Source organism: Atractosteus spatula, chromosome 12, assembly GCF_055471065.1.
Source record: "Atractosteus spatula isolate fAtrSpa1 chromosome 12, fAtrSpa1.hap1, whole genome shotgun sequence".
NCBI lineage: Eukaryota > Metazoa > Chordata > Actinopteri > Semionotiformes > Lepisosteidae > Atractosteus > Atractosteus spatula.
This window is the reverse complement of record NC_142717.1, coordinates 14,380,239-14,451,837: the sequence shown is the minus strand read 5'-3', so window position 1 is coordinate 14,451,837 and position 71,599 is coordinate 14,380,239. Positions and strand designations below refer to the sequence as shown.

Genomic DNA, 71,599 nt, shown 5'->3' with positions numbered 1-71,599 from the left:
GACAGTCATTTCTGAAAGGCATTTATCTGAACAAATCCCTAATTCTTTTTCTAATTCTGTTTAATTTAGTTGTACTACCTGTCTCTATACTACTGTGTACACGCATCTCTTTTGTTGATTGTTTCATTGTAAAATGCTTGTAATAAAGTATCACGAAAGGCACTTAATACAATGTTGTTGTTGTTGTTGTTGTTACAATATCACAATGCAGCAGTGCAGTAGCAACCTAAAAGGATTGTGTTTCAACATAGGGGGTTGGAAAATTCAAAATGCAGCACTCTCTTAACCTTTTATACATTTCAGGAATCAGCCCAATTGCAGACAAATTTCTTCTTTTCAAACTTAAAAAATCATTCCCCTGGCAATGCCACCACTGTAAGGGCTATGAACTCACAGGTTAAAATGCTCAATATCTCAGCAATTGCTTCCTGCTGCACACAAATGGACAGCTTCCCATTTACATACTGAGTATTGATTTCAAGATGAAATCATTGCAAAGTTTCTCTATTTTTAGATAACTTTCTGGTAAACTCATATTTTTTGCGGTACTGTAGCAAGCAGAAATAAAACTAAAAAAACGTTAAGGCACATACGAATGTATCATTATCGTACATTCAGCTTCCTTGTATTTTTTCATATTAGTTTCTTTGCCTATATAGATAGATAGATAGATAGATAGATAGATAGATAGATAGATAGATACTTTATTGATCCCGTGAGGGAAATTGCAGTGCAACAGCAGCTTAACACACACAACACAGCCACAGTGTAACGAATTATATAATAATAGTACAATACATACAATACAATACAAGAGTTACTCACAGTCCGGACGCACAAGAACAAACTAGAACAGAACAGTACACAGAAAATCGTATCACACTCATATCACACATATGAATATAAATATAGATGTAACTATTGATATAAATATAAATGTATTGCACAGGTCCCTGGCATATATTGCACAAAAAGTGGTTGTAAACGGGAAAAAGAAAAAAGAAAAAGAAAGAGAACAGATGTAGCAGTAGATGTGTAGATGCGTTTAGTCCAGAAACAGGTCACTGTCGATGTTGCCTCTGCCAAGACGCAAGGTGGATGCGTTGTACAGTCTTATGGCAGACGGCAAGAATGACCTCCTGTAGCGCTCCCTGTCGCACCGTGGATGAATCAGTCTATTGCTGAACGTGCTCTTCATTCCTGCCAGCCTGTCAAAGAGGGGATGGGAGAAGTTGTCCATGATGGCCTCTAGTTTGGACCTCATTCTCCTCTCAGCCACTACCTCCAAGGAGTCCAGGTCAAACCCAATGACAGAGCTTGCTCTCCTGATGAGCTTGTTCAGCCTTTTGGAATCTACTGCTCTAATCCCAGAGCCCCAGCACACCACTGCGTAGAAAATGGCACTCGCTACCACCGACTGTCTACAGCATAAAGCATATAGTCTACAGCATAAAGCATATTTCATTTTAATATTCTGGTTCAGACTGCAGATTATTACAATGTAACATCTCATTGTTGGTACAATAAAATGCCTGTAGTCTTTATAAAGCACAGTCACGGCATTCCAGACATTTCATTCTCTACTTTCAGCACAACAAAAACTTTGTTCCAGAATTTTAAGAGAATTCTCTTCTTACATATTTCCTGGATCTCAGAAATGTAATGTTTTCTACCAGTGGATTTTTGTTTTGTGCCAGTAAAATGAGAAATGGCAGTATTTCTTAAGGAAATGTCAAGTGATCATGTTTTGATGATGGGTAAAGTTATAACATACAATTGTGTTTAGGACTCTGTAAATATGCTGTTGGCATTAGGGGTTGATTCTTTTTATATAAAAGCTAGGAATACAGTATATAGAAATAAATACAGGAATTAAGCATCCACATTTGCTGCAATTGTGATATATTTGAGATCACAGAAACTTAGTAAACTGAAAATGAGAGAGAAATATGGTCTTTATTATGCCCAAGGGGGCAATTTGTTTTTACAGCAGCAGTTGGTGTACAGATGGGAAAAAAAAACACAACAACAACAATAAAACCCATAGATATTCGAATAGAAAATCAAGTGTGGATATCGCTACAGGTATGGATAAGAACTTAAATCTATTGGTTTTGGAGTAGTACAAATAGGTAGCTGCGACAGCATGGGTAGGCTGCAAAGGAACAAGTAACGCTTCATACCATTAAACAAAGACCCGAAGAAGGCTCCACAGCCAAAACGTTGTGTCTCTTTTCTTATTGTTCAGGATGGAATAAACCTTTACTTTGGATTTTGGGGTTGGGGAGTTGGTATCTCCGTTCTTATGGGAGTAATTGGAATTCATTAAACAAGGACCGTGTAAAGGATTGTTACAGATGGAGTTTGCTTTACTCTTAACATGTGAATGATAGATGGTGGAGAGGGCTGGAAGATCAGCACCAATGACCTTCTGACATACAGTGTTTTCACAAGGCTGCCTGTAAGTTTTTGCCTCTCAGATTCAGGTTGCCAAATCAGCAGATCAGGGTAATAGTTAAAACAGATTCAAGGAAGGACTAAAAGGACAAGATCAAGAATGAGTCATCAACCTTTAAATCCTTAACCTTCCTTAAGAAAAAAAGACGCTGTTGTCCCAACGATGGGTCCACTGGTTTGCTTGCAGCAGGATAACAATGACAGAGTTGTCAGCACACTTAATTATGTGTCTTGAGTGGTGATAGCTCTTGCAGTAGTTCATGTATAGGACAAAGAGTAAGGGAGACAGTACACATTCTTGGGGGAACCCAGTAGAGGAATGCTTCTTGTTAGATAAAACATTGTTGCCTGTCACCATCTGAGTTCTGTTAGGAAATTAGTTACCCAGCTGATAAGATTGAGATCAAGTCCAAAATTTGATAATAGGTTAGCTGCCAGTAGGTGAGGTAGAATACAATTGATATTATGCCACGCCCCAGGAGGACTAGTCATTCCATCTCGCATTCCAGCACAGTTCCCAATTAGTCCATTTACCCCAGCCTATTTAATGCTGCTTCACACTCTCCCTGTGCTCAATATTAAGGTTTTTCCTGGCTAGAGCTACTCTGACTCTTGTTAAATACTTACTACTTGGTTTTTGGCTTCCTGACTCTAGTTTGTTCTCCGACTACATCTCTTGGTTTTGGTTTTGGTACTTTAGTTCTCGTTCTGGTTTCGACTCTCGGCTTCCTCACTGCTTACGGCTCCTCTTCTGGTTTTTGTACTTTTGCACTGGCTTGTTTATCTTCGGCTTTCAGACCTCGGATTGTTCTATCGGCTACGCCTTTGGAGATCGCCCTGGTTTTCTGCATAGGGTCCTCACTACTTTTTCCTAACAATTGATTGCAGAGGAGAAATCCACAATTGGGACTCTAGTGTGGGTCTTGGTTTCCCTATGGTGTTGTAAGACAAGATTGAGAAGGCATGCTGTAGCATCTTCCACTCCCCTACCTGAAGTGGATCTAGCTGATCCTGTACTTTAGCCACAATGACATTTTCACAATCTGTTCAAAACTTTTCATAACCAGAGAGGTGAGGGCTACTGGTCTGTAATCATTGAGTGAACTCGCATTTAACTTTTACCACTGGGACTACAACGTATACTTTCCAAACCTTAGGAACCTTTTGTTGGATTAATGACAATTGAAAAATAAAATAAAAGATGCCACACAGCTGTCTAGTACATCTTTTCAATACTCCGCCCCCAACAGAATCAGGACCCAGACTCTTTCTCTCCTTAATCTGACTGAAACATTTACAAACCTTAGACTCCTCAATACTAATTACACAGAGATCCTGCCTCTGAAGCAACTAATTTTATCAGAAAAATCATGTTCATTAAACCAAAGATAAATCAATTCAGATCATCAGCAAAGTCAGTGTCTGATTTACCACCTGAATTAATACTGCTGCCTCCAATCTTGCGCATTCCCACCATAGACCTAATACACTCCCATACAGAGTGTGAGTTACCTTTACACATTGCATCCTCCACTTTATCCTTATACCTACATTTAACCTTCTTAATCTGTCTTTTGACGTTCTTTTGAGCTTCCTTAACCAGAACAGCATCACCTAGATGGAAAGTGATTTTTTTTTCCAATTCAGAGCTGACTTGAGAAATTTTGATCACCCAGGGTCTGTTGTTAGGATATATAATGCAAGATTTCAGAGCAATTACAGTATTTTCACAAAAGGTAACGTGAATGTAACATTTATGGATACATGAAGCGGATGAAGAGGATTCTCTGAATCCATATGGATCAGATTTGTCAAAACATATTCTAAAGATAATGTTAGAGATACACAATACGATTTCAAATACAGATGTTAATTATTATTAATTATTAGTATTTATTATAATAATTCTTAATTATTATTCATCACTGCACAATGAAATTAAGAATTTATATACAAAAGAAGAAACTTTTTTAATAGGAGACTTCAACTTCAACATAGACATGGAAAAGCCTACTGTCAACAATAAAAACTGCAGTGGTAGACATGGTAAATGATTACTTTCTTACTTGGTTTGTTGGATTTACAAGAGGAATTGCTTGTATTGATCTTGACTTCTTAATTAAGAAGGAATTAAGCAAACAGAGTGTGCTTTGAACTATAATTTAAAACTGTACACATTGAGTCCAAATTCTACAAGTCTGCAACTTTCAAGACTCAATTTAAGAAAAGAGGAATATAATAAGATACAGTAGCTATGGTACCAGTGGAAAATGGATGGAAACATTTAAAAGATGCACAGAACACATTTATCCCAAGTCAAAAGCTAAAAAAAAAATAATTACTCATTTAATCAAATAAGAAAGATAAAAAAATGAAAGTACTTTACAAAATGATTGGAAAAAAAACAAAAATTGGGATTACAATGAACTACAAGGTGAAAAAAGATATTACAAAGGTTGAAAGACTGAAGGGAATAATAGAGGCTAAAACAGTAAAAGATCCTTTCAGTACCACAACAGCAAAAGTAGTACTGACAAAATACTTTATTAAATAGTATTAACATAGAAGAAACAGAAGTGTTTCAGGTATTAGAGGCACTCAAGATAGATAGATAGATAGATAAATAAATAAATAAATAAATAAATAAATATCCAGGGCCTGAAGGCATCTACCAGCTGTACCAATTCCAACAGTCACTCAAGGCAGGCATAATACCTATAGACAGGGAAATAGCTAATGTAGTACCCATCCATAATAAAGGTGACTGTCACAGGATGGCTGAAGGGGATGCCAAAATGCGACCACCAAACGGAAAAATGATGGCACCGCCACTGTAGCACTTAGAAGAAAAAATGCTAGTTCTAATTTACAATGCTCCCTTCAAACCAAATATAGCAACCCGAAAATATGAACGTGGGAACAAAAACAGACACTACAACCACAAAGATACACAGCACCAATAAAGTCTAATTTGAGTCCCACTACATTAATGTCCTTTCAACAACTCTCTCCTCCCCTAACTAAAGGAGCTACTTACATAGGGATAGCCCTGCCTCCAGAAGCCTGCCACTGTCCCATAAAATTAAACAGTTGCATATTCTGCTAAAATACGTACATTTTCATAATTACACAATTCATTTATAATCATAAAACAAAGCCAGTCTGAGTGCAGTGGTTCAGATTTGGAAGCTGTCATATGCAGACGCCAGCCCCTAGTCAGACCACACAAAACATGCTGCCAGACAGAAACAGAGATAAAGAAAGACTGGTATATTTAACCAGAAAGCGGATACATATTTGCAAGTGTATCAAATAGGACGTCGCTGGCTGAGCTCCGAGTGTGCGCCTTCTCAAGGTAACCAGCTACAGTACCTTCCAGATATACTGTATGTACAGAAATGCAGACGAATTGTGCAGGTTATTGTTTCAGTATGGTGTTAAAGTGCTGTCTATTTCCAGGGACAGAGCCCTCTGTCACAGTGACAAAACTGACCTACTGTGAGTAATTATAGACCAATAATTCTAACATCTATTACATGTAAGGTTAGGGAGCCAATTATCAGGGGCAAATGTTCAAATTGGGGGGATGTAATTAGTGGAGTACCACAATGATTTGTACTATGAAAACACTGTTTTTCTTAATTTATATGAACAGGTATGTAAATTGATACCTTAATTAGGAGGATTAGCTAACACTGTAGAATCAGTAAATGTAATTTAAAACATTTACACTTTTGTTTTGAACAGAGAAGACTACGAGGTGACCTGATAAAAGTATTCAACATCCCCAAAGACATTGACAAAAGCAGTACAGTGGTCTGCCTTAAAGCGAACAATAGAACACAAACCAGAAGACTCAAGTGGAAAGCATGTGGAGTAGGGGACAGCCAGTTAACCAAAAGATTGTTAAAGTATGGAATACGCTACTCAGCATTCCCTGAAGAAATAGCTGGATGAGAACTTTGGGTTAATAAGAAACTAACTACCAAACAGTCCAGAAGGGCTGAATGGCTACCTCTCATTTGACATCTTTCTCACGTTCTTATAATTTTGGGAGAGCTACCGAAATATTCATGTTGTCTTGTTTTTTTTTTTTAAATGGATAACATCAGCCAAAAAACTGCAGACCCAAGCTTGTATGAACTTAATGATAGTATTAAACATCCTTGAATAACTCATGATGTGCACGATATTGTTTCACTCTGTGAGATGAAATCTATAGACAATACATAATAAATAATAATGTATATGAAATTGAAAATTAACTTAGGAAATATTAATTTTGGATAGCTTTTATTAACTATACACACCAGAAAATAGGTTTAAACACCCAATGCGTTTATAACCAGTACTCTAAAGTCTTACAGTGGAGTATACACCATGAGGTATTAATAAATTACTATCAAAATGGTTTAAATTTTTAACTATAGCACATCTGAATAACAGTAGTTCTTTGTAATGTGCATTATTCAGTTACCTAGGTACCACCTACTTAAAATGTCTTTATCCACAGTCCCTCCACTATACTGCAATCTTTTATTGTTTTTTTCAGGATACTATTTGTTTCCTGTTTTCGAGTAAGCTTTTTACACTGTACGGTTCAGAATCACTATGACACAGCTACTAAATATTGAGACATGCTTATTAAAGCCTCTTTGTAAGAACATGCAGTTGCTTGCTAATGTTTGCCTTTTAAGGCTACATTCACAACTCTTCTGATTAGGGTATGATATTGGTGACAATTTTAATTTTCCTGTTCACACAAACGCACAGAAGATACTGGTATTAAAAGCAAAATCATCCGCCGCACCCCACCCGGGCAAAAAGAGAAACAAAATTGCAGAATTGTTACTCTCGCACCAGTAACAGTGCTTGAACTCTGCAGACAGGGTCACTGGAGGTCAAAGTCACCGTGTATGGTCACGTGATCACCCGAAAAACAAGGCACTATATCTCGGGAACAAAACCAGCACAAACGCTACTGTACTTTCAACGGCACAAACCGGCAGAAATGCAGCATGAATGAGACCGGTTCGGTTCTCCTACGACGTTGTAGGGGGGCTGGGCAAGGTCACCCCCTGAAAAAGAAGATGTTATATCTCAGGAACAAAAGCAGCTGGGAAGTTACTTTCAATGGCACAAACTGGCACAAACACAGCACTAACGAATGAGACCGGTCCAGTGTCCCTACAATGTTGTAGGGCGGCTAACTGACGTCACGACCCCCCAAAAAACAAGGTGCTATACCTTGGAAACGAAAGCAGCACAAACACGGCACAAACCGGCACAAACATAGTAGTAATGAATGAGGTGGTTTTCATTGTTTGTGCTGTCTGTGGGGGGAACAGCTTCACGGAGCTTAGATTAAGCTGTGTATCTTTTTTATATTGACTAGTGTAACTTTTATCCAATAATAAACGATGTGTTCAGACTTCACATGATCTATTAAGCATTTAAAAAGTCTTCTAATTATGTTTCAAAGTGCATGGTTTGTTGTACTCAAACCAAGCTAATTTCTGCAATGTATTGTAATATTAGTAGCACATTTACTGTTCATTAAAAATTGTCACTGAAATGGAATTTAATGATATTGTTGTCTTATCATATTGCAGCTGAAGTTTTTAGTAGCTAAACTTATCTGTGACTTAAAATTATAGACAATATATGGACTTAGAGAATTAAGACACTACAGTATTGAACATTTTAATGTAATCATAAGTAAGGGGCATTTAGGTGTCAAAAGCATGAACAATGATTGTCATATAGTTAATATTATTCAGACTGAAATGCATAGCAAAACACCAATCAAATGGAGGACTGAAGTATTCTCTAAAGACCTTCTGTGTGATGGACAGTGAAATTACTTTAATAGAAATCCTGTAATTGATTAATGTAATGCGACAGGTGAGTAGAAATATAATCAGAATCACAATTATGTTTAAAAATACACTCCAGGAATGTGGTGCACATGTAAGTAAAAGTGTCCAAGCAGTAATATACTGTATCTTGCTAAGCCAAAATTACTCAGAAAGAATTAGCCAAAATACTCTGTCACAGGAAGACCTTCATATTTAAAATCTAAAGTATTTTTTACACAGTAAAGTGTTGTCCATTATGTTGATTATTATGTGTGTCATAAAAGCAAAATTCATATATATTGCCTTTTGATTTACCCTTCCTTATAGCTGGTTCCTGAAAATATAATACAGTGTAGATTATGCATTTTAACTTTGCTGTCTATTAATGTCTTATTAAACTCTCCACTGCTGGTAACAATATATTATTTTATTTTCTTGATTCAAATAACTAATGTTTTATAAATACATAAATATGTCTTCAACAGTGTTTGTTATTTGTTTACATTGTCATACACTAGCAAACAGCATCACAAATGAAAGGATCTTGAGTTTTTGTCACAGTTTTAAGATAGTAGATTAAGTATTGACTTATGTCACAGTGAGGTAACCTCTCAAACAATAATTATTTTCTGCCTCATATACGACTTAGCCACCTAGCAATACAAACGAGGTGCTAAGCCCCCTCTACTAAAAAACAGGGTCTGTTCATCTCCCAGAATCGCCAATGCACACACAGACCAGCAACAAGCATTAGAATCGTATAAATGCCCTTTTTATTTTCTAAGTACAAAAACATTTACTATTACCCTACGACCCAAAGAAAACAGCATTTGCAGCAACAAAATGTACTTCCAAGGGTCATAATGATTTCCTGAGGATCAGCTGTCCCTTTATGTGATGAGGAGAGCGTATTAGAAGAGAACAGCAACACATACTGTAGAAGAGAGATGTCACATGTCTCCAGTTTGGGCTCTATTGGGAGTCCTCCTTTAGACCGTTGGTTCAGTAGCGACTCACCAGGCCAGTTTCTTTGCTCCTTGCCTCCAAGTATTGAACATCTCTGCAGAGTACCTCCATTCCTCTGGCAGTGACTTCCTTGGTCTGCAGTTTCTGGAACAATCTCTTCTGTGGTCTCGCAGGCTGCGTCTTTCCTTGTACTGCTTGTCTTGTGCTGAAGGGCTCATCAGGAGGAGAGAGCTCCCTCTGTTCAGGCTCAAATCTTTTTATCCCTTCCATAAACCATTCCCCCCTCATGGATTTTCCCATTGTCTTTGTCAAGAGTGATGTGTGGTGAGCGTTCTGGCACACTATGGCTGCCGTTGCATCATCCAGGTGGATGCTGCACATTGGTGGTGGTGGAGGAGAGTCCCCATTACCTAGTAAATTATTAGTAAATTAGTAAATTATTAGTAAAGCGCTTTGAGTGGAGTGTCCAGAAAAGCTAATATATAGATATTTTCTTTCTAAATATTAGAGTTTTCCATCCATCCATCCATTTTCGAACTGCTGTATCCAATACAGGGATAGGGCAGTCAAAGCCTATTCCTGTAAGCAATAGGCACAAAGCAGCATACACCCTTTATGGGAAGCCAGTCCTTCACAGGGCATAGACAGATACAGACAGGCACGTACTCACATCAGGTCCAATTCTCCCAGAAGCCAATATGCCTTTGGAGTGTGGGAGAAAATCGGAGGACCCAGAGGAAACCAGTGCAACCACAGGGAGAACATACAAGCACCACTCCAGGAATTGAACCCAGAGGGCACCAGCGCTGTGAGACAGCAATGCTATATTAGTGTTTTTGCTACTTAAAATGCTGTCACGTGGTTATTGTTAATGCCCTCTAGCAGCCAGTTAGGAGTTTCCAGTTCATGGAAAACCAAAAAATACAAAGTATTTTCTGTTTTATAATGGAACTCATGAAAGGATTCCTAAAGCTGTGGGACCACAAAGCTGTATAAAAGCATTTCCATTGGAGCCAATTTAGTACTCTGTAATGAGTTTTTTTATGATGTTGAAAAGTTGCTGTTAAAGAAAAGCTATTAGAAAAGTTCAATGTGTACTAGTATGTAACTGTAAAATTATAATAACAATACAAGCCTATTTTTCATATGCTGGTACAGTAGTGAGTAGTCCTTACTATTTGGTTTAATTACATCTCTAAAAAATGTATTATTTGTACTTAGTGATGACTAAACTCCCCTACAGATGCAAACACTGACTGCAGTGTATATACTTTTTACATTACTGTATGTGACTACTTTATTTATTAATAATTTTAGCCAAACTAGACTGCGTATTCTCAGATAAAGGATACCTTCATTTTTTTTTCTTCAACACCCTTGTTTCACTGATTCTGAAATAATTTGATCATTAATATGTTTTGGAAAATATCAAATGAACAAAAATAATATATGCTATTGTGTGTGCTATTTTACATTCCTTTCACCAGCATCAAATCCAGCTTTCAAGATGAATGACTGCTGTCAATTGGCTTTAATAGTATCTTACACCTCACTCTGCAGACAGGTCAAAATTTCTGTTAAATGTCCTTGTCAGTTCTTTAGAAACTGCATTTCAATGCTAAATGGTAAACAACATGTATCTCAAGTTATCTTCAATACAGTGGATAAACAAGTAAGAGAAGGGGTGATAAATACAACTACAGTATACAACATATCCATCATAATTAAAGCCACTTACAGCAACTCCATCAAACTAATATACTTCTATACAACAGCCATAACAAATACACAGAGACCTTGCTGTATTATAGACTACATTAGACTCAGGATAATGATCTAGAGGAACAAGCAGCCTATGACAGAAACAGCTCAATCATCCATAAACCAGGGAAAAATGCAATTGCCCAGGCAAAAAAAAAAACATTGCTATTATACTTGTGTGAGTTTCTATATTTTCCACTTTCAGTTAATTGAATCAAACATTAATATATGCAGAGTAATATGAGAGAATGGAGAATTAGAAAAGAAAGCATAGGATGTGATATTCATCTTTATATTTTTTTGTCTTGTTCCCAGTCAGAACATATAGAGGAAAATAGTGAGACAAAAAAGGTTTGCATACAATACTGAAGAATGATGAATGTGGTAATAAACTGGATTATTTCATTTGACAGGTTCACACTCTTTCCTTTTTCCATACGCTCATTTTAGAATTCCCATAAAACAGGAAAGAATTCTTGAAACCAAAGTGATTTATGAAATACAAAAAATAATTTGAGCATATCCGTAAATATTTTTCTGAATGCAAAACATGCAACAATAACAAAAAAAATGTGCTTTGTTTGTGTGCATAGTGATAATGGAATTACTGTACAATAAACACTATTCCTCTACACATAATTTTGGAGGTTCTAAATTGTTTATAATTCTGCAGATTGCATTTGTACTATAAAAGCACTGCTGTGACACACTGAAAATTAAGACCATAAGATCATTTTATTGTTTGCATTTAAACTACAGTATGTACTTAATTATCAGACCCAAAGAAGGCTCCACAGCCGAAACGTTTTGTTTTCTTTCTTCTCTTTTCAGCATGGAATAAACTATCACTTGTTCCTTTGCAGCCTACCCACCTGAACTAAATTATGTACAGTAGTACCTTGATTTTACAGTTTAAAGCAATTAAATACATCTTAGATTCAAATTTTGTATATATTTCTATTTGTCATTCCAAAACTTTTGTAAGATGAGATTTTTTTTCTAACACAAGAATGAGTATTAACTTAGTCTCTACTTAAGTGGACGTATTAAATTCAAACACTCAAATCCAGAAATCAAACCAAAACACATTGGATTTAATGCGGTACTGTTTATTAGTTTGATTTCTCTGGAAGTATTTTTATTTTTCTTAAAATTAATCAGTCATGTCTTACATGAGAAAATACCAAATGTTATTGGAATACATCTTTAGGTGCTGTCTCTGTCCATCTACTAAACTTTTTATAATCAACTGTAACTGAATTTGCTCATGATCAAAAAGAAATGTCAGAATACAGAACTGGCTATGTTTGGGGATGTACAGTACAGAGCTGCTAAACATTCTTCAGTATGATTCAGCAACATTTGTGCTGTTGACCTACAATATTAATGCTATGTTTAAAATGATGCACTGTCTGTTGTCACTGACAGGGGGATATGAAGCATCTATTTCACGGGTGCACATTAATGTACTCTAACGGATACCTTAAAATGTATAAAAATGTTCTCTTTAAACCTTTTCTAATAATTCCAGTAAACAACAAGCTGCATCAGAGGCTTTGAAATCAATGTCTTAGTAGAAACTGCACCTCCTGCAGTTTTTGAAATGTAATAATTGTCATTAAAAGAAGATAAAATATCCAATTATCTTGAGCTAAAAATCATTGATAGCTGTCCATTCTATTGATCATACAGACAACTGCAAACTAGTTTTTATAAAATTGTTTTCAGTTAAAGCATTGCACTTTGAAGAACAGTTTATTTACACTTGATTAAAATAAGAAACCCCCATATACATTGTTTGTATTTGGGTATTATTTGAAGGCAGTGAAACCTTTTGCAAGGCACTGTATATTGTTTTCTGATCATCTACAGTTACAAGTAAGGAGCTTCATCTGACAGTGTAGACAATACACCACCACAAGCAGACCACAAAAAGATTGTTTCTACCTGTATTGGTAAATAAGGAAAATGAAGTCTAACATTTATCTTGTGATTTTGTATTTCAGTCTGCTTCCACTTTTCATGTGTAAACCATATATTACATATTCACTTGTCTTAGTGATCAAGACTGCTCGTTACGGGACTTTCAGTATAGCATTAGTTTTGTGATAATAAATCTTATTGTATGTTATGAAACAAAATAATAATTTTATTTGAAATTCCATTTCAGAATATGAAATATTAATGTAGATTACAGGTAGATGTTCAAAACTGGAAAAAAAGCTTCTCTTTAAATTTCACAATGGAAGATTATTGGAAGATACAGTAAGTACCATACTCAAAAAGAAAAGAGAAAGGTAAATAAACAGCTATATCCCACTGTTAACTTTAACATAACATAACAGCTTGTATATAAAATGCTAAATTCACTGAAATACAAATACAAATACAGATTATAAAATGAATAGCATAGATTAATTGGAGGCCTGAAATTTGAAGTTTGACGTGCTTGTTTGTCTTTTCTATATATAAAGCTGTTTTGTTTTGCTCACCTGGTTTTTTATCACTTTCCTTGGTTGCATTTTAAATATTTGAATTTTATTGAGCACATTTCCATATCTGAGCCACATCAATTCATATAGCCAGAGCCTGGTCTCCATGCCATTAATTGAAGCAGAGAGCACACGACTAACCCCCTGGAAACTAGTCCACTGCAGGGATTGTCCCCAGCAATGCTGGTCCCCACTAATACAACCCTAAATAATCCACCCCCAAAAACAGCATAAAATGAGAAAAGTGTTCATGAGTAATTGTGTGAATGAAAGGTAATGCAAATTCTAAATGCATTTTTGTCTAATAAATTCACTTTACAAAATGACCTTAAAAAGACTCACTTTTATTTGCCGTCAAAAGACAAAACAACAGCCAAAGAAAGGTAATAGTGTAATAATTGTATAATTAATGTCGATTAGCACTACGTTGCCTGAATTTCATCTAGGACATTCCTGAATGTCTCCACGCAGACTTGTCCTCTGGGATGTTTCATAGCTGCCAGTTTCCAAACTTCATGAAATGTCTCCTCAGAAATATCCATTCCAACATTCCGAAATATACAAGCAATCTGAACACCAAAAGAGGAATTAATTTGATTCAGAAATGTCAGATACTGAAAATAACAAAAAAAGCTGTTTCTTAAGGATTTGCTTTTCCTGCATCTACATTTAAAATGAACCTGATTAAAACTACTATTCTCGCCTCATGTTGCACCTGTAGTTCTGTATTATGTTCAGTACGTGTAACTGATTTTGAGGTTACATGAGTGGCCATTTCATCTTCTCTATATAAACTTTTTTATGGCTATTACACAATACATTCATGGTCACTTTTGATAATAATAATAATAATAATAAAAAACTTTATTTTATATAGCACCTTTAAAGGTGGCTTCTCAAAGCGCTTTACAGGATGATAATAACAATAAATAAGAAGAATACACAAGATAAAACACAATTACAATATATATTGAGGAGACCGTGGATGGTGGTACTAAGAAAAGCAGAGGGGTGAAGAATGAAACCAGTTAAGTAAAGGCTTTTCTGAAGAAGAGGGTTTTAAGTCTGGATTTGAAGGAGTTTAGAGAAGGTGACTCTCTGATATCCTTGGGCAGAGAGTTCCAGAGCTTGGGGGCATAACAGGAGAAGGCCCTGTCACCCATACAATGTAGACGGGCTTGGGGGACAGTAAGGAGAGCAGAATTAGAAGAGTGAAGGTTGCGAGGTGGGGAGTAGGGGGATAAGGGTTCAGACAGGTACTGAGGTGCCAAGCCATGCAAAGCCTTATAGGTGAGCATGAGGATTTTAAAGTCTACACAGAATTTGACCGGAAGCCAGTGCAAGGACTCCAGGATAGGAGTAATGTGAACACTTGCACCAGACCTGGTCAGGATTCTGGCTGGTGAATTTTGGACATACTGCAGTTTGTTCAGAGTAGATTTAGATTATATTTCTTAGAAAGAACTGTACCTCTTCTTTTGGCCTTGAGATGAAAAAGTCCTTTTCGTAGACCCCTTTCAAGCTGTAGAGAGATGGATGGATAAGCCCACCTGCATTGGATTGATCACCATAGTTAGTCCTGTCACTAACACGCTTAATGCGTGGAGCTGCCAGATCGGTACGGACAGCAGGAACTCCATACACCCGATAGTCTGTGGGAAAGACAAGAAGTAAAGGAAATACTTTACTGTGGCAATGGAATGTGCTTACCTTATTTCAAGACAACTAGTCTAGAAAATTCACAAAACTGACACCTTTATTACCTCTATTCAGCTTATCTAATTGAGTCACATTAAAACACCTCTCATTAACTGGTGGTAGCCTGATATACTGTAGTTAGCTAAGTCTTTTGTTAAATATTCTTTGACCCTCAAATTTATAAGTAATTTCAAGACAAAGTAGTGTTGCTAGACAGAATAAAAACACTGTTTTATTGTAATCCTGGTAAATACTCACTTGAAAAAAATAAAGATAGTTTATTTGTGACAAAAGAAGTAGAAATATGTGCACGATTAATGTATCATTGCATATGTATGCATAAAAAAGATTGTATACTGTGTTTGTTGACTGTTGTTGATTGAACAAGAAGTGTTATGAATGTTTTACACTTTTAACAGTGCATTAATTTCTAAGTGATGCTTAATGATTTTGAGTGTAAAGAAAGGAAGCTGAAAAATAGAGGGAAGGTTTTACATTATACATAATGTTTAAACGATTAACAAATTGTTTCATGGTGTTTTAGACAAGACTTCTTCCTCAGTTGTTAAGGAAGAAACTTCATACGATTTAAAAAGAATTCACTCTTTCTAAACATAACATTTATCAGTAACATCCTGAAATATATGGTTTTCAATAATACATGGTTTTCAACAAACAAATACATTAATTTAATGTCAAAAACATAAAAACTTCACTTACTTTTTCAGGCATGTTTGAATTTTTTTGTTTTGCCTTTTTTTAAATGATTTGAAATGACTTTATAATTTTTTTATTTACTTCATTTCTTGTATCGGGGCCCCGACTAGCTCTGTTGGTAGAGCATGAGACTCATAATCTCAGTGTAGTGGGTTCGTGTCCCATGTTGGGTGCCAGGTCCTCCATGTTGGAGGTTGGGCACAAGGCTAACAACCCTGTATCATTTAGAAGAAATGGACTCCCACTCACCGACTGTGGAAAGTCCACCAACAACTGCATTGACCATCGATGAGGAGGTGGTATAATTGTCTGGAACCGTTTTGGGTCTTGGCAGAGTTTTGGGAGTCTTAACCATACCACCTTCAGCTGGCACCAAATCTCCCTCTTTTGCCAAAGCTCCTTCTCTGATCCCTTCTTTTAGGGTTTTCTGTGAATGAGGAGGTGCACTGTCTGCCTTATTACGTCCTGAGAGGGACAAACAGAAAAAGTAAACATAAGGTTAATAATGTAAACATTTTACCTAATATCTGAGGAGCAAGAAAAAGGTACTTGATTTTATTTAGTTGGCCCAAACTGACAAGATATACTGTAGCAGGACATTAAAATAAAGAGGGGGTCCTTTATTTGCTAATGTTGTAAGATATTTATGTCAGAATCGATTACTTACTATGTTTAAGTGTATACAACGAAAAATAACTGATTGAAAGAGAGTTATTTGTGTATGCTGTTAAGTGCTTAACTATTCTTCTAGTTTTTATATTTCACTTAAATCAGACAATTCAGAAGATCGAAGGTCACCTCTAATCATTACACATTGAGAAGTGACATTACATATCCATGGTGTTTACATCACTTTTATATGTACATATTAGTTTAAATGTTTTTTCAGTTTATTAAACCTTTTGTTAGTATCTTCTCCTCCAGCTCTCCAATGGGCATCTTGTCTTTCCAGTTCAGAAAGTTGGAAAACTCAAGGAAGTTTATCTGTCCATCATTGTCATAGTCACAGAACACAATTAAACTCTCTAGCAGTTGGGGATGTAAGTCCAAATTAAACTGCCTGCAGACATCTTGGAGGTCTTCTTTGCCAATAACTCCGTTACCTTTCTGCACATACAGAAAAAAGTCATTTTCACAAGTTTTTAACTTATAGTGATTTGGTTTCTTTCTTGAAAAAAGAGAAAATATTGTACTTATTCTTTGCTTACATAAAATCACATTTTCACACAAAACAATCTAAGATTACTTGTATTATCATAAATATTTAATAATAAAACAGAGGAAAATCATTTATAGCTCCTGCTAGATTGGTAAACCGTGCAAGTGGGATTTCCATTCAATATAAGACAAATCCATTATTATAACCACTTTGGATAAAAAAATATTAGGCAAAATTAGGTTTGCCTTCTTTAAAAAAATGTTTGGTGATAGTGTAATTAGGAAATCTCTGTTAACACAGCACTGTGGTTCATGCAGATATTGCAGTAAAAAGTACAGTAAACTAATAAAGGGATTGTATATTCAAAACATATTTAATGTATCATACTTTTATTTTGAATGAATGCAAGCATACTTGACAAACCTGAAACTAAATTTACAAAAATAAGGATTTGAACCACTCACCATAGTACAAATCAGAGTAAAACATTTTTCTAGTGTGACATAACAGAAGAGTTTTAGCAGTGTCTACAACAGCCATCAGAGGTCAGCAAAATACCAAAAATAAATTACCATGCTACTAAAGAGTATCTGAACAATTGACAGGCATTGAAAACATGTCACCTTATCATAGTGTCTGAATGCTTCAAGAAGAGAACTGAAATTGTGGAAGTTGGCTTTTTTGAGGTGTTGGCGGACAGCATTCAGAATGGCAAGCTTTCTGTCTTTACCACGCAGGAAGTCAAGAGACGCAGTGTGATGCAGAAGGTATCCTACACCTGAAACAAAGATTATTCTTGGAATTCTCTATTTGAAATTAGGTCGTTTTAGATTAGGCTACAGATGAAGCTCTTCAGAAATAACATTTTGAGTATAGACTGGCTTTTCTTATTTTATGTCTATGATTTGTTTGAAAGAAACACTATAGCTTTCATGATTCATTTCTTTTTAGAGTTTTAATTGTCAGTGAATGGACAGCTGTGTAAATAGACATGTTTGTTCATCCACAGACTTCTCATTATTCTGAAAACTACTTGAAAGATTATTATTGTGTTTATATTGACTGTATAACATTTTTTGCTTGATAATTTTATATATCATAAACAAATTGATATCATTTGCATTTGCAAATATTGAGTGGCATTTTACTAAGTACATTAAAAGAAAAATGCAACTCTAGAGGCTGTAAAAAACTGTAAATAAAACATGTGTTCTTAGGATAATGTAATCTTGCATTAATAATATCATTGCAATAAAACATGGAACTGATTAAAAACAGGCAAACAAAATATTTCGAGGAGAGTAAGAAGACTGGAAACATTAAAATTTCTATTATTATCCAATTGAAAATAGTAATAATCATTATTATTGTTGTTGCTGTCATTATTATTGTTATAAGGATCCTTATAATATAATAATAATAATAATAATAATAATAATAATAATTATTATTATTATTATTATTAGGATCGCAGAAGTGCTTTACATATACACCATTTTACACCTGTAGCCCATGCAGTATATCAGTTGAAGAAATAAGAAATTTCTTCACAAAGTGAAAACACAATGAACATTCTTATTCCTATTAACAGTGCTGACTAAGTCTTTACCATGTTATTAAAGACACCACCTCCTGCGGCACAGTGTCGCCTGGTTGGTTAGGAAATTATGGTGCAGAAGGAGGAGCACCAGCTACTAATTCAGTAGCACCAAAGGTAACTACGCCAAGCCAGCAAAGCAGCTAGAGATTCACTGCCTCATTTTGCATAATGTATATAGAAAAATGCATTATTTTATGACCTGGCACTGAGATTACTGAAGTCTGTAGACAGATATTTTAGTATACCACAGTTTACCATAAAACAACCATAATTTACCATAGAACATATGAAGATCAATTGTTAAACAAAGGAATGATTCCAAAGACTAGTAATTACAAATTCTGACTCTTGATTTAATTCACACATAATTCACATCCTGCTAAGTACTATAAACTGAAACAAAACTACTCAAAATGTCCATCTTAAAATAGACTAAATAACTCAAGTGATTTCAACGCGAGTAGATTTAATTTCCAGATTATTTAAAAAATCATAGAGCTCCCTCTACTGGGCCTCAGTGTAATTACATTTACATACAACAAGTAAATATTATTAAAGTCTGATTATATTATTATGTATTAAAACCTCAAAACATTATTAAAACTACTTTTCCTCTGTATCATCCATGTTTTAAAGCCATAAGTTCATAACATTTTGATACATGGTTTACTTCCATGCACAGCAAGTTGTCCTAAATTTTAAGTGTTCCAGTCATTCATATATTTCCTTGTGGTAGTGATATTCCAATGAAATAAACAATAAAAGAACAATAGAAGAATTTAGTGTTTTAAATTTCACTTTTTAAACACCATACTTACCAAATTCATCAGGACGCAGCATGATACCATAAGTGTGGTTGAGAGGAACATTCATTGTGTCTGCAATTCTAAAACAAGTCAAAAGATACTAACTTTTTAGATTTTGCAGTGACATAAAATTTCAGTTCTTTTTTCTGTAGAATAAAAAAAATGAATAAAGCATTGCATGATTTGGAAAATTTCACTTATACATGCTAAAATTAAAAGAATCGATTTGTATGTATATTCCACATATACATATACTATTCATATTCTTTCAGAATTACAAAAAAACACCTCTTCAGATAGTGAGAAGAAAAATAAATCAAAGTAAATGATTTTTGTTTGCATTTATAAAAATTTAAAGGTACATAATATTTTTTTAATAGTTTTCTTTTAACACCTCACAGAATTATAGATTACAGTATTTTTTAAATTACATATTTAGTGAAGTATATTTACTTCCAATAGTTTCATATAAATATGATTTTTTTTTAGATTTGGAACTATCAAAAATGTCTTCACCATGGTGGCACTATCCAAAATGTCTTCACTGTGGTTTAATCATTTCTTGTCAAAGCTGTTATTATGTGTAATGGCTTTTGACAAAATACTGTATGTATTAGGGACAACAATTAGGGAAAACATCGGTGAATTTAATGTTAACAGCACAATTAAGTTTTAGTAGACGTTAAGTGACTTTATTTCAAAATTTTAAAAGATGCCAAAAGAAACCTGTGGAAGAAGGAAAGTTTAATTAGTTCTATACCGAATGTACTGAATGTACTGAAAATAATGAAAACACCAATCACAGGAGGCAGACAATAATATGAGTGCACAACTGCAATATCTTTTCCAAAACTACAAGTCTAGTACTAATCCAAACTGCGCTGCAACTATCCTTTTAGAATATGAGCAAATAATGAAAAATTATGGTAGACAAAAAAAAACCCCAATACTGATTTTTTTTTTAATGACTGGAATTTAACAAAATTGCCATATTAAAATGACTTGGATGATGATCCAGAGTTGAAAAAACAGGGCAATGTTCTCTGTTCACCTCCCTAAATTCCTGAGCTTGGAAGACAAAACAAAAGCAGTCAGAATTCATGAAGAACCTAAATGTGAAAGTAATTTTTAATAATATTATTTAAATATAATTGTAATGTTTACAATACATATTTGGAGTCGGATTCATCCAGTCTATGACTGCTTTGAACATTCAAAGAGATAAACATAAGCAAATAAAAAATTGTCTATAAACCAGAACCATTGATATTGCAAGTATCAAAAATATTTTCCTGTATCCAACTTACGGATCATGCACCTTTCCAATCTGTGGCTGAGTTCTTTCGCTGAAATCATCATTGCGTTTTGTTACCAGTTTTGCACCTCTCTCCCTGAAAGGCAGAGATGACATGATACCCTTGGACTTTAAAAACAAAAGTAAATATCAGAGTCATATTTTTCAAGAATGACTGCTAAAAGACAGTTGAAAGAATGTTGTACTTTGATCAGTAGCTTGTTAAAATTGTAATTAATGTAAAAACAGAAGTGTTTGAGAGACCAGGTTGCTGCTCATCATCTGATGATCTTTTTTGTCATAACTGAAGGCCTGTGATATATACAGTACAGACCCCACGTCATGTCACTACACCTGTAACTGTTTGCATGATTTTACATTGGTTCTGTATACTGCCATGAGATGCAGATGAATTTAATCTATTCATTATTTCAGTTGAAATAATGGGCTGTGTGAAGAGTTTCCATTACGTGATTGTGACAGGCCATCAGCCTGTGTGCCTTTAAGAGCCCCCAGATGGAGCGAGTTAGCGATTTTACTTATACGGCCTGCCTATTCCTCCTCAGACAAAGACCACATTGCATTCCTTCTCCTGTATAGGCCACGGAGAAAAAAGGAAGATCGCTTTCTCCTTTGGGATCTGCCAGTGGAAAACTCTCTCATCCCTGAGAGGGAGTATCAGGGATGAGAGGCTGGAAGGGCCCCAACTCTGTACATAAAGAGTGACAGAGGGTCTATCTAGTGATGGCTTTCTGGCACCAGGTGAAGACTTAGGAGCAGGGTGTGGCTGAAAGGACCGTGGCTCTGTAAGTGAAGAGTGTTGGAGGGTCCATCTAGTTGTTGTCTCTCTAGCAGTAATTGGTATGGTAATTAGTACTGAGTATACGCGTGGTGGCAATTAGACCTCAGGGCTGCCCGGGGAGTCAGGAACCTGTAGCAGAAGGATCAGAGGGCAGAAGATAAGACAGAAGGTAACCCTGCCCCCATACCAAAAGAGGAAGACAGGGGTTGCCTGTCTGCTCCTGGTTCTCTGACAACACAGTGTGTCTGACATAGTATGGAAATGCGGGACTGAAGGTTCAGAAGCTGTGGTGTGCATGCATCAAGGGCAGGGAAGTGACCTGGCAGCTGCAGGTTAGACTGAACAAGGAGCTTGTGGTCGAGGACGTGGGACTGCAAGAAACTCTGCCCCTGTACCACAAGAGGAGCAGGAATTGCCTTTCTGCCCCTCTCTCTGTCAGCACAGTGTGTCCAAGAGGCAAACTGGCTGGAGGTGGGACCAAGGCATTGGCAGCAGCTAGCTGGTAGGTGGATTTTAAAAAGAGAAAAAGTGAGTGAAATATGTGAGGGTTGAGATGGTGAAGAACAAGCAGTGAGAAAACAACTGAGTAGAGAGGATGGGAGAGTGGGGTTTGTGTATGGTGCAGGCCTGCAGACTCAATGGGGTGGAGCCAGAGCCTGCGACAGTGATTGTGCTGTCTGTTTCATGATTGTTGCAGACTAAACTAAATCATACAAAACATCAATCTGTGTACTCATGCCAGAAAACTCAACTGCGATGCCTACATTATGAAAACATTAATAATAAAGGTGTGACTTGATATAAAACTCCTCAGACATTAAGAGAAGGAAATTTATTCAATAAGGAACCTTATACAGCTACATTTCTTTAATCAAATAGCCCTGTTTCTTTTAGCTGAGACTTTGTCTTTGGTTTGCAATTTTTTTTTACAATTCCTGACATACAGGTATTGCTAAAACACTGTAAAAATATGAGACAATAATATTTCCAGATGTAAATATAAGAATTATGTACCAAAAGGTATAAGGAGCTTACATCTGCAGATGATGCAGCCACTGAAGAGATTTTGCGACATTTCTGCCATCGTTATAATGTGGAGTTGCAATTCCAAATCGACTGCTTTTACTATATTTTGTCCAATCATATTTCCTATTCACTGGTTCTCCTGGAAAAAGAAAATATTTTTAATTGAAGATAATTAACTTCTCAACAATCATCTGTCACTGTAATCCCTGTATCCATAACGTATAGATGTTCTCTTCTATAGTGTCCTGCATTTTCAGAGTTTATTTTACAGTGACACTCCCCCCTTTAAAAAACAATTAGCAGTCCTTTCATCTTCACTAGAACATAATTTAGCAACATTTATTAATTGTCCACTGTGGTATAGGAACTTTTAAATATCATGGTTGTAATTATTGTTAATTGCTGTTAAATGCTGATAATTAAATTGTTGTTAATTACTGTTTATAATTGACTTATTCAACCGTCTCCTAACTGAGGAAAGTAATATTGTTAGGAAAGCACATGCAACAACTGAAAAATAAAGGTTTAACCCCATACACATGATCAATTGGTCATCTGAAGGACTAAATATGAATTGAACTCAGTTGGTCAGTGTCACTTGTAAAATATGTTATAGAGGGACTGATGAGGCAAAAGGTTTGGTAGCTGAGATGCTGAGTAAAATGCAGTTCACCAGAATTGGCAGATTTTTAAATTTAATGGTTCCTCAGAAGATAAAAAAGTAAAGACTACAAAGATGGAACATTATAATAAACTACAGACATTGATGAAAAGCTGTCTCAATGTGATAGCAGCCAATGAGTCACACTTTACTTGAAAAGCTGTATGTTTGAGTAGACAGTACAGTATGTTTTACATGAATAGGCAAATTAGGTCACAAACGAGCAAACTTCACTAGTAAAAAATGCTATAATGATGGCAGCAGTGTGGTGCAGTGTTCAGCAGTGCTACCTCACAGTGTGAGGGCCCTAGGATTAGTTCTGGACCTGATGTGCTACTGTATCTGTGTCGAGTTTGTATGTTCTTCCTGAGTGTTCCAGTTTCCTCCCACAGAGGAAAAGACATACTGTAAGTTAATTGGCTTCTGGTACACTTGGCCCTGGTATGAGTGTGTGCATGACATTGTATGCATCTGTGTGTGCCCTGCGGTGGATTTGCAAAATTGCAATCCAACCCAATCCTGCCTTGCACCTATTGCTTGCTGGGAAAAGCTCTGGCTCCCTTGCAACCCTAAATTGGATAAAGTGGATAGAAATGGATGGATGAATGGGTGGAAAATGCAATTTTAAATCCAGTATCAGTTAGAAATGGAGTTCTTCATACCAACAAAGTAAGCATTGTGTGATCTGATGTACAAGTGGTGTCCTTCCTGAAGTTCTTTCTCTACTTGTTCATGACTCTTGGGTGGATGAATAATCTCTCCTGCATTCACACCTACAATTGACAGATGGCACATTTGCATTATTTATTATTTTTGTCATTTGTACTTACTGTATGCTTAATTTCACACTTAATATTGTGCTGATGTAGGATGCCACTTCGTGAGCAAAACATCTTCGGATAAACTCAAATGTCAAAAAAAAAATTCAAAGTATGGATATTGCTTTAGCATAAAGTATTAGTTCTCTGTAATATTTTTTGCTCCATAGAGTTATGGAGAGATTTTTTCTTTTAGTTTTCTCTGTTACTAATTTAGTTTAAAGTTGTTTAATCTTAATTCAACCACACAAATAACAAAGCTGGCTTTTTTTCTTACTTTGTAAAGTCTTCGAACCAAATGTCGTTTTTTCAATGTCCATCCCATTTGGTAACCCCAATGTTAGATTACATGTTCTTCCAAGTGGGGCTTTCTGATGGCTTGAATAAGCAGCTTCACGTAGCTCTTGTAACTTTTGTTGAAAAAGTGTCTTTGGAGATGGATTAGTCAATAATGCCGCCTGTAATAATAATAATATCCATTCAATGAGAGGCACAGTGATTTATCAGTTAGTGCTGCTGTCTCACAGCTCTTGGATTTTGGTTTAATTCCAGTATAAATGGAGGTTTGAATGACACAGAACACAAGTGGATGTTGTTGTAGAGCAGCTGAGTGATGTCACTTCCTCAAAAAGAACGCTTAATATCTCAGAAACCAAAGCAGTACAAACACTGATTTGAACAGCACAAATGAAGCAGAAATGAATCACTTTGAGTCACTGTTTGTGTTTTTAGTAGGAGGACCAACCTTACAGAGCTAATCGAATTAGGTGGGGATGATGCTTCACCTGAAGAAAATATTTGTTTCCTATTATCCGTCGTTCCGTTTTGAGGAGCGGGAATTGCATACACACAAAATTTTGCTATTTTGCTTTTGGATCCGACAGACATTTTTTGCCACTCATTGCTTAAACATATCCAACAAAGGGACATCCCTCACCAGCGTCACACTAAGTGAACACAGGGTAAGCCTTCTCACTTCACCCAGAATTCCATGAGGTAATTGGGCTGAAGACATTAAGAGCTGTAAGGCAGCAGTGCTAACCACCAAGCCAACATACTACTGTCAAGTTAATAATCGTCGTCAACATCGTCATAACAGCACAGAAAATGATCAGAACAAGTTGGGAAGAGACAAATTAAATAGCTATACAGTTAACGGAATAAAGACAGAAAGTTAGCTAAACTTAGAAAAAAACAGATCCTAAAAAGAGATCGGGAATCTGAGCAATACTTCATTCTTAAATTGAAATGCTGAAAAACAGTTGCACTTGAGCATGAGAATGTTAAATTTAATGAAATCATGAATGTTATTGATCAAGAAATCCTTAAAAATGTTCAAAACTATATCAATCAGGATTAAGTATTACAAGGATATGATAGTCCATCTTAGAAACCAGGAAGAGTACGACAAATTTGAAATAAATTATATCTCTTTTGTGAACATTTACAGTATTAATGGTAAGTGGAGATGTAAAATCACAGCAAAACACAAATACAGTACATTAGATTATAATGCAATAAAGGTTCTGAATAAATTGTTTTGTTTCTGAGAAACTATGATTATATATACCTACAGACTTACAGTTAAAGAGGGCCTTGTGCTCACACCATGCACAACACTACTAGCTACATCTGGATCACCGGCTTTCCCATAGAACACTCTGACAGCCCCTGGGTCTGGTCGTGTTGTGTTCAGAAACTTCTTAACTACTGGAGGAGTAACAGGCTGCAAATACAGGTACGAATATTACAGACACTTCATAGATACTAATGAGATAATGCATATCTAATAAAATTCAAGGTCACATAAATGTCTTCTTTTTGAAAATGTTTTCATTAATGTCAAAGGCAATAAAAAAACAATCACACATCATATCCAACATATATACATATATATGAATGGATAAAAGTATAAATAATAATCACATATGCAGGATGAGGACTTTATTTAAAGCTTTTATAATTCCTGGCAAGAGACAGTACACTATATATATATATGTGTGTGTACATGTACATACAGTATACACATATACAAAATAACATTGTTATACAGTTACTTTCCTATATAGTAATATTAAATATTACTATCATATAGTATAATATAGTAATATTAAATATATTACTATATAGCTACAGTTAAAGGGTAATTCTCCCATAGATAAGGACATGGAGTGAAAAAGATTTTTTGTGCCCTTGGAAGACATTCCATAGCAAATGCCAGCTGTAGAAACATGTCCGATTGTCTCAAATAGTAAATGGGATAGGCACCAGCTGTCTAGGAACAAGAATCCACAAAGAACTGCAGAAACATAAACTGCATCAAATTATATGAAGGTGGGTAAGCAATTATAAATACAGCACCAGATAATGTGGGGAAGCAATTAAGAAATATAAACAAAACGCGAGGATGCATAGTTTAAAGCATAGGATTTAAAGGAATTTCAAGGAATATTGTATAATGCACTAATAAGGACCCAATTAGAACATAGTGTATAATTTTGGTCTTCATGAAAATATATTGCTGATCTAGAATCAGTCCAGAAAATAGTGAATTCCTTGGCTTAAGGGAATGCCCTATACCGACTGGCTGAAGGAACTCAACATTTTAGTCTTAAACAGGGAAGATTATGAGGAGACCTGATATACTGTATATATTTAAAATCTTCGAAGTTATTGACAATCTCAACTCAGTGGATCCCAAAGGGTAGTGAGAGCATAGAACAAGAAATGGCTGGACAAAATCCTTGGATCCATTAACTACTAACTACCAAATAAGCTAGAATGGCCAAATGGCCTCCTCTCATTTTTACCTTTTTTACATTCTTAATAATTTCACAGTTGCAAGACAAACATAGTTCAAGTTTAAATGAATTTAAACCAAGGAACATTACATTTTAAAAGTGCAATACAGTACAGTAAGATTTGCTTTAGAACGGTGCACAATGGTCGTCACTGTGCGACATACAAGAATATCATTATCCTTCCACCCTTAAAAGGAAGAGTGATCAGATAGTCCCCAGGCTTAAATAATATTCATACAAGGACAGTCTAAGAACTATACAGGGCAATACAGTTGATCTCATCAGAATCGACCATCCTACACAAGCCAAGGAAACAAGCGGAATCCATGGGGGAATCTGAAAACGGGGGATATTTTTTTCTTCAAAGTGTTTGGGTTCCTGGAACATACAGTCATGTTCCCGATACTCATGCCTTGGCTTCTTTTATCAATTAACTACTATTAGGCACCAGTAGCCCATACTGGCTGCGAATTAAGAAAACAAAACTTACCCTGGGAGTAATTTCCTTAAGACATGTTTCTGCTCTTTCGCCTGTTGGTATTAACTTTCCTGCCTACGAGAGAAATCAGCGCACAATATTAGTGTAGGTTCCTTAAAAAAAAAAAAATCTTATACAAATACTCATATCACGTCTACACATAAATACATGACAAATTAGAAATAAGATGATTTAATCAAAACGGTTTTGACAACAGAACATAAACTTCAATCCAAAATAATCATAGCACTCGGATGTACATAGCATATTATATAACTAGATGTATTTGTACTACAAGGAACACAGAGATATTCTGGTTTCTAATTCTGGCTGGTCATGAAGTATTTTACAAGCTAAAATATTACACGATGAAATAAATAAATAAAACATTACCGATTTAATACTTGGAAATCTGTCCTTATATTTCCCAGCATATATAGCCTCACGTTCCAACATTTTTCCTCTTTGTAGTATAAGTGAAAATTGAACGTTGTACTACATCGAAAAGCGGTTTGTCTTCAAGCGCTACATAAAAGATATTTCTCATATCACACTCCTGCACAAGTCAGTGGCTAGGACTGCATTGTTCAAGTACTGGGATCATGATACATTTCACATAATGTTTATGGTGCGCAGCTAGGCAACAGGTGCTAGGAGACAGCTGCTACACATCAGCAGCGACCATGCTGCTTCCATTATGTATGTAGTACATGACAAAACGTCAAAGCTCACATGGCACAGTGAGAGGTAAACTAAGCACTTTTAGATATTTCCCCCCAAATTATGAAGGCTTTAGAAGGGATAATTTTTTAATTACACAATAGTACAGCCCATTAAGATGCTACAGGTTGAAAATCCGAAAGGACCAGAATCTCGATTCCTTCAAGGATTCATAATTGAAACATGCAGGATCTTTCAAGAAGTTTTCTGTATGGTTTTCTTTGGGATATGATGCCAAATTCCGTAGAAAAGAAACACGAAACAAATTAAAAGCACAAAATCGCAATTAATAACAAGAACCGTGTTTTATTCTGCATATTTTTTGGGAAAAAAAACACTGGGCTTTGCAACCTCACATGTGAATGCTTAGAGTACTTTATAGGTGACTGCCGTAGTAGGAACCGAACAACACTAATTGCATTGCAACGCCTTGCAGAACTGCTATGTGACGTGGCGGATGAGGGGCGGATGCGCTTGTGTGACGTAAGGTGAGGGGCGGAAGTGCTCGTGTGTGTGTTTTGGTTCTAAAGGGGGAAGTTGCGAGAAAAAAAGAAAGGAGGAGACGTGATCTGGTCCGGTGAAAATATACGTATTTTTACAGCTTCAAGAAACTGTATTTTAAACATTTCTGTACAAGCCCCCTGTGTTGGAAGGTCGTGAAAATACATATTCCTCTGTCCATCAGGTAAAGTGATCAAGTTGTTGAATCATCGGTGTTCGTTGATAGTGGGGAACACAAACAGGCCCTAGGTCTGGGGAAGAGCCTTTTTGTTAGTTTTCCTAAATTGTAAACACGAATTTGCGGTTTGTATTGTTTATGGATTTTTAAACATTATACGTAGAGGTGTAAGGTAATGTTACCTTCTATTTTTAATACGCAATTAAATCTTGATTAATTGATTGCAGAAGAGGAAATGTATATTTGATTTTCCCAAACTAGTGTTATCCAAAATGGCGTCTTCCTTCTGCATTTTAAGAAACAAAACGAAAGGGGTTGGAAAACAATACATTTTTAAACTAATCTGATTTTGCTTCTTTAAGACTTTATTTTTGTCGAGAGTCACCCGACGTAGCAGAGCGTTAGAACTGGATACATAGTTTGTACCGGAAGAGTTTTATTTCTCGGCGTGATACTGGGGTATTCCACTTAAACAGCATGTATAAATTATGGAAAGTAATCTCAATATAATCACATTTTTTTCTATTAGACATAACACGTTGGCACACTTCGATTGCCTTGACATGATCAGATATTCTGTGTAGTTTGCTAATAATTGTAAGTAAGCATCCAACACCGTTTTTGCGGTGTATCTGTATCATTACCTTCGACAACATGATGCGTTGCTTCTGTTAGTGTTGTTTTCTAAATAGCATTTTAATAGTTTATAAGGTACATAACGTGGATATCAGTTTCTTCAAAAAGTGATCACCTGCTAAACAAGGGTGCGTCTGTTTTCTTACAGCTGTGTACACAGACAGAGACTTCAAACGTCACAGGCCTAGCCTTTATGTCTTATTTACTTGCTTTCGCTATCCTAGTCCAGGCGATTGTAAATTCATTAGTCCCCGAATAGAAGATAATAAAATAACTTATGTAATGCACATTCATCTTAACCAGGAAAACCAAACCAAGGTGCAGAGGACACTAGCACTCAAATACCATGGAAGCAAGTCGCTTTTCCGTTCCCAGAATAAATCAGAGTTGGGTTTATACCGTGTTTTGGTCTCCCGAGGGTAGACTTCATTATTGCACTTATATCTTTCATGGTTTTCTGAATAGTCTCATGAAGTGGTGTCTATATGTTATGTTTAAATACGAAAAATGTGTTTTAAAAGCGGATGCTGTGTTTGTAACTGTAATGACAATATTGATCTATTGATTTTCAGATTAGTAAATAGTTCTCCATGATAATTTGTTTGGTCTTTGTTTCAAGTGCTATTATAATGTTGCTTATGTTTTAATTAATGCACTTTTTTACCTAATTAAATTATAGCCATGCTATTTCAATGTGCATCTGATTTTTTTTTTTACAGAAATGTTGCAAGAATTGAGCTTACTACAGTTTGATGTCAGTTGCTTAATTTGTCTCATCCAGAAATGACCTTTTCATTACCTAAATCATGTCCTTTAATTTATAGAATGTTTTTGGCTTTAATCTGAATAACACTAGAAATCTATAAAATAGAAGCGATTGTATAGCCCAGTAACTGCATGTCTACAGTTCTTTAAGGCTGATGTATTCAGTACATAGAATCAACATTAATGTTTAAAAATAAAGGTGATTTAGGATCTGTGTTAATTATGTAATTAAGTGTCAGTTCAGAAATTAATTTCTGTAATACTTCATATGTTCACTATTCAAGTCCTATGCAACAGAATAATATTGTATATTGTTTATAAAATTATCAGGGATTCACAAGAGATGGTACAGACTTACTATGCTGAAAAGTAAGCAAAAATGAAGGTTAAATTACATTAGTTTTTAGCAAATAAAACATTTCTTTAAGGGTTTGCTGGAGTGAAGACACGGGATAGAAGTGCAAACATTACATACCCCAACTGTAGACTTAATTTTCTCAAGAATCTTCAGAATTGCTGGTAATGTTTGAAGTTGAAAACATCGTTTAACTGTAGCAGCCAGATTCATACAGTAGAGACAAGGACACGTCAGAGTTCTTCACTGCTTATCATGCCTTTATCGTCCCTGGATTTTATTGTTGTCATGTCTTTATTCACAGTTTTATAACCGAGAAGACAAGGAGGACAGTGGTCAAACAAGAGTCCAGAGCAGGAGACTGGTGTTTAGGTCATGGCAAGTCGAGGAGGTGCAACAAGACCCAATGGACCAAATGCCGGCAATAAGATTTGCCAGTTTAAGCTAGTGCTTCTTGGAGAGTCTGCTGTTGGGAAGTCCAGTTTAGTGCTGCGCTTTGTGAAAGGGCAGTTTCATGAGTTTCAGGAGAGTACAATAGGAGGTAAGTAGAGAAAAGGTACTTCAGTGAATCTGAAGCTGTTTTTTTTAATTAATAGGATGTCTGTTTGAGTTCTTGATTTATTTGTGGTTGGTAGTGGATGTTACCCTGGTATGTTTTAATCCCTGGTTCAAGAAACTGTTGGAAGAGATTCTTGGATCCTTTGGCTACTAACTATCAAACGGGCTAGATACGCTGAATGACCATCTGTCCCTTGTAACCATTCTTTTGTTCTTAATGTGCTCTGTTGTGGCCGTTCGAGTTAAAAGAATGTAGGAGTTCACTCTTCCTTTAAGACGGTAAATGCATGCTGTGATTATCTGTACAAAACATGTCATCATTGCTTTTTCTTGTGTGTTTATCCTTTTAACTAGCTGCTTTCCTGACGCAGACTGTGTGTCTGGATGACACAACAGTGAAGTTTGAAATCTGGGACACTGCTGGACAGGAGCGTTACCACAGTTTAGCACCAATGTACTACAGAGGCGCACAGGCTGCTATAGTTGTATATGACATTACAAATGAAGTAAGTGTGAAAAACAGTACAAAATTATGAAATAAATAGAATTTTAGCACGATTTAAAAAATTCTAATCTTTTGTGGAATCTTGGTGATTGGTGTAAATCCTGTAGCAATTTTAGGATTGCTTTCACATTAGATGGTAAAGAAACTTATCACTTATATTAATTTAGGTGCACCCCTCAAGAATGAATCTTCATGTGCTTTGGGAATCAGAAACTACAGTACACCAATCTTGGATTCATAGTGTGTCCAGTATGTAATAGGTTCTTTAAATTTTAAAGCTTTCATAACAGTGGCGAACTTACCTCTTAAAGCTGTTTTCTTCCACTTTTGACAAGCAGTTTGCCTTCTGGACTATTGAACTTCAGCAAGACAGAACTATTATTTGTGTTCTCGTGTGTAATAATCAGATGTTTTTGACCGAGTCTGGGCTTCTGTGATTCAGCAACAGCTTCACCAGATTTTTCTCAGTAAAATAATGATTCAGAATGTTTCAAACTTTGTACTTTTATTATTTTCAGGAGTCATTTGCACGAGCAAAAAACTGGGTAAAAGAGCTTCAGAGACAAGCAAGTCCTAATATTGTAATAGCACTGGCTGGCAACAAAGCTGATCTTGCTAACAAGAGAGCAGTTGACTTCCAGGTATGGTTGAGTTTTAAGAGTATTTTTCTTGTTTTATCATTTGATTCTAAGATGTGAAGTAAAATTTGTCTTAATCTGCATGTGTACTTTTTAGACACATTTCGCACATAAGATATTGATATGTTAAATTTTTTCTACAGTTGTATTTGCTCAAGTTTCATTCATACTAATGCTTCAAAATAAAAACAGGGATTATTTGGTACAAGTATCATTTTTTCCATCTATTCACTTTAAGGTCTGATTCGCCTTGACCGAATTTCAGTGGATCAGAATTATTTATGCTAAAACAAACAGTATACAGAATAATATGAAATAATATAATGTTTATATGCTCTTTTGTAGTTCAAATACTTTTATTTTGAATTTATGTGAAAAAAAGAAACAGTAGTCAGAACATTAGCATGTGTTTGCTGGAACTTGTAAATGTAACCAGACTAGTTGCTGTCAGCATATCGTATGGAAAACAAATATTTAGTGTACTCAACAAACAATTTATTGTGTTTATTAAGCCATTCTTTAATTTATAAAAAGATTAAGGATGAGGCACTACATATTGAAAAAGCATTACCTGGAGATTTTAGTACTTTTTCTTTTCCCACATATTCTCTATTCATGTCAGTTTAGAGCTGTTTTGCAAAGCTTTGTCATTTCCCTGCATCTCTGGTATTGTCACAGCTTTAATGGATGTGATATTTAAAATAACTCTTTTAAGTAATCACTGTAAAAAAATAAATGACGTGCGTACCTATTTTTAGTAACACATCCAGAGTTATTTGTTATTGTTTTAGGGTCAAATCATAATGCTGCTCTCTTATCAGAGTAGGATTGTTTTCATTTTCCGCTAAAACCTAAAATATCAGCAGAGTCCTTTCCTCCCTAATATTCCTCAGCATAGACATGCTGTTGATGTCATGTTTGATTATTTTTATGCAGATGACATTACTTTTTGTGAAAGTGCAATATAATGGTTCTGAAAATGAATGAATACTGCTGTTAGCTAAAAATAGTGTCTGCTTTATTCTTTTGCAGTGCTGCAGTAATACAGTATTCTACCTTTTATTGTTAGTAAGAGTTATTTGGTCTTGTTTTATAGGATGCACAGTCATATGCAGATGACAACAGCCTGCTGTTCATGGAAACATCAGCAAAGACTTCAATGAATGTAAATGAAATATTCATGGCAATAGGTATGTTTAAAGAATTGATTAAGACCATTTGAAAACAAAATAAGCCAAGACAGCATAGCTTGTTCAGAATATGTTGAGAATGTTAAGAAGAAAATAGAATGTTACCTTTAAAATGTAAATTGATACACCCTTTACTGTGACCAACAATGTTTACCGGTATAGATGGCTTTCACTATTTAAAGTAAATGATTAAGGAGAAGATTGTAACAGAGTGGAATGGAGTTGATAAAAAATAATCTGTAAACTATTCTTTTAAAGATGCAGTGGGGGACCTTACCTAACCCTTTTATGTGCGTGGTGAAGGAGTGTTCAATTTAAGAAATTGGCTGTTAATCTTGTTTAATATTTTTATTAGGAAAAGACAGTTGTTTTTCTTATAATCTGCACCCATTTTGAATCAGCAGTTGTCAATCTACTTTGTGTCACAACTGTGAAGCCCGTACCAGCCACATGGTGGGTGGAACCACTCAGGAGTCATAGATATTTGTGTTCTTAAAAATTAGATTCTTATGCTGCTGATGTGATTTAAAGCATAATGGAAAAAACATAACAGCTAGTGTGGCGGATATCACAGTGTTGATATACAGCATTAGCAGTGACCTATGTATTTATTGTATTGCATTATTACATTTTAACAATTTAGTACTTTACATATTTTATTATGCCACAATCCTACAGCATTTAAAGTTATCTGAAATGTTAACGTTTCGAAAGGTTATAAGGATGTTTTATATTCTACTTAACTTTAAAATTTTTTTAGGATTTCTTTGCTGTTATCTGTAAACATTTAGTTGCTATTGTGTAATTATAATGAGGTTGTAAACCCAGGTGGCAGAAACCAAGAATCCCACAAGTTTTAACATGTTAAATAGTAAATCGGATAAATAAGCATTTCTTGTATTAGCAGCGTAAGGAAATAGATCAAAATGCCAATTAAAACACATTGCAGCTGCTTAAAATAGAATAACAAAAGGTAAGACTTAAGGGGAAAATTTCTTACGATATTTGTAATGCAGGGATTTAAGTACATTTAATCTTGTACTTAACTAGGAACCTTATCTCCCAGAACCACTGACCATTTCACCTGACTCATTAGTTGAAGTCAGGTGCCCTGTGTTTGCTGTTGCTCTAGAGAAAATGTAAGCAAGTACAAGACTTAATGAACAAAAGAACCTTCACTTAACACTGTGTACTTGTTTACCCTTTAAAATAGAAACAATGGAAAAAGTGGCATAAAAGCAACAAGACCTTTTGAGTCACTTTATAATCCTTTTCTCAGTATATCTTATTTTTGATTGCTAAAACTTGATTTTTTTAACATATCTCTAAAGCTTCAGAAACAAGTAAATGTGTTTAATAGGTTTTTGTGCTTGTTTACCTTACTTTTTTGCTTTTTAATTTCATGTAACAAGAGAAAAGCAGTGCCTTGTGATATTGAAGTTTCTGGTTTTGTTTTGCAGCAAAAAGGTTGCCCAAAAATGAACCACAGAGTGCAGGAGCAAACAGTGGAAGAAACCGAGGAGTAGATCTTACCGAGACCACCCAGCAAAGCAAGAGCCAGTGCTGTAGTAACTAACGTTATTACAGATTGCATCTCAAAGAAGTTACTTCCTAACTCTGAATAACAAAGGAATCAGGGGTGCTTAATTGTTCAAACATCATGCCCCCAAATAGCTAAAAGACTCTGTATAGCTGCATTTCTAATACAAAGTTTATTTTATGTTTTTTTGAACTTTTATTTTTAAAATGTACTTCAAAATTATGGATGCATGTATCACTACAAGGCCTAAACCTAAAGTTTTAACGTTATTCAGCGACAAAATCAGAAAGAAATTACCTTTAAAGCTGAAAAGGACCTGTCTGGCAAAGAAGGTTATAAGTTCCCCTTCGCTTTGGTAGGCACAATTCATGATGCCTTGATGTAATGGTCCCAATGGAGTTCTGCGGTGTTGGACTTGGATCTTACATTTTTGTATACATGGCTTCCCAAGAAACTATATAGTAGCGCTAGAACCATGTTTTCCACTCCTAGGCTTATGAGCCATGTCTGCTTCTAGCTGTTCTAGTGGCATTGTGCAATTGTTTACAGTATTTATGCAGTGAATAGTTTCTGCAAGGACCCTCAATAATGATGCATTCCTCTTTTCAGTTGTTGCGATATGCAAACCAATTTGCTGTACAGTCTGGCAGCAAGTCTTTATTGCAATGGCCCCTAAAACTGCCCAGTGGGTCGATTTTTAGTAAATGAAAATCTAGTGTATCTGTTTTTGAGAAAAGAGAATAGGAAGGTCTGCTTACATTCGTTTTAATAGTTTGTATGTGAACACAAACCTGACCAGTCTGGTAAATTCAGTTTGTTTCGGTTACATGATTTATCCTTTGAAAGGAAAACAAAAAATTGTCATTTTTCCTAACTATTCTTGATTTTTTTTCAGCACACCTCAAGATATTAGGAGAACCAATTACTTCAGCAGGTCTTTTGAAGTCGTTTGTCATGCCTTGCACTAACAATGCTCATCAATACTTCTTGTCATTATTACAGCTGGTGTGTTATAAATAATATACTGTAAATAGGGTGTTGCAATGTAGTCTACTTTTCAGTATACAACTTACTGGACTAATGCTTGCTAGGGAGTTGTTTAGATAATCATACAAACTGTACAGTAACTGAAATGGTTCTATTAAGGGTTCGGAGTTTTTCCACAAATGGTTAAATTATAATCAGTGGTGATCTTTATAAATGTATGTAGTGTTATTAACAAAATGAACTTGCATTTCCTTAGTGGTTTGTCTTGTACTTTCTCATTTCTCTGTTTATATTTTTAACATTTCTTTCGCATTGCACTAAATATTTTAGTGGTAAGACAATGATGCCCCATACAATATTATACCTAGTAGAAACTGAAATCAGCTATGTTGGAATCGTAATTCTGCTTAAGCAAGACAGGTAACTGAACTGATAAAGTAGCTGGCAGTCATTTTTAACAACAGAAATGTAATAATGTAACTCAGTAATGGTTAAGGACTGATCAGTTCTAATGTTCAGGTACTAGATTATGAATAAATAAGTTAATAAACAGGGATATATTGTATACTTATTGCTGTGAATATTAAATGCAGCTCACATCTAAATGCAAGCAATTTACCATATTGTTTAATTCCCAAATAAAAATTAATTTGGTCATGCTATACTGATTGAATAATGGAACAGTGACAGTTCTCAAATGGTCTCAAATCTGTCCCAGACAGTTTATTCACTGAAAAAAGTGTTTGTGCCATACATCATTTTATTGCAGTGGTGTTCAATATTATAAGTCTTTTTATACATTTTTTATACATCTAATCCAGGCAGAAGTACTGTTATCACTGATAAGTTTTCCTTTGCCCCTGAAGTTACTGCTGTTTCAACAATTTTTTTACTAATGGAAGCTGCCAAGTTTTCATAGTCTGTCTTAGTTTTGAAATGCTTTTCAGTTTTAGTCCTTACACAATTTGAGGGTTTTTCTGTTTGGAAGCGATCTCGTGTTTCTTTACCCAAAGTTCCACTTTCATCTGTTTTGTTCTCGAGTTGTGCCTGATTTGGTGTCCTTCCTCTGTCTTGGTTTGAGTTGCAAGGTGTTTCCACTAGAGAAGAAAAATCCATGGCAATTGCTGCAACATCATCTTCATCCAAGACATCCCAGATCCCACTTGTAGCTAAAATCATTACCTGAAAAGTGTCATCTATTGGTAAAGATACAGAATATGGCACGGGAATGACTGACTTCTTCAGTTTCAGGTCCCCGTGATGACCAAGCCCACGGGTTGCTCTCATCAGACCTTCTACAAGTCCGTGCTGCTTGTTTACACTTATTTTCCCGCCAGCTTCCAGAACACGTCTTCTTTCCTTTGGGTTGGAAGTACTGTGGTCTTTTGTCAGCCGATGTCCTTTCCCGTTCTTGCACAAAACTGCATGTGTGTTGCCTAACATAACAAACTTCATTAAATTTTTCATAAAAGCTGTTCAGACTTGTACACGCCATGTTAATTTTAATCAGGCACTATGGATGCATTATGAATTCCTTTGGTGTTCTGTTTACAGACTCTAAAGTCTGAAGGTTTATTGTATTACTACAATTTCAAGGGCTTTATACACGCAGCTGAAACCCTAGCTTGACCTCTTGCCCCATGATCCTGTAAGAAGTAAGGCCCTATCGCCCTACAGCTTACAACTGGCAACCCACTGAAGGTAAGCAGGTGTGAGCCTGGTCAGTACCTGGATGGGAGACCCCCTGGGAAAAACTAAAAGATTGCTGCTGGAAGTGGTGTTAGTGGGGTCAGTAGGGCGCTCACCCTGTAGTCTGTGTGGGTCCTAGTGCCCCAGTATAGTGATGGGGACACTATACTGTAAAAAGGTGCCGTCCTTCAGATGAGACGTAAAACCGGGGTCCTGACTCTTTGTGGTCATTAAAAATCCCTCTCTCGAAAAGAGCAGGGGTGTAACCCTGTTGTCCTGGCCAAATTTCCCATTGGCCTTTACCAAGTATGGCCTCCTAATAATCCCCATCTATGAATTGGCTTCATCGCTCTTTTCTACTCCCCACTGAGAGCTGATGTGTGGTGAGCGTACCGGCGTAATATCAACACTATCATCATCCAGGTGGATGCTGCACATTGGCGGTGGAGGAGGAGAGTCCCCGTTACCTGTAAAGCACTTTGAGTGGAGTGTCCAGAAAAGTACTATATAAGTGTAAGCAATTAGTGTTATTATAAGTAAGAGAATGGAATTCTCTACAATTGTCTGAATTAGCCACACTGCCCACGTTTTAAGCTAAAACATTTGCTTTTTTTCTTCTTTGAATTCTCACTGATTATTTATATTAAAAGGAAATTTACTGTATAGTCTGTTCTGTCATGGAATTTTTCAACCCGCAACAACCCATAGCAAATTACTTGATGTTGTGTTAATTGCTGTACTTAATATTGGCATAGTATGTCAGAGGCCACTGTTAATGGTCATTAAAAGCCTATCAGTTGCATAACATGAAAAACATACTTACCACAATTGGCAATGTGTATTTTTCCCATAGTATTTTTTTTATCTTGTGGTGTAAATGGATTTCTGTTTTTGCAGCCTCCTGCTTGGTGCAGTTCTACATTTTTTCTGTCCTGCATCGGGCCTTCAATTAAGCAAATTAAGGCTGTACATCCACTCCACCGAATCTTAGAAGTTTCATTTCGACCCAAGCCTAGAATCCGATCCATTTTGCGAAAAGCCTTGGCAAAGGCCATATGCACTCTTTCGTCATGACTCAAATCTTCCACTTGCAAATTTGAAAAAGGTTGTGTTTGATCTGCATTGCCTTTCCAGTCTTCTTGAAATATTGTTTCAAAGCTTTCCAATAAGTTAATATCCTCTCCAGTCAAGGAATATGTTGATAAACATTTTGAAAGCTGTTCAAGAACAATGACTGGGAGTTCTTTAGAAGTTATATCAGCTGCATATCGACCATGAAACCCGTCACAAAGGCCTATTATGAAGTAAGCACCTTTATCCTTTCCATAGCGCTCAATGAATATAGACATGTCTTCCATTTCTTGTTTCCATACAGCATTTTTATCTTCACATGATGCTACAGCTTTAATTACAGGATGATTTACTTTGAATGTAGTCACACAACATCCCGTTTTGTGTTTGTAGTTAATTGTGTCAGTGGAATCTTCTGTCGTACAGACTTGCTTTACGTTTTCATTTGAAGAAGTGACATGAGCTTTAAAAGTTAACTTGTGATTTTTTTCCACAGCCACAGGTATATCTTCTTTTGTCTTATTAGAGGTACCTTCTTTTAGAATGTGTTTATCTTCATCAAATGATCTGCTCTGGTCCTGAGAGTGATGTATGCTAGGGATTGGTACAAAATGGTACATTATTGACAACTTTATACTTTTTCAGATCACTATAGAAGCTGTTTTTGGTCGAACAGTGTTTGTATACATTATCTCTCTAGGTGGCTTACACTCTTAGCAGTGAACATTAAGCCCTCCACCAACTTAACAATCTCCAGCTAAATAAAATCAAGAAATGACATACCTTAGCTTTAAATCGGTTTCCATGAAGAGAGCTGTGAAATATTTCAGCCAGGCTTTACCTTAAAGTTGAGGCAACTTAAGCTGTTTACAAATTGTACCATGGAAACAGTGACCTTGGAAACTAAAGTTACTGAGACCAGAAAATTAAGGGTAGGCCCCAGCTTGAATCATGAACATGCAATTACAGTAGGTAAATCCCTTTTCCATGTTAAGCTTCAGTGTTCTTTTTCAATAATTTAGTAGTTTGATTTTCTTAGTCACCTTCATAGTTTATGTGCTAAAGAACGTATTTAAATGTACTTCAGTTCAGGGGGCTTGGTAATTTTCTTTGCATACTTAAAGCAAATTAGTTTTAATGCAATTATTTTCTTTTAAAGAACAGTTTATAGGATGGTTTTATTTCTCAAAGCTGCAAAAGTACTGGGTTTGTCCAAATAATTTTGCCATTTTGGTATCCACAAAACATCCTTCATCACTGTGTTCTGCAGAGAACCAAATTACATTACAAATGTGAAACATGAAATGCAGCCCGAACATGTATCAAATACTGTAAATCTCAAATAGCAAGTCCATCGTCATGGACAAAGACAAATTGTGTGGCCTTTTACATAAACTGTATGGCTTCTTTAAATAGTAATGAGTCAACTATTATTCTTTCATCTCATTGAAAACAAAGCAAGCCAGTTACTCAACAAAATGTGATTGCTTTGAAATATTTGAATACACTTCCACCTTATTGGGCACAAGTGTGTGATAGTGCTTAGGGCCTCAAACTCCAGACTGAGAGGTTGTAGGTTTAAATATTTGGTGGGAAGCTGCTGTTGTAATCTTGAGCAAGGTACTTAAATTGTTCCTGTAGATGCCCTGATGTATAAATGGATCCTCTACAGCTCAGTGGAAATGAATTGGATCAATAGGAAATAAAAAAAAGTTTTGAAGTGACTTAGCTGGTTAAAGAATTAAATTAAATTGTCCTTTAGACCTGCACTTAATAATGTAAGCTACCAAAATAATTTGTGAATCCCTTTACTTTGACCTTTTAGAGATGAAGGATCTCATATGACTGAATAAACACCCAGGAGCAATGCCAATGCTGACAGGCATGAATATCATTAGTGCTGACAGTTTCAGTGGTATGATTTGTATATATATTAAATAGCATTCAAAACCCAGTGAGCATTCTCAGAAATACTATGATCACTTTCTGTAGTGGTTAGAGAGTTTCAAATTAGGTAACTGATCTCCATTACTCTGCTTGACGTAATCCATTTGACCTTGAAATCATTGCCACAACAGGCTGCATGTCTGTGACCTCTTTAAATATTTGCAGGATGCCAATTTTGTCTCCCCCTAGTGAGGGCATGCGGCGATTACAATGACAAAAAATAGGGATGAGCGCCATGTCTGATCCTACAGTTGTGGAATAGAGAGATACACATCCAGCGACTTGGGGAGTCCGTTTCGGGCTCGGTATTTAGGATGTCGGAGAGCAGCGGGCTGCAGCAGGGCTCCCCAGCTGTGGGGGCGGCGGGCTTGGCCCCTGCTGCTCCCGGGGGAGGAGGGACGGAGTGTTCGGGCGCTGCTGCGGGATCTGCTGGTATCGCCGTGAAGAAGGCGCAGCTTCGCTCCGCTCCACGGCCGAAGAAGCTGGAGAAACTCGGAGTCTATTCCTCTTGCAAGGTACATAGGTCAGATCTAACAGTTCCAATCTGATGCGCTTCTGTAGAGTGTAACGACAGCGTAGGGATTTTCTCAAGAAAGTTGCATATTTAACCAAGAAGGAAATGGGACTCGTTTCTGTTAGAAATTGTACCTGCAGGTAATGAAAAAGTACAGTATGGGTGTACTGTACATCGTAAAATCACTAAATAATGGTCTGCACTCATTGTTTGGAGGGAAAAAAGTGGACGTAAACACACTTGGCTCGGTGTCAAATATTCCGTATTTCGAGTAAGCAAAATTTTATGGGCAGTAAATGTTGCAATGTTTTCTCGGATAACATGGAATCAGTTGTCTTTATACGTTAATGGAATTGTTGCTTGTTGTGAAACGTTTAACTTATTTTTTGATAATCGTCGTCTTCGCTCAGAACCAGCCTCTTTGTTTTGACAGTATGACAGCTGCTGGTAGGCGGAGTTTGGTTTTGTTCTTCAGTGCACGTTTGCTGCGAATAGCTGTGGCAGCAAAAAACGTCTTGAGTTGTACTACACACAGAGCCCGGGCTTGCAGAAGAGCTTGTTTTGATATCACTAGTGGTCACATGCAGCATTGCAATAACTTTTTGCTGCACCGATGACACCAAAACTTAACTTTTCTTTCAGAACAATTTCCTTTTTTTCTTCGCTGTTATTTTCTGCTCTTAGCTGTGATTCATGTATGATTTTTTTTTAGATGTTAGCCCGTTTTGTACTGCATGGACTAGCATAGTATTAGTATAATACTGAACCATTTCATTATATTTCTGTAACATTGCACAAATTCGGTGCTAAACAAGAAGAAACCTTGCTATTATAGAAGTTCCTCTTGCTTAAATTTTATTCTCTTCTGACAAGTAGACTCTTTCGTTGTGTCAGTTTGCAAGTGTTTAAAAACTGAAATTGAGCCGCTTGACACAGAACAAAAACAAGTTTAGCTCTTAGGCCGGGGATAATGAACTTTGTCACTTCAATTCCATGCTATTGCAAGACTTTAAACCTTTCAATAAATTAATTCCTGAGTTGATATTTGATTCATTAGTCCAGGTTCTGAAGAGTATCTTGATAAATCAGAATTCGCAGGAGAAAAGGAATTGGATGAAAATGCCAATGTCGAGTACTCCTGCTTCAGATCAGGGGTTTGCAGGACCACACACCTACCGGTTTTCATTCCAGTCAAGCTTAGTTACAGTACCTAAACTAAAATCTTTATTTGCTTACAAAATGCAGTAGTTAAAAGGCAACCTTTAACATGTTTAAGAGCTGAAAACAGTCAAACACTTCAAATTAATCTAATTATTAAGTAAATTAAGGGTTAAATCTTGTAACCGAGAGCTTGGCAGCAACAAAAACCAGCGCATATGTGGTCTTCCAAGACCAGCATAGGCAATCCTTGTCTTTTAGATCAATTGTTCCCGGTGCTGTTCTGAGGGGACAATTACATCTGCTGGTTTTCATTTCAGCTGGCCCTCAATGTAATCACTAGTGCTAACTGGTGCCTGTACCTGAGCTCCTGGCATCTTTAGACATTTCTGACACGTGTGTCAAAGCCCTAGTTAAACTGTATGAATACATTAAAGGTAATTAGTCTCTTTTCCGCTCTCTCATTACGAATTTCTTTCTTTTAACTGATAAACATGGTCAATTCATGAGAAACAGACACAGGTGGCAATCACATTGAATTCAACATTTTCACAATGACTGTTTTTGCCTTCTACTTAAGTTACATATCAGCTAACGTATTGAACGAGTTCTGAGATGTACAGTAGGTATTGGTGCAGGTTTGATATCCATTACAAACATTAAAAATCTTTTTTAAGAGCTGAGAGAAAATTGAAAAGTATGCCTGAAATTAAAATCAATTTGCCTAAGGTTAAGAACTTGCCTGAAGCACAGACCAGGAGACAAAATGACCCTCCGGGAAAAGTACTTAAATAATTAATTTCATTTCCCAGCACCCCTTAGATTCCTTTATATTCAAAATATTGATTTATCTGGAGCCATGATGAGATCTGTGTGTATTATAGCTTTCATTTGCCACAATGGTTTAAAATAACACAAAACTTTTATTTGTATGCAACTACAAATGGAAAAAAAAAAGATTCAGATCAATAGCTGGGGAGAAATACATGGCATTTAAGAACAAAGTCAATTCAAAACTACATCCATTTGTATTTTCTAGTCCAGCTATTCATGAAGTGCCCATTCCTGTATATTGCAGGCTGAAGAGTCCTGTAAATGTAATGGATGGAAGAGCCAAAATCCACCCCCAACTCCTCCCAGGGTGGATTTGCAACAGATAACTGTCAGCCTCACTGAGCCCTGCCGCAGTTGCGGTCACTTACTGGGTAAGCAATTGTAGGATTTGTAAAGAATTACCCAAGGGAGTGTTGAATAGTTTGAGTTTTTTTAAAGAGACGGGTGTAGAATGCTTTAGGTGTTCTATAGTTGGACATGAAGTTTAATGTAAAACCTCTTTCACTTCCTGTGTCTTTTTTCTTGATCCTTTTCTTTTTTGTAGAATACTCATTAGGAGTAGCATTCATAATGTTTTGTTGTGTTAACATGTCATAGTATAAGAAATATGATTTGCCAGAGGTTTAAAATAGAACTTCAGTGGACTCTGCTGAGAAGCTTTTCAATCTCTGTTTTATTATGTCCTGTTTTGAAAGGGGGAGGATTAAGAGAAACATATTGAAAGAGGTCCTAACATAGTATGAAGATTTCCACTATACAGAGCCAGTGAGAAAATACTCCCTGAGATGGAGAAGGGTGAGGTAGCCATTTAGAAATTCCCAATGAGCAATGATTATGGAGTGCTGGTGCAGGTATTTCTCTAACAGTTTATTTTTTAAAATAAAAATCACTTTACAGTTGTACTATTCTTTTACGTTAGTCACATGAAAGAAAACAAAATGCTTCTGCTCATCGTATGGCACATGAAATCAGGAACATTCCAAAATGAAACCAAGTTTCAGACATGAGTACTTAGCACTAAAAGTTATTAAAGTGAAATCATGGTATTTTCCCCATAGCAGGGTCTTTGGCCTATCTCACGTCAGGTCTGTAGGCTTCCACGTCCACGTTTCTGACACAGTGGTTTTATCTGTGTCCAAACCTTAGAAAGACTGAAAATGTCACGTTTATGCACTTGACACAATGAACTGAGAACCGAAAGACATACTTTAAATGCGTATTAAGTGCAAGTAGAATCCAAGGTTGGAATAGGAGATACTTCATTTACAAAATCATGTAAGATAAAAGAAAATTCTTGTACCATATCTTGCAAAAAGATCAACCCCTGCCAAAAATATCACATTATGATTAATTATAAGTAATCTATTTTATTTTCAGATTAACGATTTAATTAAAAAATGTAATGACAAAGCTGAACACCGTTATAAATGAAAAAGGCTGAATGTTGGGAAAAGTTACTAAGAAGATATACAAAGTGTAATTGACTGCTTGCATTCATCCCTCTGAGTCATTACTTGCGGTAAACACCTTTGGCAGCAGTAACTGCTGAGAGTCTTTTTGGATAGGTCTCTGCCAGCTGTACACATTGTGTAATGTCTTCCAGTTCTTTCTTTTCAAAGTTTTTGATTCCTGACACATTTGTTGTTGGTCTGCAACTGTAAGGCTTTGCCATTAATTTTCTGTTGGCTTCAAGTCATAATCCTGACAAACGTGCTCAAGGACATCCACTCTGTTCTTGTCAGACCATTTCAGGCCTTGATGTTAGTTATTGTTCTGCTAAAATGTGAATCTGTGACCCCATTTTAAAGTCCTGGGTGACTCAAGCAGGTTTTCTTTTACGATTTGCCTGTTCTTTGTGTCAGTCCTAACAAGCTTTTCCTGAACACTGCAGATGAGTAACTCCATAACATGATGTTGCTACCACCATGTTTGACTGTAGGCGTGGTGCTGACTTTGTGATGTGCAGTGTTGGACTTGCAGTGCCGGATATCATGCATTTACCCCACAAATTTAAAGCTGTGTCTCGTATGACTCATCTTCTTGTCATGTCTACAGTGTCTCACACGAGATTTAAGCTGAGTATTGTTCAATAAGCCCTTCTGTCTTGCCAATCAACCATACAGGTCACTTTGTGTATGGACTGAGATATTGTTTACGTATGAGTTTTGACTCCCAGCCCAGATGTAGAATTTTACACCTGTCATTGATTTCAAAATCAGTGCTGGCTTACAGTGGCATCCCTGACAGGTTTCCTACTTGTAACTGAACTGAACTGATTTAGGGTACAGTAGCAAAGGGACTGAATTGCTTAAACAATTGAGAATCATCACATTTTAAAAAAAATAAATTTGTTTACATAATATCAGCGTTTTGTGTCTATTGTTTGGAGTTTGTCTAAATGCTAATTATAAAGTCCTTTGGAAAGTGTCATGATTGCAAGCACAGACAGCAACACAATGTGGAGACTCTGTAAAGGGGTGGATACCTTGGTAAAGCACAGTACAGTTTATATTGAGGAAAATGGGATCTTTAGAAAAACTCTTTTAGTGAGGCTCTTCATGGATTAGTAAACTAACAACAACTGATTGTGCAAGCTGAGACAGATGGCCTGCTCTTAATTTGTTCTGTAATGATTACATTTTTTGAATAAATATAGTATTTATTGTGTGTTTTTTCTTTTTTCAGCTGATCATGTTTCTCACTTGGAAAATGTGTCAGAGGAGGAAATGAACCGGTTGTTGGGAATTGCACTAGATGTGGAGTATCTCTTCACCTGCGTACATAAGGAAGAGGATGCCGATACTAAACAAGTTTACTTTTCCCTGTTCAAAGTATGTTCTGCTGTGGGAAGGAATAATTCTTGATATATCCTTTTACAGTGATCAACGTATGACCTGTTGTATTCATTTTCTTTCTAGCTTTTGAGAAAATGTATTTTGCAGATGGGTAAGCCTGTGGTGGAGGGAGCACTAGAAAGTCCTCCATTTCAAAAACCAAGCATTGAACAGGTAAGTGTTTTTTTAATCTGTCATATTTTCTTACCGTTCATGTTTATTCATTGAAGTTCTTGAGTTACCATTAACTGTTGCCACACTGTTACATTGCTTGCTTTGTGTCAGCTCATGTAGTCTTTTACGCATCATAAGCTGTATTTTTAACATTTAATAGAATGTTTTGTTGATCTCATATGGAGACGTTTTATTTGTACATACTGTTGACACTATGTAACTGTTTTTCTTTCTATAAAAGGGAGTAAATAACTTTGTTCAGTACAAGTTCAGCCACCTTCCTTCGAAAGAAAGGCAGACAATTGTGGAACTGGCCAAGATGTTTCTAAATCAGATCAACTACTGGCAGCTGGAGACGCCCTCTCAGAGGAGACAGCGGTCACCCGTGGATGATGCAGTGGGCTACAAAGTGAACTATACCAGGTAATAAATTGACACCCAGTGTTTCTGCTATATGCTTATGTTACAATAAAGTATACAGATTTGAACATCAAAATATAGTTCGTAGCCAAGGCTTATTTAATCTAGTTAATAAAAATTATTCAAACCACACACATGAATGCTCACAGTTTTCTGAAAAACCAGTGTCACATTTTAAGTTAGAGTTTAATTCCTCATTTTGTGAATGAAGGAAGAAGTTAGTTTCTTTCATTTCTCTTGAGCGATATAGAGCAAGATTTCCTATGCTTTTAAAAAATGTTCTCTCACAAAACCCACAACACCATGAGATATGATTGTAATATAAATAGTAAATTCCCTAGTGTTGAAAGTTACTTAGATAAAATGTATAGAAATGGAGACTTTAGTACTTAATAGTACAACATTTCTTTCTGCAGTTAAGTTGTTTAATCAGGAATGTCTTCTTTGAACAGCTGGTTGTCAGTTCAACAGACTAATAATGTTTTTTGGCTTTCTAATAGGAAATCTAGCTGTAGATTGCACTTCTATATCAGTTTTCAATTAATCATTTCAATACAGCCAGATATGAGGTGAAGAGTGTCGCAGGCTTATTTGATTTTCATCATATGAGTCTTATTTGAGTAAAAAAAAACATGCAAAATGTTTCAAGGAATTTTATTCTACATCATGTGAAGATGCCACTCCCTGTAGCTCAGAGTCCCTGCTCATAATACTGGGGTATTGGCTTGGAAGTTCTGCTGCAGGAAGAAAAGTTGGTAGTAGTGTTGGAATTTGTATTAGAACTTTAAAATATAGTGCCTTCTAAAACCATAATCTTATGAGTGATAGCTGTCTCTCGAACTGGCCTGCTTATCTTTATTGATGATGTAATTAATGCTTGCAGCAATGGAATGAATTATGAAGTTTACAGTCAAGAGATGCATATTTTTATGTTATGAGCATTTTACTTAAAGCATTTACTGGTGCTTTCTGATATTTATAACAGCTTTAACTTATTAAGACAGCTTAATTTGGATAAGAAGAAACGAATCTTGCTTAACAATCTTTAATTCACATTGATCAAAATATTCAAAAATCTTTGATCACAACAAATCAAAGTGGACAACATGGACAGCCAATAAGAAGTATTATAGCAGCTCAACCATTGATATCTAACATACACATTTTCAGTTGTTTCTCATTATTAACATCATTTTCTACTCTCTTCTCACTAGTAGAGCTAAAAGGTTTCTTTTTGTACTACAACCTTCAGATCCATCAGGATTACCTGTTAGGATAAAACAAGCTAAAACTTTAATAGGAGATTTGATTTGTATTTATGCATAAAGAAGAGAAAACATTGAAATAGTTTTCATCACTTCATTTTCAAAGTGTGGTATCCAAAGCATAATCCAAAGCAAGTTTACAGAAGCTGGCAGAAGCCTCGGGTGTTGTTCAACATCAACTATAGATCCATTTTGAAATTAAGACTTCAAGGATGTGGTGCAACAAGAATACCTTTAAGATTTTACATCTTTCTAAGTTAAGAAAGAAGGATAAGAACTAAAGGCAAAACATTCACAGGAATACAGAAATTTAACTAAAAATGATTACAGTGGTCAAAAGGGGTTTTGGAATGACATGTCAATATTTCAGATGTTAAATACTATATGTGGAAACAAGCAGCTTCAGCCTATAAAGAGCCTTGCTTGAAGAGAACAGTTGAGCATGGGGGAAGTTCTTTGCAGATTTAAGGCTGTATATTCTCAAGTGGTTTTAGGAAATTTCTGAAAATTGATAGTATGTCTGAGGCATGTTACCACCTAATGTACTCTACCACAGTAAAACCAGAACTACGGGATGTGTTCACATTTCATGTTACCAGCAAGACAATAATAATCACCTGGAATACTTGAAACATATTTACAAAAGAAAGAGTAATCTCTTTGAAAGGAAATTAGGTTCTTTTTCTTAAAGATGTAGTATTATTGAACACAGTTATCGTTTCTTTAAGCATTAGAGTGGAAAATGAAAATACAATGATTTTAGTACAGAATTGTAGATAGACATTGCCACCGCAGCTTGTAATGACCAGTGATTCAAAATCTAGACCAAAACATTTTAAATTGCTTTCACATTGCAGGTGGCTCTGCTACTGCAACGTCCCCCAGTTCTGTGACAGTCTCCCTCGGTATGAGACCACACAGATATTTGGAAGGACTCTCCTTCGATCAGTCTTCACTGTAATGCGAAGGCAACTGCTGGAACAAGCCCGCCAGGAGAAAGATAAGCTCCCTCCTGAGAAACGAACACTAATCCTCACACACTTTCCAAAGTAAGAATGTATCAATCAGATGATCAGAGCTTCCTTAGATGCTTATACTACTACTGTATATGTGTTAAAAATGTGATTTGTGTAAGTGCCACAAGAAACTGCCCAAATTCAATTTCTGATGATATGCAGCTGTTATATGGGATTATAAAAATATATATTTTTTTGCCATGCAAAAAGAAATATTACTCCAATCTGCTGCATATAAGTCAATAATTTGGCAGCCTATCATTGCTTATGCATTTCTTTGCACTCATAAGTACTGTAAATCAGTGTTTTTGGCTGGTTCTAGTATGATCACAGTGAATAAACGATATCATTACTTCATGAGTTACTAACAATTTTCCCCTACTCAGCTAATGTGGTTCTGACTATTATTGCAATTCTGCTTTCTTAGCTTCCTCCATCTTCTCGTTCAGCTTTCTGTAGACACTGAAGGCCTTGTTCTCCTCAGTCTGACCTATTGCTACTGATATTGTCTGGGGGATACACTTTATTGTAAAGTGTATCGTAAGTCCCTTTCCGTTGTAATTTACATACATGACTAGAAAAAGGGTTGCGTCCTCATTAATTGCTGGGAAGTGTAATAATATATGTTACATGGTCTGTTGGGTTGACCTGTTCATTTTCTACCTTTTCTATATGCATTGTATAATAACAAAGCCATAACATTATTTTTTATAAATGTACATTAACATAAAAGAATGAGCTAATAAATGCAGCCAAACTGTTTTTCCCTAGATTTTTGTCTATGCTTGAAGAAGAGGTTTATAGTCACCATTCTCCTATCTGGAATGAAGATTTTATGGCATGTTCATCTGCAACCGGCCAGTTAGGAATTCAGACAGGTAAATCCCTTTTTGTTTTGTAGATTCCTAAAGAAGAACACAACAGTATGTGAGATCATGAAACAAGCTCCACAGCAATGATCAGGCATGATGAGATGCTTGGATCACTTAGTTACTGGTTTTGAAGCTGTTTTTATACTCTTATACAAAGCAAATTTATCACTATTTATCACTGTGCATATTCTTTTCCCTAAATGCATTTATTAACAGACCTATGGTTTGCAACATAGCAGTTTTTAGTGGTACACTTTGAGATCTTTCACAATTGTTGAAAATGTAGGGATGTTTTAGAAGAGAAATGTGCCAGGTTTTGTGTGGTTTTCAAGAGATGCCACATTAGCAAGCACTTTATGAGTTAAACTGACAGATCTGACTGCTCTGTTGACATGCACAGACAGAAATGTCAAATGTGCCTGAAAAACCTGTTTGTTTATTATGGCATAACTAATTTAAATGTGTATGTATTCGTTCATCTACATGCTATTGCATGGTAGTTACAAGCAATAGTGCATTTGAAGTAAAATCTTCAATATTAGTGACTGCATATTTTGTATAAAAATACTACAAAAAAAATGAATCTGTATATGAAAATGCATGGTGTACCATAGTGTTTGTACATGTTAATATAGTTTTTCACATCACTGATAGATTAAAGTAGTTCCTACTATAGAAAACAGATCTATAGTCAGAGTGAAAAATCTGTAGGAGATACTGTAGAGTTGCTAATTTGAAAATCAAATATTTATTGCTCATTTATAAATGTTGCCATTTCTTTTGTTAACAGTCTCATTTCATTGTGTTTTTTTAATATTTTGTTCCTAGAATTTTTCAGACTAAGTAAATTACCAAGCCTATGGCAGTATCTTGTGATATTTATTTGCGATGTGTTTTTTTCTTGTTTTCTGTTGTTTTTGTCACATTCTGTGTAGTTAAATAATTTTCTCTCAATTTAATGTAGTGATCAGTGCTCCTCCTGTGGCCAGATCCTTTTCTTACAGTGTTAACCCTGCACCCCTTGACTCAGCAAACGGTGGGAATTTAAGCCGTGCCTGCAGAGCGACATCTGCTCTTGATCCAGAACTAGGTACTGTCGTGCCAGTGTCATTCCAAGCATTTGTCCTGTGGATTGGGATTTTGCGCATTGGTCATTTCGTTTTCCTTTGGTGTGCTTCACCAGGTGAAAAACGCAAATCGACAGAGCCTTTTGCTCCTGAAGAAACAAAGAAACCGAGAGTCATGGGAGATATTCCTATGGAATTGATCAATGAAGTGATGTCCACCATCACGGATCCATCTTCCGTGCTGGGACAAGAGGTGGGCAGAATTGAAAAATTCCCCTCATTGCAGAAATGTTCACTTTTCCAATATGTTGTATATACTTTTGAAATTAAGAATAGACTGCTTTTCTAAAAAAAATTGAATTGATCAAAAAGTTAAAAAAACTAATTAGAACTTTAATTAGAAATAATAGTAGTATTTATTTTTATGTGCCTCAACATTGCAGTAATCTAGATTTTTTTTATAACTGCCTCATCTCCTTCATCCAAACTTGTGTAAACAAGACATACTTCATAGACTTTGTTGATGCAGCAGTTATGTTCACTACATTATCCCTTGTTAACGTATGGAAACTGGTGTCAGAACCAGTGCTTCTGTATTGTGAAGATAAAAAATAACACCACAGCAGTAAGAATATTTAAAATATGTTATCGACTAGAAAATGGAAAATAAAGGCTTGTTGCTTAAATAACACTAAACACACACAATACAGAAATATAATGTGGTTTAAAATGGTCAGAAAATTAACTGATCTTACTTTATAATTTGCAAGCAGAAGATTACTATTCAAATTTCCATTCTGTGAAGGTTTTATAGAAAGGGAATGCTTGTCCTGCTAACAATAGGTCTGTTCTTTGGAGAAGTGGAACAGTGGGTATGGATTCAGAGCGTGTGTAATATATGCATATTACTGAATAATTGTTTTGTTTGTGTTTGCGATACAGACCAGTTTTCTTTCTGCACACTCAGCAAGAGATGAAACTGCCAGGCTGGAAGAGCGACGGGGTGTGATTGAATTTCACGTTATTGGAAATTCCTTAAACCAGAAGCCAAATAAAAAAATCATGATCTGGCTTGTTGGCCTGCAAAATGTGTTTTCCCATCAACTTCCCAGAATGCCCAAAGAGTACATTACACGACTGGTCTTCGACCCGTAAGTTTATTTCTTCTTTTATTTTTCCTCTCCTGCTCTAGTTGATGAGCAGAGCTGTAGTTTCATATGGGAGGGACTCAATTACAGTTCTACCTGACCTACAGAGCAGCCGAGTTCAACCGCTTAGCACTCAGATAGACACACCCGCTGTACTTTGGGCTTAATTTGTGACGTAGCCATGCTGGTAAAATGCTAAATTACTATGCTACTATAGACAAAAAGCCCTAACAATCGTATAAAACAAACTAGTCTAACAAAGGGTAAAAAAGGAATAGAAAATGAAAACAAGAATATGTGACTGAAGATTAGAAAAAGACAACCGTAACTGTAGGACAATGTATTTAATTCTGTTTTTTTACTTTAGACTAGAGTATGTTGTAATGTCAAATTTTAATTTTTTTATAGGAAACACAAAACTCTGGCACTGATCAAAGATGGGCGTGTGATTGGGGGGATATGCTTCAGGATGTTTCCCTCACAAGGCTTTACTGAGATTGTGTTCTGTGCAGTCACCTCAAATGAACAAGTCAAAGTAAGGAATGATGATTTAGTTTGTATGTACAGTCAAGCACAGCTAGTAAATGTTGAAGTGGGCAGCTGGAAATGTCGATGTAAGGACTAAATGTCTTTAGTTATATATAGTTACATGTGGAAGCAGAGAACATAGCCTCTGGATTCAGTCGAGTAAGTGTGAACTGTGAGGCTATGGCAAAATTTATTGTATATCTTCTAAATTTTGCTTATGGGTTTGACTGTTGTGTTTGACAGTTTTACACTTACAGAGGATACCTCTTCCTCAAATTGTATTAATAACTACTGCAGTCACCAGCTGAATCACTCTCTCCTTGTAATCACTCTGAAAGGAACTGCAGCCAGGTGCATTTGAGACAGATGTGTTCTGAAAGAGAAGTCTGACAGCTGCTTGTAAAATGCTAGATTTAGCTTCAGAAATTGTGTGATTCCTTCTCCGTGCATTACAGTTATGGTAATTGATTCTTTACTAGCCACTGTGTTTATGGAAGTTAAGTATTCAAAGTGAAAGCCTAAATCTTTTTGAGTATTTTAAATGTGTACTCTGATCAGTGTATGAAATACAAAACACACTGAACACTCTGAGATAGGTAAAATATACAGTTTTGTACAGATATTCTGATATATTAATAAAATGCGTTCTGAAAATGGTTAACACAAATGTCCATCTTATTTAGGGATATGGAACCCACCTAATGAATCACCTCAAGGAATACCATATCAAGCATAATATTCTGAACTTTCTGACATATGCAGATGAGTATGCCATTGGATACTTCAAAAAGCAAGTGAGTGCTTTTCGTATGACAGATATATGGATACCTTTTTAATTTCAGATCTTATATATGGAATGCATTTATAAAATAGATGCAATTGTATTTATACGGATGTCCAGGAGCTCCCTGGTAGTCTAGTGTTTTGGCACAGTCACCAATGATGAATCCCAGTGAGGGAAGAATCAGGTCAGGGATTTTCAGTGGCAGCAGCATTACCACCTTACAGCTGGGTCTTGTCAGATATTAAAAGCTAAGCAAGGCTAGTCCTGGACAGTAGTGAGACTTCCAAGGAAAACCAGGTTTCTGCTGCTGTCGTGTTGGTGGACCTGTAGGTGGCACCTATCCTCTGGACCAGAATTTCCGAAGCAGTGCTCGAATATTATCCTCTGAGGGAAATTTTTTTGACTGCACAGCCCAACACAACAATAAAAAAAGTATGACAAACATTACCAACAGAGAAGACCATAATGTTTTAGGAGATAAGAGGATTCCTTTAAATTCTTTGAGGGAGAGATTACAGCATGAATGAAAGATTTCCTGAGACTATTTGCTTTTATATCTGGGGGCACAGAGATGTGTCCCACTTGAGATTAATATAAAATGACAATGGAGGAGGTGAGGTACACATTACTTAATGTTTTTTGGCCTTCTTTATAACCTTGGTTTCTCGAGGATATGTAAGTTTTTGATTTGTCTCAGTTAGTTTGCTACTTATTTTCAATAATTACAACCAATTACAATTAATGATACTGAAGTTGCCAAACTAACAGGTGAGACAGTATGTTAAGACAGTTTCAATAAATGGCTTATAGAAAAGTGTTAAAACAATTCTATCTACTTTTACTTCTATCTAAAGCCTTTTTTATACACAGTGTCACATCATTGTCCCATGTTTGGTTTTTGTCTATGATCAGTCCCAGGTACTTGTTGTCAATGACAATTTCTACAGTCGGACCATTAATTACAGTAGGTTGGGGGGGGTGTTGTGTTTTGTACATATTGTCACCAGGGACACATATTGTAGGCACCTTTATGCAGATGAAATATTAAACTGATGTCCTGTGTACACCGTCAGAGATTCAATATTTCTATGCATTAAAGAAGTTCTCACAATACATTGGGTGAAGCAATTTCACTTCTCCTCCTTATTTGTGGGGCTTCTGTTACATCATGTCTGCCATTGTCACCGAGGTGGATACTGCATTGAATGTGCTGTAAATGCAAGGAAGAATCATGTTAGCTTTTTCATGTGATGCTACCTTAGAGCAATTAAAAGTCTGGAAAATAATTACTTTTAGAAACAACACTGGTTTATCCAGTTTGCATTTGCTGTTATTATTATTTCTATACACAGGGATTCTCTAAAGACATTAAAGTTCCCAAAGCAAAATATGTTGGCTATATCAAGGACTATGAAGGTGCCACACTGATGGGATGTGAATTGAATCCAAGAATCCCTTACACAGAGTTTTCCGTCATCATAAAGAAACAAAAAGAGGTACTGACATTTTACAGCTTACTCAGGGTCCTACCCAACATGTCTTGCGTGTCACTGCTTTTGTCGTGTCTTCTTGGGTTCGTCATAGCACCTGTCCTCCCACGTTGTTCACAAGATCATTTCTCCTTCTCGTACTGACTGTAGTCTTCTTGGAAAGATATGAAGTAATGTGCCTGTTTACAGGGCCCTTTTAATATGTATATCTATTTTTTTTTCTTTACAGATAATTAAGAAGTTGATTGAAAGGAAACAAGCTCAGATCCGAAAGGTTTACCCTGGGCTTTCCTGTTTTAAGGAAGGCGTTCGGCAGATCCCTATTGAAAGCATTCCTGGAATAAGTATGTTATTAAGGTTTTCATCTATGTGATATTTAGCTTAAATGTATAGTTATACAAATGTAAAAGCAACTGATACCTCATAGTAGCAGTAGAGTCCTTGATGCTGAGAGAGGTAGTATATAGTAAGTGGACAAAACACAAAAGCATGTGTTTTCTCACATGTTTTTCACCATGGAAATTAACCTCTACAATTCCTTTGCAGCTTGCATGCTAACACATCTTCTAGCTCGAATGTTTTTGAAAATACCTAATAACCTATTTTCTTATTATTCCAGTAGACAATTAGAGAAAAACAACAACATTTAAGAACCAACAATCTCACAACAAGTGCTTATCAGTGAACCTTTGTTGTGTTACCCACATTAAGAAAAGGTTGCCAGCACTAGAGAGTTTTGTGGTTCATGGACAGAGTAGGTACAGTATCTGGTTTAAGGCAAAGGTCAAATCCATTAAACTCATTCAAGCTAAGATGTGAGATATTTTTCTATGAATGCTCATTAGTAAAAACTATCAAATAAGGGTTACAAAACCCCAAAACATTTTACACATATTGTGGTAATGGTTTCCATTATGTTACTAATGGTCCAACATTTCAGACAAAAAGTAAATGTATGTCTTGTAAAAATCAATAAACAAGTAATGCATGGTTATTTTAAATTAGTAATTAAAATCAGCTATTATCTTATGAACTCCAAGACCCTTTTGTAATATTTGTCTTAGTACTATTTTAACATTGTGGGTTATCTGAGACTTTAAATCTGCATAAAGATTTTTGCATATCTGTGTGGTTATTACACATTATTACATATTAGTTTATGAAATCACTAGTGAGTAGAATAACCATCACTTTATCAGTCATTTGTTTAGCCAAAAGGGCTTGTGCTGTAATTTCAGTTTATAGATTTTTGACATTCTGCTAAATTACAGTTTCTGTATGTACATTTCACACTACTCTTTCCTTTCAAAAGGCACTAACATGACTTGCCCTTACCTCTCATAGGGGAAACTGGATGGAAACCTGCTGGTAAAGGGTATGTATTTTGCATCAGTGTGTTTTGTATTTCATTCACTGATATATTTCATAATATTATTTTAATAAAAATGGTGCATCAGCCAGAAAGCTTTCAGAAGAAAGTCCACTAAACTTCCGTGGTTGAAAAAAGGTATTTCATTATTAACAATCTGAATATTACATTTCTTTTGTGTGTTCAAACAACCAGTGTATATGAAACACCAATACAAAGTAAAGTGTTAAACAAGAATGCAAGAAACATACATTCTATATGCATTAGATTTCTGGTACACCACTATAATTATAGGTGGAGTAAAGATATTCATTATATTCAGCAATAATATTAATATCTGAAATTTTAGGAAGGAGCTTAAGGACCCTGATCAGCTTTACAGTATCTTGAAAAGTATCCTGCAACATGTAAAGGTGAGTAAAAAATTCCTTGCACGGTAAAGGTCGCAGACTTATGTGTGATGTTCTGATAGTAAAGGTGCAAACTGTTGTAGGACTTTGTGATGGTAAAGGTGGAGGCTGCTCAAGGACGTTCTGATAGTAAAAGCACATCTCATTTTATTGATTTAGCGAAATACATGATGCTAAATTACAGTTTTTGTATGTAAGATGGTTCATGGTGGTGTAAGTTACAGACTGTTGTATGACATTCTGATGGCGACCTTAAAAAATTGGTATCTGTGAATCGGTCTCCTCTACGAAGTTTTCTGAAGAAATTATAAACAATTAATTTCCAGTTACAAAGTCAGATTAAAATATATGACTGTTTTCATAGGGTCACCAAAATGCATGGCCTTTCATGGAGCCAGTCAAGAAAACAGAAGCTCCAGGATACTATCAAGTGATACGCTTTCCAATGGGTATGTACCTTTTGAGGATTGTATTCTTTAAAAATTCTCGTGTGCATACGATTAACAGTCTATAATCCGATTTCTCTACAGATCTGAAGACAATGAGTGAACGTCTTAAAAACCGATACTACACAACGAAAAAGCTGTTTATGGCTGACATGCAGAGGATCTTCACTAACTGCAGGAAATATAACCTACCAGAGAGTGAATATTACAAGTGTGCTAACTTACTGGAGAAATTCTTCTACACTAAAATTAAAGAAGCTGGTTTAATTGAAAAGTAAGGTTGAAGATATAAGGCAAAAGGTACATTCTTTTTAGGTTACTCTGTTTACTCAGGTAAATATCACTAGCAGAAAAAACACTCCAGAGTAACAGAACTTACTTTTTCTGAAAATCTGAAAGATTATTAATGGGATTTCTTTGTCTACTTCTAGTCAGTAAGAGACACAACAGGTCCAGGAACACAATTTTTGTATAACCATTTGTGCATGACTTCATGGTGTCTTTGTACAGTACCAGAGAGTATCCTGTAGATGTTTGTACTGGTCTGGGTCTTGTATGTTTTTTAATATTCCATCCTGTCAAGAACTATTTCATAAGGTTTTTCTGGGGGAGTAGTCAATTCAGAATGCAGCCTTTTTTTCAAGGAGTGGTATCTTTCAGAATTTTTACCCTGAACTATGTTTTTAATTTATATATAATATGTTTCCCATAGTAGTTCCACAAAGTCTGGAACTCAAATAAGAAATGCACTTATTTAAAGCACATATGCAAATATTAGGAAATAAGAGCATTTTCCGAATGTTTTGTGTTTTAACAAGGAAAAGGAAACCTAATGCACGCTTATTGCTTAATTTATGTAGAAAATAATTATTTATGTGATGTTATTTCAAGGGTTGTTAGTATATCTTTAAAGAAAAGGTCTTAATTTATTGTCTGTCTTAATGTCTCCCCTACAAAAGACTATTGACATTTGTATTTTGATAAAAATGTGCAATAATGAGTAGTTTTGTTTTGTAAACTGTTTGTATTTTTAAATATTTAGCAAAATCTGGATTTTGTAATATGTGAAAAAATATTTTAAGACCTTTCTACTTTTGCTTTAAAAATTCTTTTGCATATTTTCTAGAATAATTAAAATAGAACAAGTCAAAAATAAATTCTGGCCAAGTATATTTCTTTCATATTTCTTAGTATTTTTAATGCACTATTATGTCTACGTACAGTACACATACAGTATGTTTCTTCATAGACTTTTTGAGAGATAGCACTTTTCATTCCTTTCCATAGTAGACAAAGTTCTCAGTATTTCTATCAAGACACAGTCCTCATTTTGGCTGTTACTAGAGTAAGTTTTCAGTTTCAGTTTATGTACCAAGTGTGCCCATCTTCTCACAAGATGTTTCATAATGTATGTATTTACAGTAAATATGCAAGACATTTTCCAGCAGTATTAGAAGTGCAATAATGCATTTCTTTAGTTTGGAGGGAAATGGTATTAACATTACTGCTTAACTATGCTTTTAGAAATGGAAGCATTTTATAAAGCCTTTGATGCTGTAAATGCATACTGATGGAAAAAAAGAAACATTTTCTAGAATGAGAATACTATAGTTATAGCTTATGTACTGTCACAAAAAGTTGTCAACTTAAGCCCTCTGACCAGCAATACAACTTGTACAGGAAAGCACTGCAACTTGCCAATCACATGAAAGCTCATTAGATGCACGTTTACCCAACGAAGTCCAGATGGAACAATGCCTGATCAGGTCACCTTTAAAAAGGCCTTGATTCAAAGCTTAGGTGTTAGGTCAAAACAAGAAAAAGGCCACACTTAGTTTTCTGTGCATTCCATAATGCCTCAAATGGCACCAGAAGCATAGCAGAAGGCCATTGGCATGCTGCAGGCAGGCACGTCATGTGCCAGCATTGTCAGACACTATGGAGTAAGCTGCTCCACTGTGTCCCGAATGCAGAGAAAGTTTCGACAGACCGGCAGGACAGATGACCACCCAAGATCCGGTCGCCCTCGAGTGATCACAACAGAGCAGGACCGACACATCAGACTGGTCCATCTGAGAGATTGTTTCAGCTATGCCACCCGTACTGCTGCTGGAACTGCCGGCAGACACAATGCCCACATCAGTGACAGGACAGTGAGGCTCCGTGCTCCGAGCAAGGCGACCTGTCAGAGGCCCTTTGCGCAAACCTCCTAGACTTCATACCCGATTGGCTTCGGCCAGACAGTGGCTACAATGGACTCGTCAGCAGTGGCATCAGGTCCTCTTCACAGATATGGGAGGGCCAGAGCATGGAGGAGGTGTTGCATTTCTCTTTTCCATGAGTATATTTCCCCTGCAAATCCCGGTAAAGAATTGTATAGACAAAGTGGAGGATCTCTCATAACCACTCACTAATAAATAGTAATATATGGATATTAGAGGATTGTTCCAAGTGTGATGGGGCTGGGTACCTAAACTTCCTTAAATTTAAAATGGCAAAACCTACTTATTGAGAGCGGATGTAGAAAAACTTAAAATGCCACCTTTTTCTTGTAAGCAACAAGCAGTCCCTCCCCTATTATAAATGCATAAAAATACATTACAAACTAATTTAATACAATTCTTTAAAAAATTCCTCCTGTATTCAGAATTAGAAAGATAACTTTTTTTGATGGTGTACAATAACTCTTACTCTTAGAATTTCTTAGGCAACTGTTAAAAAAAAGGAATCATTCACCAACAGCATTTAATTTATACTTCTATAACATTGTCCCTCTCAGCACATTGATATGGTTCTAGTACTTTTCACAAATCTAAGACATTCCTTTAAGCCTAAAAGAAATGAACCATTTCAATCTTAAAAGTCCCTAAGGGGCCTCATGCATGTCCAAAATTCTCAGCTTTCAAAAAAGCCAATCCTCTCAATGTCTTCAGAATCAACTGTGAAAAACAAACCATTACACAAGTGGTAAATACTTGGAAGTACATTAAAACTAAGAATGGAGGTACTTTAAGAGAAAAGGTTGTAAGAGTGTGGAACAACAGATATATTCTTGAAGCAGACTATGCACATTCCTTTCACTCATTAAGCTGCCGGACGAGATTCCCCGACAGCTTCCTCTTCTTTGTAACCTTTCAACTTCTTGAAAACTGGAATTGATTTTTTAAGGATCTCAATGTACATGTCATCTATGCACATTATTTTTACATTACTAATATTTAAAGTGGTATATCTAGACACAAAAAAGTACAATACATTATAGATCGCCAACTTCATAAGTGGGACCAAGCATACTTTTTTATGTTATGATAAAAACTAAAGCATCACCCTTTAACATCTTAATGACATTATCATTCAATTTTTTTAAGGATAGTTTCAGTATTGTACAAAATCAGAATGAAGTTGATCAATTTACAAATTTTTACATTTTATTTAAAAAAAACATAAAAAGCTCAGAAGAGACTGCATAGTCACAAACATTTAAAACCACCTATAACAAGCTATACTTTCACAAAGATGCCTCGCAAATTTGTAATTTATACATCTGTGAAGATAAAAAGCATTATGAAAACTTGGATGTTAAAAAAAGAGAGCAGGAATCTCATTGCATTGTGCAAAATACAAGTCCAACAATAACATGAGAATGGTTCAGCAATTTTAGAAGTACATTGCACATCTATACACTTCCAAGTTTACATTGTTATAGAGGCCCTAAAGAATTATATATACTGGTCCTGAAACAATTTCTGTTCTGCCATTTGGTGCTCATTGTCATTACTGGATTTCTAGCTGCAAAGAGCTTCTTTCACAAAAGTTTGTGGCTAGGAGCAAGAAGGAAACAATAACAGGGACCAAGTGAGTAATCGCTCCATAATCAGGTAAGTTTTATTACAATGGTATTATCACCTTTGTGAAGGCAAGTGTATGGATGTGCAAAGAGAAATGTTTATATACAGGGAACTGCATATTATAAACTTTATAAAATAAGGGTTTTCCCTACTTGTACAGCAAATTTGATTTGTATTTAAAACAAATTCACTTGACTAACTAGCATATGCTAGTACTTTTTTAGAGACAGGTGATAAAGGGCTGCGTTTCTCAAGTGTTTGATTTTCTATAGATTTGGTCTTCCTCTTCTTCTGCTTGAAGACTGGTGACCTTAAAAAATTGGTATCTGTGAATCTGTCTCCTCTACGAAGTTTCCTAAAAAAAATGATAAACAATTAATTTCCAGTTACAGAAGCAGATTAAAATAGATACACCATGGTAACTTAATTCATATGAAACACTTTCGATACCAAACAGCTAGTTATAATTAAAGTTCTCACTGAATGAAAAGAAAACTGCATGTCCATATAATTACAAATGAAATATAAACCAGTTGTATGTTTTCAAATTGCTTTAAAATTAATAAAGTAATCTTACACATTTAGAGTTGGCTCCTTGTAGTTAATACTAATGGTACAGCGACGTTTATGAGCAGGATAGCATGATGTCTCCGAGTTAGAAGGCTGTAGTGAATCGTTGGAATACACCTGAAATTCCTTTGCACAGGCTGCAGAAGAAATATTTGTCACATCACTAAGCCTGAATCGACAGGGTGGTGGGTTAATGGACGGACCTGTTAAAAATAAACCTCCAAAAAGTTAACGGGTCTTAAAGATTTACGGTAAGTTTTATAAGCAGTTTACAGTGATGAAAAATCAAATTAGTACTCTTCTCACAAAAACTCTTCCATCCATTTGAACTAATCAGCAAATACGAACTTTCTGAAACTTTAAAGATGTTTAATGCTTGTCAAAAAATATTTTCCTTTTATATATATAAGTAACAGGAATATTTTTGGGGAAAAACATCAACATAGTACTATAGTGCTGAAGAAGTCAGTTCGCTCCGAATGATTAGAAATGGAAATTATTCATTACATTAGTCCATTTGTTGACTTTTTAAATCTAGAACACACCTATACTTAAAATATCAAAATTTAAATATTTTGTTTTCAATTGAAATGCAGACAATCCATTCTGAGACCTCATTTCATTTTATCTCTGGAGGCAGCATCACAGTAATGTGCACCAATGTGTCAGGGAGACTGCTAACAGCCTGCCTGAAGCCAGCATTAATATTTCGGCCATCACAACCCGCCCCAGTTAAGGAAGTCTACAGAAAGAGCATGGAGGCAATAACTTATATTGATTTGTCTTCACTGGTTTTATATTGTCAAAAGTCCTTTATAGCATGAAACAAGTACTTTCTTCTTACATAAACATTTGCTCATATAATCATTGCAGTAATTCTCAAAGTGAGCCCTTAAATGAATAAGAACCATTGAACCAGCATTTAAACTATTGTAGCAGTTCTCTGTGGTTCCTGGAGAAGAAAACAGTAAAAGACCATAATTACCTAGATTTTTTTTAGTGTTCACAGTATCCACAGTCCCATTCTTAACCTCCAGATTACCATCTACTGTTGTCTCTTTCGTGCCATTATATCCTCTAGATGCTAATGTGATGAAACAAAAAAAGTTACACTTATGTTGAATATACTTTCAACAACAACAACAAAAAAAAAACAAAACACATTCTTACCTGTGATGCACACTCTTTTTGGTTCAATGTTAACATTTTTTTCAAATTTTTGATTTGACTGCAGAACAGAGCTCCTTTTTGACCTGGATCTTCGGGGTGGTGTCACCTCATTTTGTTTAGACTTCTTAGGTTCATAAAGACTGTCATCCAGATCCATAGATATGCTACTGTCAGGATCTGTATTACTCCCACAAGTAGAAACTGGGCAGGCATCTACAGAAAGCATGTCCCCATCAGTCCGATTCTGCTTGTTAGTGGCCCTGAAAGGTGTGACATGTATACTTTCTTCACAGTTAAAATCAAAAGCATCATTTGAACCAAGCGATACATTAAATTGCTCATTGGGAACAGGTCTCTGCTTGGATTGTGGACGCTCTCTACTTTTTGATCTTGCTCTGGGATTATTTTCCCTTTTCAATGTGACTTTCTCATGTTTGTCTTTCTTTGTCTTTTCAGTCTTAGTCTCAATATCCTTTTTCTGTGCTGAAGGAGTCTTGCCTGGAGGCTCAGGCGTTGAACTTTTGACATCGTGGATACAAGCAGGCAAAGTTTCCAAGTCTCTGTGCAATGGTTTTGCCCTTTTCTCCTGATTTTGTGATTTCACAAACACCTTTTCGCTACTGTCTGATTTGTTTTCATTTGCTATTTTAACTTGAGGAGAAACGGTCACATCTTTGTCTTCATTAGAGCAAGAATCTTTGCTAACGGATGGCAGTCTTCTATGGTCTTCTCGTCGTCTCGCTGTCACAGTTCTTGGCAAAACATTATCGAGCCAAAGGTTCTCCTCTTTGTTTTCATCAAGCTTCTGCCCTCCTTTTGTTGACTCTGTGATTTAAACAAATTAATTTTAAGTTTTAAGTATTTTAAGTAAATTAAGTTTGTTGTATTTGTATAACGATAAAATATGGAAACCTAATTAGTTCTACATTTTTAAATTGCATACCTCTGCTTGAAGGGCAAGACTGAGCAATCTGTAATTCATCATCGTTAGTTTGTCCTTCATTAAGGTTGGTATCGGCAGTGCAGATGGGACTAGCTCTAAAACAAAAACAAGCTTAACATTGTTTAATACAGAATATTCCACTTCAAGTAAAACATATTGTAGGGTACAGAAAAATCACCCAAACAAAAATATCATTAGTTTTCTTTGCTCAAAATTAAGATTTTAAGAAAATTAAGAAGTTAAATATAAACTCTTGACATTACCCTTATCAGGAAAACTTTAAGGATATTTATCAGACAAAACAGAAGCACTATAACGGATACACAAGGCACCATATTAGAGTAATATTCACAATGTATTTCAACAAAGTACAGTATACAACAAAGTACAAATAGTAATTACAGTGACATTTTAAAACAATGTATAGTTTGTCATAAATAGACTTTGGTTTCAATATTAAGTAAATTTCATTTTGTTTCTAGGTTTGTGACAGTTTTTATTTAACTCAGATGACTATAGATACTTTGATGAGCTTACCTAACTGGAATATCTGCAGCAGGATAAACCTTTGGATCCACAGGCTGTGACAGAGATAAACTCTAAAAAATGTGTTGTTGAAAGATAAACATGGCATGATTACTTGTGAAATAAAACTTTTTTCACTTCAAAAAATAACTGGAGCATACCAACGTTTCATTATTTCCTGAGAAGGTACAGGGGTCATTGCTGAAAATTCTTAAAACAATTGGCAATTAAAAATTGACAGGGTGTGTGTGTATGTATACATATATACTTTAAGTTACATATTAAAATAAGGCAACCAACATGCAGTCAAAAAGTCAGTACAAACAGTAGCTAATAGCAAAAACTTATATACTGTTGTATATCATCCGGGTTTGGGTTAGGGTCAGACCTTTGAATTTTTGGCAGCTCACACACCTTGCATAAAACTAAATTCCAACTGAAGTGGAATGAGGAGATTTAGCATTATGAAATAACATGCTTTACAAATAGCAGTATTTTACAAAACAACATTCTGAAGCTCCGAGTAAGTACTGTAATCAATGCTGCAAATAGTTCTAGAAACTCATCTATATATTTTTTTTATAATAAGTATCGGACATACCCTTGTACTGCCCTGTGCTTCATACTTGCCGAGTTCTCTTTTCAATGTGAATACATGAAACATCAGAGCTTGATACTCTTTCTTCAACTGTAAAATGATACATTGATACTGTCTCCCTTTTTCTTTCTCTGCTTGAAGGGCCAGGGCCAATGCCTTGTTTTTAATCTGAACATTTTTTAAGATAAATGTAGAAGCATCTGCAAAAAAAACCCCCAAAAACATCAAATGTAAATCAACACATTCTTTGCCAGTATATTGAACATATGAGAAAATAAAATATATGTACAAGCACACCACTTTTACCATATGCCAAACAAAGAATATTGTTTTAATGGGTGATATTAGCATCTTTAAAACTTTTAGTAGAATCCTAGAAAAGCTGTACACATTAGTTTCCACATCTATACTACATGATAATCAGACATAGAATAGTATACTTACTAATGCTATTCACTGTTGTTAAGCCCTTGTTTTTGGTACAGGCACTTGCAAGTCTTTTATTTCTTTTCTCTTTCATCTTGTCCTTGATGTCCTCCAGGCTTTGCTGGAAGGACTTCTTCTGGACTCTCTCTCTAGGCATGTTAGAACTGCAAATTTGGAAGAGAGAACATAAATTAGTTTAAGTAATACACTCCTCATTTTTCAGCTGAGATCATGTGTTACTATTCATTGAGAAAGTTCCACTGCTGTGTAGAACCCCCTCATAGGCAGAACAGGATAGCTTGAATATCCACTAATTAGCACAGAAGGATTCCCAGTGCCTCACAGTGTCCTGTCTTATCCCCAACAAGGCTCTAAGGTAAAAAGGGTATTTAGATCATTATACAAATCAGAACTTGATGTACAATAATGTACATGTAATTTGAACAAGGGTTTAGTTTCCAAATGAGGTAAGGGATCCATCATACTTTGATTTTTCACATAATTCAAATTTAAATCCACCCGTGAAACGTATCTGAGAAGTCTCTGACTCAGGAAACTAAATTAAATGATGAATTTCAGTTAGTAGTAAACAACCTACAGAAAAAAGAGACTTCCCCAAAAAATAGAAAATGTTAAAATAAAAAATACAGCTCTAAATTCTCCATCTCAAAGACAAGTTAAATACATGCTAATATATATATATATTCTAAACTAGGGTAAATTGTGCCCTTTGGATTTATTTATATCTCCAATGATATGGAAACAAAAACATCATATGACAGTTTTACAGATTGGATATCAGGTCATGCTGAAAAAATGTCATACTGTAATCATAATTGCACTGCACAGATACAGTAAGTCAATTTATGAGAAATATTTTTCTTACAACTTATCCAAATAGAAATGCTCTAGGTTCTTCGTCTTCTATGGTTTCCATTTGTGAGCTGCGTTCTTGTGTTCATATCACAAATGTTCAATTGGACTGAGGTAAGGAGTTTGAGATTGCACCTAACATTTTAAGTCTTCTTTAATGGCTGTCAGCCTTACGGTTTCTAACACAATGTGAAAGCTGGCTTTGGATCATTTTAATGTTAGGATGTCCATTTTTGGGCAAGCTTGAGATTTGTGGTGGAGGAACCAGGTGTGTGACCAACATGTCATGCTACATGTACAAGTCGATGATTCTCCAAGCCCAGGATCCACATACACAAAACAACCCCAAAACATAATACTTTTAATGGCCTCAATTGTTTGTTTGTTTTTTTTAGAATGGACACTACAAAGTGAGAGATTAAATTTTTATACATATATAGGCAATACCCTAACTTGTGGAGATCACTGACCATTTGCCTGCAGTTTTTGGAGAGCTCTGGTACATGCTCATACTATTACTGGAGGTCTTCTGTACATTTCTCCTTTTTAATACCGCGGGGAAACAGGAAACCTTCGGAGGCTTCTATATAGATCTGGCTGCTTCCTTTGCACTTTACAGGCACATGCACATATTATTTTTATTGGGTTTTATTTTAACAATACTTACAGATGTGAATTACAACATGACATTTTTACAAGCGTTTTAAGAAAGACATCAGTAAGTCATTGTTATGATTTTTTGTTCCTATTTCGCTTAGGTTTTAAAAAGATCTCGAGTGCACTGCGCTTTTATATCAGAAAAAAAAGTATAACAATAACTTTGATTAACTTGCAATATTGTAAAACGTTAGCATCGCTCCAATGTTAGTAATGACGTTGTATGGTAGATTCATCACATATGCAACATGCCAGGAATGCAACAAAAAAAATAAAGCACCGATATTTCTGCAAAGTCAACTACAATAAACAAAGACCGAGTGCATATCGCCTTAATGCCCCCCTTTGTTGTCTTTAAGATAACCATACATAGAAGTCAACACTTTAGGTTGTAACACGTAATTGACTGAAAAACAACCGATACTGAATGCCCAACGTAACAACATTTCGCCAATATATATTGCTACCTTATCGTGTAGTAAAAATATGAATAAATAATACCAAGAGAGGAACGATAAGTTACTGTACTCGCCCCAGCACGCTACATTAGCACTGCATTATATTTAGTGAATTGTAATTTCAATAAGTTAAAGGATCATTTAAGCAGAAAGAAAATGTTAGAGGTCCGTGTCCACACTACGAGATTAGTTAAACTAAAGGCCTTAAGAAGCTTTTGAGAACATGCAATTGTAGTTCAATTCAGACACATTACGTAGCTCTCGTGTTTATATTACATGGCTGAATCCGACACAACAGAAAACACAACAAACGGTTAGCACACTCCAACAAAAACAAGCTATTACGTCTCACCTTTTTTTTCCTAGTTTTGTCTTAATTATCTAGCTACATGTTTTAAATAAATCTCCTACCTTTAAAACTTCCAACACGTTAAGATCACCGGTAAAAGACAGTAAGAAAAACGTTTTATCTTATTCCTTTCACTTCTTCACCAAAAGCTGAACCACACATTTACGTTCAAATTCTGAACCTCAGTCGCTAATTGGTGGGAAAGAACCCGGAAACTCGAGAAAACCATGACCGCATATCCGGTCGTCAGATGACACAATGACGCACTATCTCAGTTTGGAGGGGGGTGGTGTATTGCTCTTTGGGGGGTTTGTGTTTAGTGTGATGGGTGTATATATAACTTATAAGTGTGATATACATGTATGTGCTGCGATTTAAGTACTTTTAGAAACAAACAGAACTGCTTCCCTATTCGTTTTACTCTTAGACTATGAAACATACCTTTTTCACGTTAGCTCATATATTCTGTTATTTGCTACCGGCGTTGTATTTTCTGCACTATAACATAGATGAGACTACTGTGTCGGCAGTTAATACAGTGGTTCCCAGCCACTGTGTCTTTTGAGTTTACTTAAACTGTGTTGATACGGTGATTCAAAAAATGAAGTGATTTCATTTTTTATTTGGAACGTATTCGTTTATTTTGTTTTCCGCAAATAAAAGGAAATTGTTTTGTGCCATTTCCCGAGATAACTTTCAGATGTACTCTCATTCACGATTGCTGCCTGTGTAAGCAATTATACGTCCTCCTAAGGAAAATAAAAGCTCACTGTGGGATTGCCCGCTACATTGTCATTCCCACCTGACTGTTCACAGCTACAGTACCTCCTAGTATTGACTTCTCAATTGCTCACCTATGAAGTGCTGTTCAGGTCATAAGTGTAAGAAAGCTGAGGAGAGGCTATTTAGCTATTTAAAGTTATGTGTGCTGAGTTACATGGAAAGGTATCCTAAAAAGTGGGTTATTTTTTTAAATTTAGGACAATTTAGGAGTGCAAAAACAAGTTAACCAGAAGTCTAAACAAGCAAGAAGATTGGTTAAAGTAATGAATTAGCACTGGACATTCAGAGTGAGCGTAGTTATGAACTTTGGTCTTTATAGATTTGTAAATAGTCATATATTGTAACTGTATTTTTTTTAAATATGTGCCTGGTTCTCAACGGGCAGGCTCGAGAACCAGTGATGTAGACTATAAATATGGAATTATATTATGCCTGTGGGTCCCTCTGCATTGTTCAAGGTTCATTCAGTATCCATTTAAAAGTTCAGTACAGAATGAAGAATTCAACGCAACACTGGACTGAGCACAGGCTTCTTGATTGTTCTGCACAAATATCAATAGGAGCGCTAAATGAGACAGTTTAATGTTGTTGTGGGAAAAGACTCAATAAAGAATTAAATCAATGTCTGAACATTAGAAACTACCCAAGTGCAACAGACTGTGGCTGCAATGTGTGTTATGGCCTAGAATGAGTGTTAAAGGCCATGAGTGAAGAAAACAAGAATGCTCAGAATAACCTTGGAATTGTTCCTCAGACCAACATACCAATTTATACAAAATGGGTAAAGGAAATTTGAATGTACTGTTGTTGTTTTTTTTAAAAGGCCATGGTCTAAGATGATAAATGGCGCAAATATTGATTTATTCCCTACTTTGCACGATACAAGGACACATTTTTACAGACTCTTAAACACTGAGGAGGCTGTCCTTTAACTTGGTGTTTATCATGTGTTAAAATGATGTCAAGGCAAGGACAGTAAAGTTAGTGTGTGTACAACCACACTAAATCCCACAAGCATACATTGAAAAAATAAAATATGCAGTGTGATTCTACATAATAATTACTATAAAAATGTTGTTAATCCAGGGGGCAATCTCCAAATGTTATTGGGACAGCAAAATCAAAACTGTTATTTTCATTTTGTAGTCAAGCAATTAATAGTTGTGATCATGATTAATATGGATGATAAGAATAACATGATATATATATTGTGTAATTCCATAAATACATTTAATACAAAGAACATACTTTGTTTTAAGCCCAGTAATATCATGTAACCATAAATATTGGGACACATTCACTTTAGGTAAATTATAGAAAGTAAAAGTCAACATTTTTAAAAACGAAGTAATTAATTTACACATTCCAGTATAAATATACTTAATATGGGCATGCATATTAATTAACTTTTGCTGTATCACAAGACATGGGAGACTGTCATAAAATGAATTACTTCTATCTGTGGCTCCTTTTACTGGTTATATAACTTATAGGCAGAATTGAAAAGATCATTTCTTTTTTATTTTCTTTTTTGAAAGCAAAGAACAACTCTGAACAAATACAAACTTTTAAACACTAATTTCTTAACAAGAATAATAGATGAAAGCAGTATCAAAGTAAACGTTGGGAAATCAAGTCCAAAACCATAAAATATGAAAAAAAAGCACACACAAGTGTTCCATCTCCCAAATGTTATTCATTGACGTTGCCCCATAATTCATATTGACTGCATGCTCTTAAAAAACCATCTGTTTGTCTGCCTTTCTCCCTTTCAGACTTTCTATATGTAGCTTAATATGTGGTCTGGCTCATATAAACAGATTCTTTGAATTTGATTTTCCGTATAGTGTCTTTTTTTGTGTTTCATTTTCTCTTTTGTTTGTTATTTATTTTACTATATTACCTCTGACAGCTAACCTTGAGATAGACAAGAGCCTCATTTCTTCAGAGCTGGTGATAAAGTTTACATGTACAGTATGAGTGAACAGCAACATTCTTTTGGAATCCTTTTGCAGTGGCAACAGTTAATGCTTAAGTGATACGATAACTTGACCCAGTTAATATTTTTGACATGCAAAGTAATGAATCACATTCTCAGCAATCTTTAAAGGTTTGAAATGTAGTTGTTATTAAATACAATCCAACAGATGGCAGTACAGTCTAAAAACTGTGAGACAGTATGTTCTTCTTAAGTCACAAATAAATATCACTGTCCTACCTCCTTTGCCTAGTTGAAAAGGACTATTTATGTAATTATTGCTTACATGATCATGTCAATATGCTTTCTGCATGCACTGTTGAAGTACTTTATCTTCAAGCAACAAAAGTTATCTCTACAGGAAAATTCTGTTTGCAGAAAAATAATGGAAATTATACACTAAAGTTCATGGCCTGTGTTTTGTAGTGAAGTGTTTAGAAATGTGACTACACGTTATTATTAGCTGTGGTCAAAGAATCAACAAAGTTTCTAAGATTTTGCACTTTCATGTAAAGTGGTATTTAGGAAAAGAATAAAAATACAGCAAGTGTACTTTGACCAATACAATGTCCTGACATTGACAGCCTTTACTGTAGATACAAACTTACTTTCCATTAGATATGCAGATATATACCTAATTATATACACAGTGGTTTTATATTGCTTTAATTAAACTGCTTCTCACATTTACAGTTCTTTTAATTTAAGAAAAAACAATTTCTATCTTAAAACAATAAGACTCTTCTCAGACAAAATTTTTAGATTAGAATGTATTTGGTTCATTTTGTTAGTACTGAATTTAGAACCAAGGCAATTATTGATGCATTATATGAATATGTTTGTTTTGTTATAAAGATACAATACATAATTTTAGAGTTATTTAAATGACTCCACACAAATAATGGTTTTTAATGAGACTCTTAGTACAGTATCTGGATAGTGCATATTGCTTTGCTAATCTATTATTTTCCTCCTACACAAAGGACAAATGCTTTTCTGATTTTTCAGCATCTGCCTGGGAAACAATATTATTTCTCTCTATTCCTAACAATACATTGTTGTTTATTTATTTTTAAGTAGATATTGTAAGAAATTCCTTACTTATAGTTTAAATATAAGAGTCTAACAAGAGGCAATATATTTTATATATATCATAACAAACACAATAAGTTTTTTGCAGAATGTACACACAAAAAAAATAAAGTTGTTATTTTTTAGTATTTTTACTAACATTGTGTACACAATATGAAAGCAATGTTTGTCTATGTAATGCATTATAAGTAGAATGACCATATGATCATGTTCAACTTGATGCTTTGACAAAGGACAGGATTTTGAAACTGTATTTATAATTACAGACATTAATTTATCAATTTAGTGTCATGCCTTTGCTGAGATGAAAATCAGCTTATGTGCAA

The 71,599-nt window shown here is 35.6% G+C and overlaps 5 protein-coding genes across 9 annotated transcripts; 2 read left to right on the top strand and 3 right to left on the bottom strand.

The window, feature by feature from the left end:
• Positions 1-13,956: 13,956 nt before the first annotated feature.
• Positions 13,957-27,850, bottom strand: efhb (EF-hand domain family, member B). The gene is made up of 13 exons (XM_088929512.1): positions 27,788-27,850; positions 27,407-27,469; positions 25,698-25,841; positions 24,393-24,573; positions 23,960-24,070; positions 22,646-22,775; positions 20,822-20,905; positions 19,527-19,594; positions 17,732-17,886; positions 16,849-17,056; positions 16,199-16,414; positions 15,005-15,186; positions 13,957-14,103 (listed from the first exon to the last, which is right to left on the bottom strand). Exons 1-13 carry the CDS (start codon positions 27,848-27,850, stop codon positions 13,957-13,959), a joined length of 1,752 nt encoding a protein of 583 aa, XP_088785638.1.
• A 742-nt stretch (positions 27,851-28,592) lies between these two features.
• Positions 28,593-36,629, top strand: LOC148822698 (ras-related protein Rab-5A). Its single transcript, XM_088929823.1, has 6 exons — positions 28,593-28,799; positions 30,854-31,090; positions 31,462-31,613; positions 32,131-32,253; positions 33,347-33,440; positions 34,901-36,629. Exons 2-6 carry the CDS (start codon positions 30,925-30,927, stop codon positions 35,014-35,016), a joined length of 651 nt encoding a protein of 216 aa, XP_088785949.1. The 5' UTR covers positions 28,593-28,799; positions 30,854-30,924; the 3' UTR covers positions 35,017-36,629.
• Positions 36,630-36,638: 9 nt separating this feature from the next.
• LOC148822697 (protein phosphatase 2C-like domain-containing protein 1) lies at positions 36,639-39,347 on the bottom strand. The gene is made up of 2 exons (XM_088929822.1): positions 38,480-39,347; positions 36,639-37,403 (listed from the first exon to the last, which is right to left on the bottom strand). Exons 1-2 carry the CDS (start codon positions 39,345-39,347, stop codon positions 36,772-36,774), a joined length of 1,500 nt encoding a protein of 499 aa, XP_088785948.1. The 3' UTR covers positions 36,639-36,771.
• A 1,522-nt stretch (positions 39,348-40,869) lies between these two features.
• Positions 40,870-58,160, top strand: kat2b (K(lysine) acetyltransferase 2B). Of its 5 annotated transcripts, XM_088928887.1 has the most exons (18): positions 40,870-41,189; positions 43,425-43,551; positions 45,866-46,011; positions 46,099-46,188; positions 46,430-46,611; positions 48,731-48,922; positions 49,661-49,767; positions 50,726-50,851; positions 50,945-51,081; positions 51,771-51,979; positions 52,385-52,511; positions 53,188-53,298; positions 54,641-54,784; positions 55,008-55,122; positions 56,123-56,153; positions 56,497-56,560; positions 56,922-57,006; positions 57,088-58,160. In XM_088928887.1, the coding sequence occupies exons 1-18, from the start codon at positions 40,989-40,991 to the stop codon at positions 57,279-57,281; spliced, it is 2,388 nt and encodes a 795-aa protein (XP_088785013.1). In that variant the 5' UTR covers positions 40,870-40,988; the 3' UTR covers positions 57,282-58,160. The 5 variants fall into 5 exon arrangements, 4 of the variants coding, with proteins under 4 accessions (XP_088785013.1, XP_088785014.1, XP_088785015.1 ...); XR_016093839.1 differs by lacking the exon at positions 57,088-58,160 and having other exon boundaries at positions 56,091-56,153; positions 56,922-56,967; XM_088928888.1 differs by lacking the exon at positions 54,641-54,784.
• Positions 58,161-60,842: 2,682 nt separating this feature from the next.
• On the bottom strand, positions 60,843-67,561 carry sgo1 (shugoshin 1). The gene is made up of 9 exons (XM_088929685.1): positions 67,483-67,561; positions 65,102-65,247; positions 64,661-64,857; positions 64,072-64,133; positions 63,535-63,629; positions 62,592-63,416; positions 62,407-62,505; positions 61,429-61,624; positions 60,843-61,206 (listed from the first exon to the last, which is right to left on the bottom strand). Exons 2-9 carry the CDS (start codon positions 65,238-65,240, stop codon positions 61,047-61,049), a joined length of 1,773 nt encoding a protein of 590 aa, XP_088785811.1. The 5' UTR covers positions 65,241-65,247; positions 67,483-67,561; the 3' UTR covers positions 60,843-61,046.
• Positions 67,562-71,599: the final 4,038 nt, after the last annotated feature.

Excerpts from the sequence above, each read along its gene's own strand:
- LOC148822697 (XM_088929822.1), bottom strand. The coding sequence starts at position 39,347 with ATGTACCATTTTGTACCAATCCCTAGCATACATCACTCTCAGGACCAG. Across the intron at positions 37,404-38,479 it reads AATACACATTGCCAATTGTG|GCAACACACATGCAGTTTTG; the intron begins GTAAGTATGTTT and ends TTGTTATGTTAG.
- kat2b (XM_088928887.1), top strand. The coding sequence starts at position 40,989 with ATGTCGGAGAGCAGCGGGCTGCAGCAGGGCTCCCCAGCTGTGGGGGCG. Across the intron at positions 50,852-50,944 it reads TGCTCTTGATCCAGAACTAG|GTGAAAAACGCAAATCGACA; the intron begins GTACTGTCGTGC and ends GTGCTTCACCAG. Across the intron at positions 54,785-55,007 it reads TCATAAAGAAACAAAAAGAG|ATAATTAAGAAGTTGATTGA; the intron begins GTACTGACATTT and ends TTTTCTTTACAG.
- LOC148822698 (XM_088929823.1), top strand. The coding sequence starts at position 30,925 with ATGGCAAGTCGAGGAGGTGCAACAAGACCCAATGGACCAAATGCCGGC. Across the intron at positions 31,614-32,130 it reads TATATGACATTACAAATGAA|GAGTCATTTGCACGAGCAAA; the intron begins GTAAGTGTGAAA and ends TATTATTTTCAG. Across the intron at positions 33,441-34,900 it reads TGAAATATTCATGGCAATAG|CAAAAAGGTTGCCCAAAAAT; the intron begins GTATGTTTAAAG and ends TTTGTTTTGCAG.
- efhb (XM_088929512.1), bottom strand. The coding sequence starts at position 27,850 with ATGTTGGAACGTGAGGCTATATATGCTGGGAAATATAAGGACAGATTT. Across the intron at positions 25,842-27,406 it reads TTAAGGAAATTACTCCCAGG|CCTGTTACTCCTCCAGTAGT; the intron begins GTAAGTTTTGTT and ends CTGTATTTGCAG. Across the intron at positions 24,071-24,392 it reads TGGTTCGAAGACTTTACAAA|GTGTGAATGCAGGAGAGATT; the intron begins GTAAGAAAAAAA and ends TGTCAATTGTAG.
- sgo1 (XM_088929685.1), bottom strand. The coding sequence starts at position 65,240 with ATGCCTAGAGAGAGAGTCCAGAAGAAGTCCTTCCAGCAAAGCCTGGAG. Across the intron at positions 64,134-64,660 it reads AAGCACAGGGCAGTACAAGG|AGTTTATCTCTGTCACAGCC; the intron begins GTATGTCCGATA and ends CACATTTTTTAG. Across the intron at positions 62,506-62,591 it reads AAAAAGAGTGTGCATCACAG|CATCTAGAGGATATAATGGC; the intron begins GTAAGAATGTGT and ends TCATCACATTAG.